General features: G+C 34.3%; 4 protein-coding genes, 1 long non-coding RNA gene and 8 other non-coding genes across 14 annotated transcripts in view; 10 read left to right on the top strand and 3 right to left on the bottom strand.

The window, feature by feature from the left end:
* The window catches only part of LOC132273108 (protein unc-13 homolog), a 4,270-nt gene extending 3,025 nt beyond the window's left edge, over positions 1 to 1,245 (bottom strand). The window contains exons 1-2 of the mRNA XM_059774137.1: positions 622 to 1,245; positions 1 to 152 (exon numbers count right to left, since the gene is read on the bottom strand). The exon at positions 1 to 152 is cut by the window's left edge and continues 730 nt beyond it. Coding sequence (XP_059630120.1) covers positions 1 to 152; positions 622 to 1,245 — 776 coding nt within the window. The remainder of the gene's footprint in view (positions 153 to 621) is intronic.
* A 2,614-nt stretch (positions 1,246 to 3,859) lies between these two features.
* LOC132275521 (U6 spliceosomal RNA) lies at positions 3,860 to 3,961 on the top strand. Its single transcript, XR_009470660.1, has one exon. It is a non-coding gene; the product is annotated as a U6 spliceosomal RNA (small nuclear RNA).
* A 14,230-nt stretch (positions 3,962 to 18,191) lies between these two features.
* On the top strand, positions 18,192 to 18,294 carry LOC132275514 (U6 spliceosomal RNA). Its single transcript, XR_009470654.1, has one exon. It is a non-coding gene; the product is annotated as a U6 spliceosomal RNA (small nuclear RNA).
* A 6,958-nt stretch (positions 18,295 to 25,252) lies between these two features.
* Positions 25,253 to 25,355, top strand: LOC132275513 (U6 spliceosomal RNA). The gene has a single exon (XR_009470653.1). It is a non-coding gene; the product is annotated as a U6 spliceosomal RNA (small nuclear RNA).
* Positions 25,356 to 31,238: 5,883 nt separating this feature from the next.
* On the top strand, positions 31,239 to 31,341 carry LOC132275523 (U6 spliceosomal RNA). The gene has a single exon (XR_009470662.1). It is a non-coding gene; the product is annotated as a U6 spliceosomal RNA (small nuclear RNA).
* Positions 31,342 to 32,420: 1,079 nt separating this feature from the next.
* LOC132275512 (U6 spliceosomal RNA) lies at positions 32,421 to 32,523 on the top strand. Its single transcript, XR_009470652.1, has one exon. It is a non-coding gene; the product is annotated as a U6 spliceosomal RNA (small nuclear RNA).
* A 6,958-nt stretch (positions 32,524 to 39,481) lies between these two features.
* LOC132275511 (U6 spliceosomal RNA) lies at positions 39,482 to 39,584 on the top strand. Its single transcript, XR_009470651.1, has one exon. It is a non-coding gene; the product is annotated as a U6 spliceosomal RNA (small nuclear RNA).
* Positions 39,585 to 45,469: 5,885 nt separating this feature from the next.
* LOC132275518 (U6 spliceosomal RNA) lies at positions 45,470 to 45,572 on the top strand. Its single transcript, XR_009470657.1, has one exon. It is a non-coding gene; the product is annotated as a U6 spliceosomal RNA (small nuclear RNA).
* A 4,557-nt stretch (positions 45,573 to 50,129) lies between these two features.
* LOC132274962 (uncharacterized) lies at positions 50,130 to 52,936 on the top strand. The gene is made up of 2 exons (XR_009470568.1): positions 50,130 to 50,514; positions 52,527 to 52,936. It is a non-coding gene; the product is annotated as an uncharacterized LOC132274962 (long non-coding RNA).
* Positions 50,156 to 50,258, top strand: LOC132275510 (U6 spliceosomal RNA). The gene has a single exon (XR_009470650.1). It is a non-coding gene; the product is annotated as a U6 spliceosomal RNA (small nuclear RNA).
* Positions 52,937 to 54,508: 1,572 nt separating the features above from the next.
* LOC132274961 (heterogeneous nuclear ribonucleoprotein 1) lies at positions 54,509 to 58,870 on the bottom strand. 2 transcript variants are annotated; one of them, XR_009470567.1, is made up of 3 exons: positions 58,436 to 58,870; positions 55,587 to 56,878; positions 54,509 to 55,086 (listed from the first exon to the last, which is right to left on the bottom strand). XR_009470567.1 is itself a non-coding variant. In XM_059776332.1 (2 exons), exons 1-2 carry the CDS (start codon positions 58,655 to 58,657, stop codon positions 55,706 to 55,708), a joined length of 1,395 nt encoding a protein of 464 aa, XP_059632315.1. In that variant the 5' UTR covers positions 58,658 to 58,870; the 3' UTR covers positions 55,338 to 55,705. The 2 variants fall into 2 exon arrangements, 1 of the variants encoding a protein (XP_059632315.1); XM_059776332.1 differs by lacking the exon at positions 54,509 to 55,086 and having other exon boundaries at positions 55,338 to 56,878.
* Positions 58,871 to 63,873: 5,003 nt separating this feature from the next.
* LOC132274959 (uncharacterized) lies at positions 63,874 to 65,594 on the top strand. The gene is made up of 3 exons (XM_059776330.1): positions 63,874 to 64,106; positions 64,235 to 64,290; positions 64,385 to 65,594. The coding sequence occupies exons 1-3, from the start codon at positions 64,017 to 64,019 to the stop codon at positions 65,277 to 65,279; spliced, it is 1,041 nt and encodes a 346-aa protein (XP_059632313.1). The 5' UTR covers positions 63,874 to 64,016; the 3' UTR covers positions 65,280 to 65,594.
* A 574-nt stretch (positions 65,595 to 66,168) lies between these two features.
* Positions 66,169 to 70,893, bottom strand: LOC132274960 (uncharacterized). Its single transcript, XM_059776331.1, has 2 exons — positions 70,100 to 70,893; positions 66,169 to 66,636 (listed from the first exon to the last, which is right to left on the bottom strand). The coding sequence occupies exons 1-2, from the start codon at positions 70,327 to 70,329 to the stop codon at positions 66,579 to 66,581; spliced, it is 288 nt and encodes a 95-aa protein (XP_059632314.1). The 5' UTR covers positions 70,330 to 70,893; the 3' UTR covers positions 66,169 to 66,578.
* Positions 70,894 to 72,089: the final 1,196 nt, after the last annotated feature.

The following is a 72,089-nucleotide window of genomic DNA, read 5'->3' as shown; positions in this document are numbered from 1 at the left end:
GGGATGGAAGGGTAAAGGATGAGTCCTGCTTCAAGGATTTTGAGCTGACGCTGTTGCCATACATGGTACTCCCGGGAATCATTGAATTCGGCTATCTTCAGGTGGCGGAGGAGCTCAAGAGGTAAAATTATCGTCTCCGGACGCCTGCCCATCTGGTTGTTTTAATAAGAAAATAATGTCTACTCAGATTAGAACCAAAATATATATATATATATATATCTCACACACACACACTATCAACTATCAACTATCAACCTGAGGGATGCCTTTTAAGTTCAATTATCTGGTAAATGATCATATAATGTATACCAGCAGATTAGAAATATTGCAGGTTACATGGATTATGCAAAAAAAAAAAAAAAAACATATCTAGAATCATTTAAAACTTTAAAGATCTACCAAAATGGGAATTTCAAAATCATACCTAGGACCATGTGTTAGTTGCAATTTTGAAATTAAATTGATATTTTATAATTCATTCAAATACAATCTTCATTTACATGTTCTACATTATTTTTGAATGAAAATTATGTTCAATGTACATAAAGTCATAAATCAGAGATAAACACATTAACACAAATACAAATATATAAACTTGCATATATACACACACATACATACTTGGCCAACGAGGGTCCTCATTAGGGTTTTGCGGAGCCTGTTATCGCTCTCCTCCGACACCCTCATTTGCTGCCTCATGATTTCAGCCGCCGTCTTTGGCTTCCTTGGCCTCCCCTGCGGCGTGGTCCATGCCATTCTCGGGCTGGACCCGGGACTCGATACGCGGGGCGAAGAAGGGTTCGACCCAGGACTCGACACCCCATGCTTCACGGGCGACGAAGGGTTTGACCCGGGGCTTGAAATGGTCCTTTTCGACATTGAACGCCTAATCGTCTTCAACCCCAGAAACCTCTTGACCTTGCTGGTCGTCGACACACCCACCAACCCCGACTTCCCCGGCGATCCCTGCCCCGACCCGAACCCGGAAACCCATCCGTCCCCACCGCCTTCAGATGATGAGTAGTATGTTAAGGTGTTCCTCCCTCCGAACCCCGGCGACGACCGGCAGGCCGTGAAGAATATCTCGTAGGCGGTCTCGCGGATGTCATCGGCCTCGACTCCTTCGAGCTCGCCGAAAGGCCACGCGAGTTCGGTGGCGACTGGGCCGGGGGCGGCGACGGGGTCGGGTCGGGAAGGTAGAATGGATACGGCGGGGAGGGAGTGGCGGCGGGTGTAATGGGCCATGGAGTTGGGGTGGTGGGTCAGATCCCGGCAATGGGATGTGTCGTCAGATATCCTGGCGGGAGAGACAGAAGAGAAAAGGTAAGCATTGGTGGTTTTTGGCAATGACAACAATTTCGTTAGAGAGAGAGAGAGGTCGTTAGTTTGGCCAACGTTGTGCGAAGAAAACGAGAAAGGCAAAGGTGGTCGGAGTCATACAAATTTGACATTATTCTTCCTAATAATATTAGGCTAATATTATTAGATAGAAATAGAAATAGAAATAGAAATAAAAATAAAAATAGAATGAAAATGAAATTAAAAATGAAAAGTTTTAAATATTTTAGGAGTTTGGATAGAATGGAACAGAAAATCTTTTTATTCCTTTTTTTTTTTTTTTTTTTTTTTAATATGTTATTTGCTACTTATGGATATAATGATGTTCAAAACTTTATACTTCAAACTGAAATAAAAAATAAAACAAATTAAGAAAAAAAATTCTACAATAACCTTTATATATTATAAATTATAATGTGATAATTTTTAATAAATTTGTATTTAAAAAAAAAAAAAAACAAATCATGCTAAAAATGAATTTTTATTTTACTTTCCTGTACTTTCACTTTTCGATGTTAGTGGAGAATATTTCATTCTTATGGACAATTTTTTTTTTTTTTTTTACAATAAATTTCACAATCGTAATAATAGTATTTAGTTCTTGTTTTAAATAAAATTGAGACTCATTTTCATTTAATAATAATAATAATGTTTAGAAAGCCGGATTAACTTTTGTAAACTGAAAGGATGCCTTATGGACAAAACTTGGATAGTCTAGCCGGCTGCCGCCTTATAAAAAACAATGAAATTTGGTTGAGTGAAGGATGCTGCTATACTGTTGCCAAAAACAAATAAATAACGGATGGATGCTATACAAATTGGGTCCACACTCCACCGTGGTCAATCCAAGTTATTTTTAAATGATTATGAAGTCAAAGTATCAATTGATCTGTCCACGTAAATTTCATTCTTAAATTACATGATTAAAATTGAAATCAAATGGGACTTCACTGCATGAAATCCATAAAATCTACAAATTTTATATTGTATGACAAAATTAAATAGGTTCATAATAAATTTTTGTGTCAAAATATTTCGCGTTGACTAGCAAGATGTCTGTAATTGCCCATTGCATCATAAGGAAAGAACATTTTTTTAGACACTAAGTGATATAATTTTAATTTGTAAAGTGGAGGTTGTTTCTAATTGTGGGGGTTCTTTATTATAATAGTGCTACAAGTAGCAAGGGTGATATCGAAAACACAAAATATGAATGATTCAGACAACATAAAATTTGAGATGGACTGAGAGAGGTGGAAGTACAGACAAACTCGAGAGAGAGTATAAAGATGGCAGTGTATTGATACACTATTGACTCTCTTGATAAATGTGTATAGAGAAAGCGTGAGGGAGAGAGCTTTTGAACTCCCTCTATCTGGAGGTTGTTTCCTCCCCCTTCAGCTCTACCTTTATTGGCCTTGGAGTATTTCCTTTTATAAGCCAAGTGAGATGTTTGGTGATGTCTATGATGACATCACCTGTGGGCTTATTAACATGAGATGGTTTTAAATATATGGGAGTCAAATAGTATTTCTCTCTCTACAAGTCAGGTCGAGTGTTGACTTGACGGATCTTGTACTTCAACCACCAAACCAAGTATCTCCTTGGATCCCAGATCATTCTGAGTCTTGCTCCCAACTTAGGTCTTCAAGTCCTCGATCTTCTGTTCGAGTTGTTCAGATGATGTGGCAAATGCCCCTTACCTTTGACCATTTGACTTGTTTGATGATGTGGCCTAGCCTTGTGAACTCGGTTAAATCCATCCCCTACACTAATTTTATTTATTTATTTATTATTATTTTTTTGTACAACCTTGCTTTGAGAGAAAATTGGCCTAATTGGTTTCTAGTTATGTGGAAGAAATATTTAAAAAATTTGCCTCCCATAATTTTGAGTTAAATTTTATATGAATCTATATTTAAATTTATGCATGTGCGTAATTCCATATGAATAAAAATAAGGAATTATTTTGAAACAAGCAAACCAATTCATCCAAATAATATTATTACATTCGAGATATATTACAAAATATTGTCAAGTTTATAGAATTATCAAACAAGTGTAATTAGATTCATTGCATTCATAGTAATTGATTTAAATACCATGATAACATTTGAGATATAATTCAAAATAGCTTCAAGTTTATACAATTATTAAACGAATGTACTTGGTTCATTGCATTTAAAGCAATTCATCTAAATAACAAGATTATATTCAGATTATATTCGAAACATATTTTAAAATAATGTCAAGTTTATAGAGTTCTCAATGTACTTGATTTGCATTGAAAGATTTTATACTCATACTCCATATGTCTTATATAGTTGTAAACTTGTAGTATATGATACATATATACTTATTATGCGGTTGTAAGCTACAATAAATTGTTGTATCTCAATAACTTGTGCTTTATCGTTTGCAATGACGTAAGCTGAAGTGGCTTGATGTGGGTAGAGTCCCACATCGGTTTTATAAACAAAGTCTTTAGAGTAAATATATGAGAGAGTTGCAGGAGACTGGAGTCCCTTCGGGGACATCCGATAAAATTGGAACGATACAAAGAAGATTAGTATGGCCCTGTGCAAGGATGACACGCACAAATCGAGAAATGGTCCAAATTTTTTTCTTGACCTTTTTGCCCTTTATCCCAGCATATGCTTTTACTAAAATACCCTTATTTTTTGCTACTTTCCCACCATACCCCTGCATTCTTCCACGTGTCAGGTTGTCATATTGAGACGTGCCAAAAGCTTACGATGGACTGCTCTCCTTGCAACTCCTCCGAATTCCTCGTTTGGCTGTCATGCTTCAAATTCGAACAGCACCTATGTAAGACTTAACCAGTATGAAGTTTCATCAATTACTCTATGGTAAGGTAAGCTTTGTTTCTCTCTCTATAACTGCAGTTTATGTATGTGTGTGTGTGTGTGTTTGTTGGGGGTGTGTTCTTAATTTGGCTTCTTTGCTCCTGTGGTTATGTTAGCGTCTCTTATCTGGGGTTTTGACTCTTATTTGTGGGTTGCCATCCGTATTTGATTATTTTTTGATGATATAATTTTGATATATATATTTTTTTAATTTACCCAAAAAAAATTAGTATTTTGATTTTGTTATTTCTCCATTTTGTTTGCTATTTTCTCGTATAGGCCCATCAAATGTGTTTTCCCGATTCATCTTTCCTTCTTGTGTGTCCCATTTTCTCTGTTGTTGTTTTATTTTGAAATGGAAAGAGAATATTGTTTTACTTTGAAACCTTGATCAAAGTCACAAGTAAGATAATCTTGTGGCCTCTGTTTATATTGTTTTCTTCTTATGCTATGTTTCCAAATCCAAAGCACCCATTTGGTGCTTCCAATCGCAACTTTAGTTTATTTCTTATTTTATAGGTCTGGTAGCTTTGTTCTTATATCTTTTACAAAGTTTTTTCCTAATGTATCTGTGAAGTTTTTGACTTTATCTATATATATATTTAGGTTAAAAGAAAATTTTTATTTAGCTGTGGGACCCACTTTATTTTATGTTATCATGTGCCAAATGGGATTAGAGACCCATTGTTTCTGTTCCTCTTCTCTCTCCCCGCTGCCTTTCTTCCTCTCTGTATTTCTTTTTTTCTTTTTCTTTTGCAACTTCCACTCTTGATTTCTTCCTTAATCCTTGGTAGATTTGAGAGCCGTTTGAGGCAAAACGAAGCCCACAACGAGCTCTACGCGTTAGTGTAAGCAATTTCAGATTTGGTCTTCCTAGGGACTTCAAATTTAGAGACCCATTTTAAGGGTTTTGGCTCACTTTTGAGGTAGGGACACTTTAATCCACTACTTTCTTGTTCTATTGTGAGTTATACTCCTTTGTTGTGCCAAGCATGCTTAATTAGAAGTTAATTGTATCAATGATTATTTTAAATGAATGTTGTCTAGAGAAATTCATGTGTATGAATGTGAGTTGTTTTATGTGTAAAGCATGCTCAAATGTATTTTGTTGTATCTTAATATGTTAATAATTACTTGGGAGATGTTGAACATGTTGAATGTTTAATTTTATGGTGTAGAATTTTAAATGCCATGGCATTGAATGTATGGAACATATATACATGCGTATATCATTGGGTTTCCATGAAATGGGAGAAATTGTTCTTGAAATAAATATGGGAAATTTCAGGGAAGTGTTTTTGATGAAATGGTTTTCTGTGAAACCCGGTCGCTGCGGGGTTACCAATGGGCCGGAAGTTAATATAGCCTAGAGGGGACTAGGGAGTCGCCCTAGCGTGGTTGAGCTAGTTGAGCCCATAATGACGTCGCGGGGTTACCAAGGGTCAGGGACACTAGCCAATTCTCCTCTCGTGTCGCGGCGGGGCTACCAAAGGGCGGGCTGTATTAACAGTTTGGAAACGATGTTTTGGATTATGAAAATGGGGAGCAACACTAGCATGCATTGCATCTTATACCATTGCATTGGATATACTTGAGATTGAATCGTTATGCTGTATTATTTCCCGACATTGTATGATCCCCATTTTCCATTGGCCTATGCTTTGTTTGGATTCACAAGGACACAAGATGTGTGTCTTAAGTGTCACCTGCTGAGCTTTATGCTCACCCTACTATTCATATTTTTTTTTTCAAGTCTTGGAAATGAACTGGTGGACGACAATCCACTTCAAGCTTGAAAGTTGTTAGAAGGTTGTTTGCTATTTTGTATTTTAACCGTTCTATGTATATTCGTAGTTGTGGAAATGTAACTAAGTTAGTATTCATGGCCTTGTAACTTAAGAACGAACTTATCTTTTGTTTGATGTAAATGAAACTAATGGAATTATGGTATATGTTTCCATGCAATTGTATCATGTAACGTTGTAAGACAGAGACTTTAAATCTTAACCATGTATTTTGGGACTGTAATTATGATAATTTGATTAATTGGTGTGTGGATGTTCCACCATGAGAGGAACTATTGTGACACCCCCACATTTTCCACGCATAAGTTGATCAGGCTTATACACGAAAAACGAGGGATATAAAAAACAATTGGCAAGATACAAGCATGGAATACAAAATGATAATAATAAAGGAATGTAAACAGGAAAGGAACACTAAATAATACAACATCCATCCATCCTTTACTTAATACAGTACTCTATTACAACTTGGAAATCCTATGTCAAGGATCCCTAAATATAAACCTGAGAGTTCAACGTCAAAAGTAAATAAAAACTGAAACTGAAGTAATACATAAAACTTCTACCCTGAACTGGATCGTAAGAGTAGATGAGTTCGGATGGTGGTCCCACACTGCTAACCTCAACCTTGGAACGGGTACTGACCGTATCCTGAAATAACAACAATGGTGGGTCAACCCCACGAGCAAGTCCTCTTTACTATGACCCAAATCAGAAAATCAAATAAATTAATCATTATGAATTGGATGAGTACTATATCAGTATACATCCTAAGGGAACTATCCAATGTATAACATGACCTCAACCAGAATAGACGGTGATCACTTAGACTCACACTAGGTGGTTAAGTGCCGCCTTTCCCTACCCGGGAAATCAGCTATTATACATGGTGCACGATACTGACAACACAGACTATAACGAACTACACAGTGATAACACCTCTCAATGTACTGATGAATATACTGAGCATATCAATTAGGCAACATATGCCAATAATATTACTAAATATACTGAGTACGTCAATTCACACATGCCAATAGTATTACTAAATATACTAAGTACGTCAATTAGGCAACACATGCCAATAATAAATATACTGAGTATGTCAATTAGGCAACACATGCCAATAATAAATATACTGAGTATGTCAATTAGGTAACACATGCCAATAATATTAAACCACATACCCCGACAGCCACACATCTGTCTATAGCAACGAATGCATAAGGTATAAATGAGTCGAAACTTATTAGCCAGCTCACATAGTTCTATATGGCAACACATCCATATAATATAAATGCGACATAATTAAAACAATCAATTTATTCTCTGAAATGCACACAGCATAATAATCATGGTTTATATATGATTAACAGTATAAACATCCCATAATATAAAATGGATAATTTATATGACTAAAACCATGGCATTATTTAATTTAAAAGCAATGATTAATACCATTTAATAAAATAATAACACCATCTATATTTAACAATGTCGTTAAATGAATCACATTCATATTCGTACTGTAAACGAGCCAATAAATGCTTAGAAAAGATTAATTGGCCATAAGAATAATTAACGGGTAATAAAATAATAATTTCGTGGCCCGTCAAACCCGTAAATACCAACATAGGCCCTAAAAATCAAAGTTTAAGGTTCTGAAATTCACAAAAATGGCCCTAGGGGTAGCCTGGTAATTTCCAGCAGCTGAAAGGGCCCTTCACGCGCCGCCCTAAGCTTCCCCACGCGCAGCCCAACCTTCCCCACTCTCTCACGCGTCTCCACGCGCGTCTGGCATCAGCCACGCGCGAGCACGCTCTTCCACGCGCGCGTTTAAGTCTCCTGCAGACGTGGCACCTCCTGGTTGGTTGGCTGTATTGACTTGCTGTGGGTGCGCTATACAGGATCACTTCATCTCATCTCACCTAATCCAAGGGTCAATGATCCGGGTGTACCGCGGTAACATGGACCGCGATGCACCGGATCAATCAGATTCATCTAAGGCCCAGGATGCGCGCGCACGCTACCCTAAAGTACGCCGCATCACACCGGATCACTCCGGTCATCTCCCCCACATCCGGTGGCCTGAAACCTCGCCGGAGTCTCGCCGGAAATTACAGAAAAGCCCCGGAAAAAATCTAGAAAATTCTAAAAAAAAATCCCTAAAGACTTATTTAATTATTTTCAGCCTTTAATAATTTCATAGGATAATAAATAAATATATACCATCCCATAAAATTAAAATTTCATTAATTTAATAAACTAAAATTAATAATTTATTAACCTCCTAACCTGGTCTCTATGCATATAAATAAACTAAACAATTAATTTATTAATTCAAAGGGGAAAAGTAAATAATAACTTGCTTTTTGGATTTAAAATAAATCCGCCGGTTGCGCGTAGTCCGGTAAATTTCTCCTACACCGGTCCAAGCTCCTTTCTTTCTCTCTCTTCCTTTCCACACTTTTACAATGGCTCACTGAAAGCTATAACTTTTTATAACTCCCGTCCATTCCTTCTAAGGTAGGCTAACTAGTTTATATACAATTTATATAATATAAATATTACAAATATCTAATTTTACATTTAACTAACCACATTCCCAACCATATGGCTTCAAGTCATGTAACCACATTCCTAACCATATGGCTTCAAGTCTACCCATAAACATTAATGAAATCCTATCCTAATCTCTAATTTCATCATGACTTATGATTTAATACTATTATTATTATTATAACTATTATTATTATTATTACTAATATTATTATTATTTTTATATTTACATAAGAATACATTACAATCATAATCATACTTTACCATATGAATATACTACTTTAAGTAACTAATACTGCTTAATACAAACCTTACCAATAAATAAAAAAATAAATATAAAATATGAATACATGCACAATTAAATTAATTTAATTTAATACATTAACATACACAATAATAGATGAATAACTATCACATTAAATATACAGAAATAATTTAATTTAATTTAAATAAGCCCTTTTTAAACTACGGGGTATTACAACTATGTTGAGATATAATGAACGGATGAATGGGATGCTGGATGATATTATGTGTTTTGTGTATTGGGACAGGTTGTTGAAGGCCCATTTTTAGGAGAGGTTATGCCGAATTTTTTTTTAAAATTTTGGCATCAGCTAGGGTCGTTACAGTATCATCACATTTTTTGTTTTAACTGCTAATCACCACAAATTGTTTCCTCTTCTATGGAATTCAATGGCTGATGATTTTCAAATTTTGGGGGAGATGGCTATTGAGTGCCATTTATTTCTCACTAAGAGGTGCAACATTTTTTTTTTTTACCAATTGGGCTGCTCGGCGATTATAATTTATAATGAAAAGGGAATATCTTCCTTCACATGTATGGTTGACTTCGGTTCCTGCTCTTGGAAAATGATGTACTCCAAAAAGACCAAAGGCAGCTCTCATATGTTATTTGAGTGCTTGTCTAATGTAAATTCCTGCACATTTATGTTTTTCCATTTCCAACGATTGTTATTGCATTTTTCACACTAGAATATAGAATTTTGACCTATTGTCAAACAAATTTTATACCAATGTTACTAGGGCACATCCTCCCTATTATTGCCAAGCCCTAAGTCTGCTTCACATTATTGTTTGATAAAGTATATGGATTTGTAAAACTTTTATTTGTAGTTTAATGCCTGTTAAATTGCCAATTATCAATTTCAATTGTTGTCATCCCACAGATCACTTAATTGCTCTGGATACTAGTGCACAGTTACTTATTGATTGAGAACTATTATTCTTGTGGCTAGATGTTTATATGAATGATATACATATATATATATATATATATACACATATATTTTTTTTTTCATGCCTATATCTACTTAGTTATTGACTCCAGTTGCCACAATCCGGTAAAACAATTCCAGCATCTTATGTTCTAAGAGAGATGGTCCAAGCAAGAATACCGTACCAAGCTTAAAAGCGAAACTACTTAGATAACATCAACTTCCAAATAAGATTATTCAACACCATTGTTATAGATAGCACATTACTTCTTCTTGTTCTTTAATTTTCTAAACTCCAAAACAGTATTGATATGTTGGATGGTCTGACATGTGCAATGGAGTTCATTTATAGATTTGCCTTGTGTTATTGTCATTGTGAGCTCTTGTTGTTTTAACTTGATGTTATATGTTTACTTTGATTTTGTTGCCATTTAGTAAACCTGTATTGTTACCTAACTTTTATCAGTGAGGCCACTATTGTTGTTTCCAAATGTTATGGGATTGAGATGAGTTGGAACCTGGTTAAGTTCTATATACGTGGAGGCTTGATGTAGTGTTATATATGTAAGACACTAATTTAAATCATTGTTGTATGTGTGTGTGTGTTTTTTTTTTCCTTGTTAATGTAGAAATTGTGACAATTCATTGTTGAATTGCAGTCTTGTTTGAAGTAGAGCTTTAATTTTTGTGTCGGTTTGACATAGATAAATCCTTCACTGAAAAAGAAAATAACATTTTAATATGATAGAAAAGTTTTTTTGAACACTTAAAATCCCTCGAGATGGGATTTCTGGATATATAATGTATTCACAGGGTGTGTGCAGTGTATTGAACTAAATTGTTGTAAACTTGTGTAAGAAACTATAATTGTTAAGAAACTAACTTTGTATGCAGTGTTTTGTTTTGTCATTAAAAGCTATAATTGTTGTAACCTAGTGTAAGCAGATGAAATCTGGTTTATTGTCACTCACCATAAGCAATCTCTGATGTATTCATGGGGCCATAGCCCCACTTGGAAATCTTGTAAAACATTTTATTGATTAATACAATTTACCTTGTTATCAAAAAAATGAAAATGATAACAATAATATAAAGTTTGTGCATTTATTTGGCAAAACTAAGATAGTTTGTCTGCAGTGTATTGAATTAAGAAACTTACTTCTTGTTTTGAGATTAAATGCTATCATTGTTGTAACATTGTTGTGTGACCAGATGAATTTGATTTGTTGTCATTCACTATACTTCCATTCACTTTGCTTTCTGTTCCATGCGTTTAGGTGGAATATGCTCAGCAAATTGTCAAAGCTTTGAAGAGGGGGACATTAGGCGTCTAGTTCAGCTTCAGACTCAATTCTCTCTCAATTGGGTGGGAAGGAAGGAAAATCAAGTTGCAATGTATGCCAAGGAGTTTAATGTTTGGGAGTACACACCAAGGCTCGAAGGTTATGCCATTGGACTAAATGCCCTTTGATAAAATGCTATACATAGAGTTGGTTGCCATGAATTGTAACAAAGAGATGAAAACTTGACTGCTTTGTTTGCTAAAAAAATAAAAAATAAAAAAAGGTTAGATTTTGTAAATTACCAGTTTGTTTAAGGCTGATGTGCACACTTGGTGCTTTGTGAGTGTGAAATCCCTTATGTGAAAATAATGTCAAATTTTAAGTTTACAGCCACTGTTTCACTCCTTGGATTCCCATAAACAGAATTAGCATCCAGATTCGACAAGAATTATAATTTGCATATTATGCAACTGGATTTATGTCTGTTAATGCTTGGAAATCAGGAGTTTCCATTTGTGTCATATTTCAATTTTAGATATTGGCACTCTACTTCTCTACACTTACACTACACTCCTAAAGGAAATAACACTTCTATCTCTAATTTTATAAATAAATAATAATTTTTTTTCAAATACCACAATCACCCTCGTGTGTGTGATATCTTTAAGATTTCCAATTGGTATTCCTACTATATATAAGCAAACGAGAGTACAAAGTTTAATAGAATATGTTATTTGTTAGTATATTGAAATAATATTAGAAGCGTAAAAAAAATACTAGAAGCAATATTCTATTATATATCAAAGCTACATGGTGAAAGATTTTTCTATCTTCTTCATTCAATTTAGGTGTTCTAAAATTATGTAGCTGCATAGATACCGACTAAATATCAATTTTAGAAGGGGAAAAAAATTAAAAAAAAAAAAAAAGACTTATAACAGGAATCTAAATAACATAGAAAAAATAAATTGCACTTAATAAAGTGCATATGAAGTGTGGAAGAAATAGATATTACAGTCATTGCCATTGAATTGAAGTGTCGTGTCAACATCTCTTCTTTCTTTTTTTTTTCCTCTCTTATTAGTCTCCATACACGTACACGGTTTTACAATATTTTTTTGTTCAATAATTATTCACCATTTTGTCACTGAGTTTACAATTATATATATATATATATAATTCATCTCTTTCTCTTCTTTATTTATTTATTTTTTTCATATTAGTTTTCATAATTACTTATTTAGGTTCATTTTTCTCATATTTAGAACAGTATTTTTATTCTCAATAAATAATAATAAGAATAATATAATATAAACAATTGTATTAAAATTGATTTATAAAATTTTCAATTTTAAATAATATAGTATTAGTTCGGCAAGAACTCTATAATGAGAAGAGTCTCATGCATTGGATTGAATTTCATTTTTCAAATTTTTTTTTTCGTTCACCCCTAAATTGTGATTTCTGGCTTCGCTACTGATTATACAAAAATAAAATAGATAGAAAAAAGAATATAGAGAGAGCACATGTGCATCCCAGTGAAATAAGGCATTACTTAGTTGTGTTTGGATGCTAATCCATCATCAAGATCAGCAACCACACTAAATGCATTAAAAACTAGCACCGGAGATGCAAAAAGTCTTTGATCTAGATTGAACCCTATTGAAGGAACAGTAGAAGTTGAAACCCTATCAATAATCAGACCCCTAATAAGAGAAATTTTGTTGTCTGTAAATTGGGTAGAAAGTGGCGAGAGAGAGGCTTGAAATGGATTACAATTGGTTTTAGGCTCTTTAAAAAAAAAAAAAAAAAAAAAAAAAAAAAAAAAACTAGTCAATTAAGCATAATTTAAAAAAAAAAATAAAAAATTAGAGTAAGGATGGTAAAAAAAAAAAAATTATAGTACAAAGGGTAGTTAAGGTATAACGAAATAAGAGATGATGCCTTAATTAGTTTATAGACTTTTTTTGTCATTCACTTTAAAGAAAAAAGAAAAGTGTAGTGTAGATTAGAGAAGTCGAGTGCGATAACGCTGTAACGACCCAAAAATTCGGCATGACCTCTACTGAAAAAATCCTACCACAACCTGTTGCAAAAATATAAAAAAAATACAATGGCTTCACTTGGACCTTAAAGATTATCTACCCTATCCCAAAGTATTGCAATATAACACATTCCAACATTTTATTCATCCATTCATTATACCCCAACATAGTGCATTTCTTGGTGCAACAACCACATATCATCTAATCCAAATGCAACATAATTACAATCCCCAAAACATGATTAAGAGTCCTAACATATACTGAGACATTTAACAAGAGTTACTCCATGCTCATCATTATAATTACAAGGTTTCCAAACACAAAATTATGTAGAACATAATGACATCATTACAACGTAAAACTTTGGTTGCAAAAACAAACAAAACGGTCTTCTAATCCAAACTAAGCTTGTGGTGGGATGTCGTCCGCTACTTTTTTTCCGTGTCTTGAAAAAATGTTTAAGTAATGGGGTGAGCATAAAGCTCAGTATAAGTCGCCTAAGACATTAGTTTTGGACTCCCTTGAACAATATAACACATAAGAGAATAGAAAATGTAGCCTGGGTCATGCCATGGGGGTCCAAATAACTTTTCCATTTAACAAGTAATTTTCTTAGTCACAAACACAATTTTTCAATTAATGTGCGTGAAATGATATAAGATGTGATGTACTCGTCCCAAATCTGGTCTATACCGACCAAACCTATACTTTTTAAAATCTACTAACTGACTTTACCGATGCAAGATTGATAACTAGCCTCAGTTCCAAATCCGGCAACCGTTAAAGGGCCTAGTATCAACTTTTTCACGCCCTACACCAGGCCGCGCACCCTCTAGGTCAAGCTAGTCCTGGACTCGCGAAATCTAGTTCATTTTTAAAATATATATTTTTTCTTTCTTTAAAAGAAGGGTAAAGTACATTGACACCCCCTGAAGTCTGCCAAAAGGATACTCAGATGAAAGTTGGCCTATTTTGGGACAATGACACCCCTTCAAGTTTGATACAGCTACCAAAGACACCTCGATGGTAATGAATTGACATTTTTGCCCTTTGACTTTTATATTGACCAATTTAAATGTTGAAATGACAATTATAACCTCATACCCTAAACCATTTGTTTCCTTCTCCTCTCTGTTATCTCTTCCTCCCAACAACCACACGCACATCCTGTTACACAGATACACATATAGATACATATATATATACACACACACACATATATATATACACACCCACACACATATATATGTATATACAGATATATATATACATACACACACAAGGCGGCAGAATTGTGAGTTTCCTTAACTCTCTCTTCACCGCCTGAAACTCAAAAAAGGCCACCATCTCTGGCAGATCAAAGACAAGCAGATCGGCAGCGGATCGAAGACGCCGTCGATGAAGAAGACAAGTAGATCGGTGGTAAAGTGTTATGAGGTCCTCCCGGTCCAGGGGGTAAGCGCCGGAGTTAGGGACGGTTCGGGAGCCATCGCGTCGAATATAGGTAGAACTGGAGCTGAGCCAGCGCCAGCGGGGACAGGTGCAGTCGGTTTCTGTAACGACCCACTCCACCACATGGTATGATATTGTTCGCTTTGGGCCTGAACCCGCACGGTTTTGCTCTTGGGCTTCACCCCAAAAGGCCTCATACCAATTGGAGGTGACACACTTACATATAAGTACTTCACCTTTCCTCTACCCAGGCGATGTGGGACTGTGCACCCGTAGCTCGCCAGTGTGGTAGCCTGACAGTGTCTCTCGCACCCGCCCACGGCACACCCGCCCACAGGGTCATCACAATCCACCCCCCTTGGAGGCCCGACGTCCCCGTCGGCACACTTCCGGCTGGGTCAGGCTCTGATACCATTTGTAACGACCCACTCTACCACATGGTATGATATTGTCCGCTTTGGGCCTGAGCCCGCACGGTTTTGCTCTTGGGCTTCACCCCAAAAGGCCTCATACCAATTGGAGGTGACACACTTACATATAAGTACTTCACCTTTCCTCTACCCAGGCGATGTGGGACTGTGCACCCGTAGCTCGCCAGTGTGGTAGCCTGACAGTGTCTCTCGCACCCGCCCACGGCACACCCGCCCATAGGGTCATCACAGTTTCTTCAATAGGTGGGTCTGGACGGATCTGGCGGATGCGAGTTCGCCGTTATTGTCCTGGCTCCAAAGCCGACTTTGCCTCCTCTGATGGGCGATGGCAGAGATGAATCGATGGCGGTGCAGATGAGGGTGACGATAGAGACCTTCGGCTTTGATGATGTCGGCTGTGATGGAGGCGGCGGCGAGCTCAGTGATGTGCAAGGCTGAAGACGGTGATGTCATGGCTCGGTCGTGGATGGTGGCGATGGCGAGATCAGCTTTGGATGATACAGCCGGCGAGCAAGTACGGCTAGAGAGAAAAATCAGGCGGCGTTGGATTCACTATTCTGTAAATGGGTTGCTCTCTTTTGCTTGCTTTTTTTTTTGGTTTGGCTTTGTAATTAATTGGTGGTGATGATTGGTGGTGAGGGGTGAAGGCTAATGATGAATCAACAACGAAAATAAATTGAGGTGGTTGTTGGGGTTGATATGGTGGCTGTGGGTTGGGGTGGCGGTGGAGCTAAAATTGGTGGTAAGGGTTTTGGATTGATTGGGTGTTGAGGGTAATTTGGTTATTTAAGTATTCTGATATTTTATAATTAAAATTAATAAAATAGTGAAGGGTAAAATGGACTTTTCACATGTTTTAAGGCTGTGTTTGGACGACAAATTTCGTGAGGGGGTGTGGTTATCCCAAAATAGGCCAACTTTCATCAAAGTGTCCTTTTACTAAACCTCAGGGGGTGTCTCTGTATTTTACCCTTAAAAGAAACTTCACTTTTTAAAGAAAACAAACTTTCCTTCGAATCCCTCCTTTATGTCATGGGATGCTATGCAATGACTTTCATCCTCAATCCTCAATTTCATCACTATATCAAGAATAATGTCACAATGACACTTATAATACTTAAATAGAATCATGACATTCTTAATAATAAAATAAAATCATGGCATGCTTTAAAAATCCAACACATCAAAAACATCACCATTCTAAGTAAACATGTACAAGAACCATCCTTAAACATGTTCAACATAGAATCATATACATTACGTCATAATTTAAAACAAATAAATAAAATGGTGAAGGACTTAGAAATTTGCTCAATGAAAGGTAAAACAAGATGCATTAGGTAGACCCCTATCTTAATTGGAGATTATGCCAAACAAAGCCTCAAATTCAGCCTAAGAATCCTAGAATTTGAAATTGATAAAATGCTCAAATTTGAAATTGACTCCGATCAAAATGAAGCCCTCGTCGTGCTTGTCGACTTTGCCCTTTTGCGGCAAAGTCTAATTCTTCAAGGATAATGAAGAATCAAAGTTTGCAATTTGGTTATAAAAAGAAAAAGAAAGGAAACTGGGAGAGGAAGAGAGAATTTCGTGAGGCTGAGAGATGCCAAATGGGTCTGCCTTGGTCATTACAATGAAATGACATAGTGGCGGGTCCCACAACAAAATAAAAATCTCACTTCTAACAATAATATATGTGTATATACTCAAATTAAGCTATAACCATACAAATTAACATAAAACCATATAATTGTATATCAAATAAAAATGAATGAAATGCAACGGAACTCAAAATAAAATCTTTGTACACAATGACTCCGATAACGGGTCTCACATGGGACCATTCGGTCCTAAAAAAATAAAAAATAAAAAATTACTGAAATAGCAGTCATTGCATTTCCAAAAGTCCTGAACTTAAGTAAATGTCCTAACTAACTCTCAAACATACCAGATACACTTCACAGTGTCTAGTACGCAAAATGAGAAAGGACAAAAATACCATTAAAAAACTAAAATATTTCAAAAAATAGAAAATGACAAAAATCATAAACATTACAATCGCCTCCCTTAATTAATTGTATATTGTCACATGTATAAGAATTCAATTTTTTTAAAACAAATTTAATTTAAAAATTCATCTATTTTTATGAATCCTGTCACTATGAACAACAACGTTTAGTTAGTGAGGTTAAGTAACTAAAACAATGAAATTTGGTTGGGTGAAGGATGGATGGTATGCAAGGTCCACAAAAGAACTTCTATATAAAGTCAAAAAATACTTGATCTTGAATTTCACTCATATATTAATCGATTAAAATTGGAATCTAATGGGACTTCACTTTATGACATCCAAACCTGGGTGAGATACTAATTTATAATTCTACAAATTTCCTGTTATATGTTATATGATAAAGGTTAAATACCATCATAATAAATTTTCATTATATATATTATCAAAATATGTCGTTTTACTAGCAATGTCTGTCCATAAATGCTTACTACGTCGAAAATCGTTAGTATAATGTAAAGCAATGTAACGTAATTGTTACATAAGTGATGTAAATTATTACGATGTACTAACATAACACGTGATAAAAGATGAAATGACACATAAGAGGATTCGAGTATTAAAAAGATACAACATATACAAGGAAATGTTGCATTTGTGATCAGCAAATTTAAAAAATCTATAAAGCATTGTTAGTTTAATTTTTTTAAAATATTAAAGTTAAGCACACGATTAATGATATTTGTTTTAAGTTATAAATTTTTCTTATGATCGTCTAATTTGTAAAGTATAAGTTGTTTCCAATTAATCTGTCCTTTTTTTTTTTTTAAGTTATTACCTATGTTTGAGAGCAAAGTGGTCATAACTATGGACTAATTACATAAAAAAAAAATATGACTCCCATAATTATAAGTTAATTATATGTGAATATAGAGTTTCTAAATTTCTGCACAAACTTTGTTTATTCCTAGTATTATCTATACACGCAAACAATTTATTGGAATTGCAAATCAAGACATCCAAGTGTCCAATGCTTGTAGCAACACTTGCAATGATGTAAACTAAAAGTGGGCTTGATGTGACTATTGTGCATATAGATATAATCCCACATCGGTTTCGGAGACAAAGGCTTTGTACTTAATATACGAGAAAATTGCAAAACACAAGCGTCCCTTCGGGGACATCCGATAAAATTGGAACGATACAGAGAAGATTAGCATGGCCCCTGCGCAAGGATGACACGCACAAATCGAGAAATGGTCCAAATTTTTTTGACCTTTTTGCCCTCGATTCCATCATCTGTTTTTACTAAAACACCCTTGTGATCTGTTACTTTCCCATCATACCCCTGCTTCTTTCCACGTGTCTGACTGCCGTATTGAGACGCACCAGAAGCTTACAGTGGAGTGTTCTCTCTGCGTCAACTCCTTCAAATTCCTCGTTTGGGCCATGTCTTCGTCAAATTCGATTACTCTGGTAACCAGTTTGAAGTTTTCATCGATTACTCTGATAAGTAAGTTCTGTTTGTTACTCTTTCTCTCTCTATAACTGTGAATGTGTGTGTACATTGTTTAATCCTGTGGTTCTGTTTGCGACTTGGGGAAGGGTTAGTTCCTTCTAAGTTTCAATCCAAAAGCTTCAATGCTTGTTTTTGCTTCTGTTATAGAAGTAGCAACACTTATTCTTATCTGGGTTCTCTCTTTTTTGTGGGTTGCTTACTTGCTTTTGCCATTTTCTATTTTTTGGAATTATCTTTTATTTCTTCATTTTCTTTTACCTGCGATTGTATGCAGTATTATTTATTTATTTGTGTGTCTGCGTGTTTTCCTTTAATTCCCAAATTGACAGTGGTGGACACTAATCCTATCCAAATTTAGCCTCTTTTGTTGTGTTGGTGGTGGTTGTTGTATTTTGAATTGGAAAGAGAATATTGTTTTAGTTTGAAACTTGATCAAGTGACAAATAGGACAATCTTGTGGCATTTTTTCTTAGTTTGTTCCTAATATATAGGTCTTGTAGGTTTTTTCTTATATCTGTCTTTTTACTTCTCAAGCTCTATCAGTGTTTAGATTTTATGCTTTAATTAGTCACCACAAGTTGTTTCCTTGTGTATAAAATTCAGTACGTGGCTGATATTTTTAACTTTTGGGGGAGGTGGGGATTGAGTACTATTGTTATTGCTCAGTAAGAGGCTCAACTCTTTATTTATTTATTTATTTAATCGGGCTGCACAGTGATTATAATTTATCATGAAAAGGAATATCTTCCTTGACATGTATGGTTGACTTAGATTCCGGTGCTCGGAAAAGGATTTACTCCAAAAACACCAAAGGCACCTCATATGTACTTACTGTAGTGCTTGTCTGATATAAATTGTTGTACATTATTGTTTTTCCATTACCTTAGCATGTTATCGCATTTTTTCCCATTAGAATAGAATTTTGGTCTGTTGTCAAGCAAATTTCTTCACATTGTTTGTCCCAATGTTACAAGGGCTCATCCTCCCTTTCCATGCCAAGCCCTAGGTCTGCCTCACATTATTGTTCCATAAAGTATGTGGATTTGTAAAGCTTTTATTTGTAGTTTAATGTCTGCTAAATTGCTAATTAGCAAAATCATTCCCCATCACCCCGCAGAGCACTTGATTGCACTGGATGCTAGGGCACGGTTAGTTAATGATTGATTGAGAGCATTGTTATTGTGGCTAGATGATTATATGACTGATTTTATTGATTTATTTTCTTTTTTACTCTTTCTTTTCACGCAGAAATCTGCTTTAGTTAAAAGAAAGCATGGATGTGCTTTTTTTGTTTTTCTATTTCTGTTGGGAGGGGTTGTTATTTGTTTAAGATAGCTGAGTTAAGTGGATAACTATAACATCGTTAAAAATGATAAAAGAATAAATAGCAGAAAGCATATAGATACCTCAGTACTTCTTCTCTTATTTTCTGAACTCTGAAATAGCATTGATGTGTTAGATTGTCTGACATGTGTGATGGAGTTGATTTATAGATTTGCCTTTATATTTGTCATTGTGAGCTATTGTTTGTTTTAACCTGATGTTATAGCTTGATATTGATTTTGTTGACATTTACCAAACCTGTATTGTTACCTAACTTTTGTCAGTGAGAGCATCGTTGTGTGTCCAGATGTTATGGGATTGAGGTTTGAGATCAGTTGGAACTCAGTTAAGTTCTATATACATGGAGGCTTGAAGTAAAGTTGTATATGTAAGATACTATATTTAGGTCATTGTTGTATCTGTTTCTATTTCTTTTTCCCTTCTCTTTTGATTTTGTCCTTGTAGGACAGTACATTACAAGCATCAAATTCCTCTGCCTTTTTTTCTTTTTATATATTCTTTATCAATCAATGGTTATGGACCTTATGGTGGGTATAATTTAGCACATTTTCAAGTCATCCTAAGCCAACCCTATCATCAACTCATATAATGAACGAGCCTATAGTATTGCCTTGGGTTTCCTTCATTTATTTAATGACTTAACTTGAGGTGAAAATGCATTGTCTGGAATATGCGATTAACCATGTCTGATGGCTAAAAATTCCATCTGGTTACATGCCTCAAACTAACTACGGCTTGGATGAAGTTTTATATTTTGTTATTGAAGTCCTGAGATTTGGGTCTAGAGAATAGAGATGACGATGGTCTTAATGGACAGAGAACTTTTGGACTCTTAAACTCCCTCAAGACAAAAATTTCTGATGTCCTGAAAAGGTCTGTGCATTTATTTGGAAAACCTATGATAGATGTGTGCAGTGTGTTGAAGTAAGAAACTTTTTGTTTTATCATTAAAAGCTATCGTCGTTGTAACCTTGTGTAATCAGATGAATCTGATTTGTTGTCATTTGCTATACCTCCATTCACTTTGCTTTCTGTTCTATGAATTTAGGTGGAATATGCTCAGGAAATTGTCAAAACTTTAGTAAACCTGTATTGTTACCTTAACTTTTTATCAGTGAGAGCATTGTTGTTGTGTCCAGATGTATGGGATTGACATCAGTTGGAACACAGGTAAGTTCTATATACATGGAGGCTTGAAGTAGTGTTGTATAGTTCTTGTAAGACACTGTATTTAGGTCATTGTTGTATGTATTTCTATTTCTTTTTCGCTTCTCTTTTGATTTTGTGCTCGTAGGACACTACATTACAAGCAACAATTCCTCTCACCTTTTAGGTCTGTTTATTTTATCAACTCAATTTATTCTATAAACATAAATATGGCCATGAGTGGATGTTTGTGTTGGAGTTTTGGTTGCTGCTAATAAAGGAGATCAAAATGATCTCATAGTTAATTTGTTCTTGATATGAATGATTGGATTTTGTGGAGTTCCCTCAATTAAACTTATTAATTTGTTTTTTCACCTAAAATTCTATTATTTTCTTATTATATATCCTTATGAATCAATAGGTTTTAAATTTTAATAATCACACAGAAGCCTAAAGAAGCACATGTTGAAGAGTCATCCTGACCTGACCCTACCATAGGCTCATTTAATAAATGAGCCAATAGTGTAGACTCGAGTTTGGTTCATTTACTTAATGAATGAAATTCAGTCATACAGATTCAACAACTAGAAACTTCTCTTTTATTTAAGAATATTTTAGAAACAATGACATCCAAAAGGAATGCGAATTAGAATTAAAGATTTAAATTTTACATCATCACTTCTTAGCATTAAATAACAGAATAGTAAGCTAGATTCCATTGGTTACTTTTTTATTAAGATCAACAAGCAGTTGTAAAGCTCCGAAATCCCCACAAGCCTCCCGTATTGCAGTATCGCCTTGCCTCCAGAACCAAAAATCTTCTGCATTTGATGGTTGGCTATCCCCATATCGCAATATCGCCTCCCATATTGCAGTATCGTGAAAAAGAGAAGTGTGAATATTGCCTAAATATCATTCCATTATAGGCTGCACAATTTCTTAGTTTTTTTTTTTTTTTTCAATTGTGAAAATGCATTGTCAGGACTATGCGATTAACGTTTTATGGCTAAAAACTTTCCTGCCTCAAACTACCTACTTCTTGGATGAAGATTAATATTTTGTTATTGAACTCCTCTGATTTGGGTCTAGAGATGATGGTGTTAATGTATATGACAATTCATTATTGAATTGCAGTCTTGTTTGAACTAAAGCTTTACTTTGGTAAATGGGCAACGGGGCATGTCTGTTTTGACAGAGAAATCCTTCACTTAAAAAGAAAATAACATTCTAATCTTACAGAAAAGGGATTTGGGTGTTCATTTGGATAGAACATAACTTTTGGACACTTAAAATCCCTCAAGACAGTGGACTTTCTGATGTATTCATGGGGTATACCTCCATTTTGAATTCCGACTGAAGATGTTCCGGAAAGATCTGTGCATCTATTTGGAAAGTTTAAGATAGGTGTGTGCAGTGTATTGACTTAAGAAACTTGGGGTTTGCTTGGTTTGTCACTCAAAAAATAGTTCTCAAGAACTCAAAAAACAGAAAAGAAAGTTATGCTGTAACAGACCTTTTTTTAAGAGAGTTTTCAGAAAACTGTTCTCAGAAACCATCAACCAAGCATATTTTTATATAGTTTAGAAAACTGTTATCAGAATAATGAACCAAGCAGGTCCTTACTTTTTGTTTTGTCATTAAAAGCCATGATTTTTGTAACTTGTGTAAGAAGGTGAATTTGATTTGTTGTCATTCACTGTACATCCATTCACTTTGCTTTCTGTTCCATGCATTTAGGTGGAATATGCTCAGGAAATTGTTAAAGCTTTAAAGAGGGGGGACACACACCATGTTGGTTATTTGAAATCATGGTAAGGATTCTTAGTGGATACTTTATAGGGTTTGACATTGTATTCTAGATTTGCTAACCACAATTCTAATGGCATGAATCATGATGCAAGGAAGATATCTTGAGATCATATATTCAGGATGTATCAAGGTCTAATTTTCCTTCATGGTTATGTTATTTGACAGATGCCGAATGTGAGCCCATGATCATTATTTTTCACTCTCATAAAATTCTGCTTGTTTTAATTTTACTCAGTTGCTTTACTTTTGGGATTTATTGTAATGTGAAATCATTTGCATAGATCTCTTTCAGTTTTATAATGTGTTTGGTTGCTAAATCTTTTATAAGCGCAGGAGTGCTTTTACAAGCAAACTTATACATGATGAAGCTGCTGTGGACACAGTTTTAAAATTTTCTTTTTTCTTACCATATGGTTTAAATGCATGTTCCTTTACATAGTATGTGCATTTTGCGAGAGCCTTGGATTGTTGAGTATTTAGAGGGATACAGATTCGGCATGATGAGTAAGTTTGCTGGCATGACGAGTATGTTCGGAAGGAAAAGAAAAGGAAATGGAAGGATTTAGAGGGCTACAGATTAATGGGTAGGGTTACAGAGTTTAATGGAATTTTTTGTAATTATGAAACACAAAATCAAAATACATGCGAGTCCTAGGACATGTTTTTTTAATTCTGTTTAACCCTTTATTTGTGTTCAATTTGCTTTAGCTTGATGTTTAACACACTCTTTATAGTTTTCTTATCACTCCTACCTATATATTAGTTTTTTAATATGAAAGGATATGATGATAAAGTCATTAAAATATTCCCTCTGTTTTGTTTCCTAGATTAAACTGTCGATACTATCATTTTCTTTTCTTTTTTTATTTTTTTTCCTCACTAATCAACCAAACACGATACAATATCCTTCCCATTCTTCCTTTTCTCTTATAACTAATGTTTTTCTTTCTTTTCTTTTCCTTATTGTCATATAAAACATAGGGTTAAATTGTATTAAGGTCCATTATGTGTCTATTGCAGGTAATTCTCTTAAGCAAAATGTGTGCAAAAAACTGTAAATAGAAAATCACACAAACACCCAAAAATGGAGTAAAGGAACTGTATAATTGAAAAGGCAATTAGCTTATGGAGCTGGGCAATCCCAGAATTCGATGCTTTTCTTGGGCTTCTTATATCTGTATTTATACAGTGAATTCGTAACGGTTGGAGCTTATTTCTCTCCTTGATCTTCTCTTTTTTGGTTTCATCCTTGATCTGATGCAGCTACTTTTGGTCATATCTTGCATCCTTAGGGCTCATATGTCTGTTGTCACGTGCGGTTTAACTATCTTGGCAGTTGGCATCTTTTTAGAAAGTAGTTAAGATTCATTTTCATATATATATATTGAAAATGTTAGTAGGACTGATTAACTTTTGTTAACTGAAGTGAAGGGATGTATTTTATTTTATTTTCTTCTTTTCTACCTATTTTTCATCATTGTGCATTTCTCTATCTCACCTTTTTCTCTCTAAACCAGGTTATGTTATGTTGCTCAGTCCTGCAAGTCTTTTTTGTTGTGGTTATTTGTGATGATATTAAGGCTATTTTTGCTGCAAATGGTGCCTTTCGATTGCTTTGGTGTCCAAGGAATTGCAACTTTGTGGCTCACGGTGTGTGCAAATGGGCTCTTCAGTGCAGACTTGTATATCACTTGACCTGTAGACTTAAATTTCAATCATAAAATAAAATGATTAAAATTGAAACCTATTAGTGATGAGACTTTATTTTATGAAATCTAATCTTGGTGAGAGCTAATCCAAAATCTACAAATTTCATGTTATGACAAGGGAATTAAATTTATTGTGATATATTTCATCAAATTATTTGGTGGTGATTGGCACATGTCCATAAATGCCCATTGTGTCCCGAACATACTTAATATACAATGATAGCATTTGTGACCAGGAGAATTTAAAAAAAAAAGAATTATCTTAAAAACACGTAATTAGTGATGTTTGTTACAAGTTATAAACTTTTCTTATCAGCTTCTAATTGTAAAGTGAGAGTCATTTCCAATTAATCTGATTTCTTTCTACTACCTTATCTGTTCATAGTGGTTTCTAGTTATATGGAATAATATTAAAAAATTGCCTCCCAAAAGGTGTACTACTTTCATCGCATTAAAAGCATCTGAACGTGACATATATTTATATATATATATAGTCCAAAGCTACGATATGTCGCATCTCATTAACTAGGAGTCGCAAATCCATAGATCCAAGTGTTGAAAGTTAGTCCTCCAGTTTATCACAATACGTAAGCTAAATTGGCTTGGAGTGGCTTTATTGCGCATATAATAGAAATAGTCCCACATCGGTTTTATAAACAAAGTCCAAAGTCTTTATATATGATAAAGTTGAGAGAGACTAGCGTCCCTTCGGGGACATCCGATAAAATTGGAACGATACAGAGAAGATTAGCATGGCCCCTGCGCAAGGATGACACGCACAAATCGAGAAATGGTCCAAATTTTTTTGACCTTTGTGCCCTCGACCTCTGCATCTGCTTTTACTAAATTACCCTTGTGATCTGTTACTTTCCCATCGTACCCCTGTTTCTTTCCACGTGTCTGGCTGTTGTATTGAGACGCACCAGAAGCTTACGATGGACTTCTCTCTCTTCAACTCCTCCAAATTCCTCGTTTGGCTGTGTGTCTTCATCAAATTCGAATAGCACCCACGTATCTCTATATGTGTGTGTTTGTGTGTGTATATACAACGACCTAACCTAACAAGTATGAAGCTTCATCGATTACTCTGGTAAGGTGAGTTCTGTCTCTCTCTCTCTCTGTAAATTATAATTGCGGTTTATGTATACGAATGCTTGTTTTGGCTTGTTATAGCAGGCATCAACAGTTGTTCTTATCTGGGTTTCTATCTTTTTTGTGGGTTGGTTTTTCCATATGTATTCTTTTATTTATTATTATTATTATTTTTTTCTCAATTTTGCTTTGCCATCCCTTTTTATCTGTTAATGTATGCGTGATTGTTTGCATAATTCTGTGTTTTTCTCCCTTGATTGGGTGTGATGTGATGGACACTAATCCTATCCCAAATTGAGTAGCACCATTAGGTGGAAAATTTAATAAGTCGCTAAAATTACAAATTAAAACTAAGAGAAGCATTTCAGTTCTGCAAACACATTTTGAATCATTTAAAAGAGTTTTTCCAATGTTCAACCACAAATTTACCAATTCGTTTGTCCTGTTTTGAAGTGGAAAAATAGCATTATGTTTTGAGTGACAAGTAGGACAATCTTGTGGCCTTTCTAGATCTTCTTAAGCTCTATCAATGTCTAGATTTGATATGTCATCATATTTTATGCTTTAGTTGCCGTTCAACAGAATGGAAAAATAGGATTCATGTAGCCGACCCCAAGTAGTTGGGAAAAAGGCTCGAGCTGATGATTTCCATCTTTTGGGGGAGGTGGGAATTAAGTACCATTTTTCTTGCTCACTAAGAGGCGCAACTCTTTTCTTTTTTAATTGGGCTGCAGAGTGATTATAATTTATGATGAAAGGGAATATAGTCCTTGACATGTATTGTTGACTTAGGTTTCGGGTCCTAGAAGAGGATTTACTCCAAAAAGACCAAAGGTACCTCAAAATACTTATGTTTTGCTTGTCTGATGTAAAATTTCTGCACATTATTGTTTTTTCCATTTCAAGCGCTTGTTATTGCATTTTTCCATGTAGAATAGAATTTTGATCCATTGTCAAACAAATTTGATCGTGTGTGTCCCAATGTAGTTACTATGGTTCATCTCCCTTTCCTTGCCAAGCCCTAGGTCTTCTTCACATTATTGTTTGATAAAGTATTTAGATTTGTAGCACTTTATTTTTAGTTTCATGTCTGCTAAATTGCTAATTAACAAGATCAATTGCTATCACCCCTCAGATCACTTGATTCCAATGATATGTATAAAACTTTTCATAATTAGCAAGAAACCTAATTAAGCACATGTTCAAAAGTCATCTTGACTCTTGAGGCAATCCTACCATCGACTCATTTAATAAGTGAACCTATAGTATGGCTCAAGTTTGGTTCATTTACTTAATAAATGAACTTAAGGTGAATCTTGTGATGAGCTGAGCTTGAGCTGTTTATGAACAAATCAGCTCATTTTTGCAGCCCTTGGCATGGCTGTTGCTGGGATTAGATTCAACTACTAGATAACAGTTTTAGTTTATGTGGTTCACGAGGAGCTCCTTTATTTTTTCTGTTCTTTTGTTAGCGAATCCATCGTAATGTCACCTGTTAGACCATTTATGTACTTCAGGTGGTTTTGTGCGCGCGTGTGTTGTTGTGGGGGGTTCTAAGTGGTTGCCTAAATGTCATTTCAGAAGAGGCTGCAACACCTATTGGCCTGTTTGTTTTGTATTGTGAAACTGCATTGTCAGGACTATGGAACTGAGTGTGTCTTATGGCTAAAAATTCCATTTGGTTACATGCATCAAACTAACTACTGCTTGGATGAGTTTTATACTTAGTTATTGAACTCCTGACATTCAAATCTAGAGATGATGGTGTTAATGTATGAATTATGACAAATTCATTATTGACATTGCAATCTTCTTTAAAGCAAAGCTTTAATTTAGTAAATGGGCAGTGGGCATGTGTGTTTGACAAAGAGAAATGCTTCACTTAAAAGGAAAATAACATTCTAATCTGACAGAAAAGGGATTTGGGTGTTCATATTATTGGATAACAATGGATAGAACATTCAAACATGGACAGATGTTGTGGTAGACAACCTACCTTTCTATGTTTCTAAAACTTAAGTACATCTAAATCTTTTCCACACCTGGTAGTGAAGGTTGGGCTGGCGCTTTATCAACCCATGTTTTTAGACTGTATATTCTGTAAAATCACCCAATACCACCTAATCTCTTGCTTATGTTTGTTGTTCTCCTCTAGGAACTAACTTATGGTATTCTTATGCTATTCCTAGGCACTCAGTTATCTTTTGGCTGGCCTTGCGTGATTGCTAAAAATGGGTCACGTATCGGACGATACGGCAAACCATGTTGCTAACTTTGTGAGAAATGCAGATGGGGATTACTAGCAGTAATAAATAAGTTCTTTGTAGAGAAAATACGAACTACTGCTTCTGGAGATTACTAACGAATAGAGATCACATATTTTTGACTCTGCATTTTCTTCTAAAGTGTGGTCTTATGTTTCTTCCGAAAGAGCCTACCATGGCATAACACAAACTGGGAAGGTTTGATCAATTACGCTACCGTTGCACTTGCACTGAAGGGTAAGAGTCTTATTTCTATCCTAAACAGGTTGGTTTTGGCTGCTACTGTGTACACTCTTTGGATTGAGAGAAATAGTAGACTGTATACCAATGAATATAAAGATGATGTTTCAATCCAAAAAGAGATTTTAGAAGCGATCAGATGCAAAGCATGCTCTTTCTCTACCTTTCCTAACTCCTTGTGAAACAACTGGTTGTGTAGGGAGTAGAATTTCCGAAATCCCATTCTTGTTGAATAATCTGAGAGTTGTTTCTCTACTGTACTATATGATGCAGGGCTGGGCTTCAGTATATTAGCGCTACACGAGGGATTGTTCATTTAGCTTCAAAATTGAAGATATGGGGTTTTGGCATTGGACTGTCTTAGACACTGTTTTTTGGAAAAAAAAACCAGGGGCTTTGGGAGAACTGTCAACCTAGTTGTAATCTTTTCTCATGGGGGATACAAATTACAATTGGAGAAAATTTAGCAAATAACTAAAATTTAAAAATAATATCCATAAGACAATAATCATCCCATTACATAGTATGCACATTTTTCGAGATCCTTGGATTATTGAATATTGGCAGACGACTAGTAGATAATGTTAAATTGGTGAAAAAACTTTGGAATATTAGAGCAGAAGACAAAATATTCACTTCCTATGGAGCTGTTGTCGTGGAAGAATCCCACTTAATTCTCAATTGAAAATTCAAGTGATTGAAGATATAGTATGCTGTAAATGTGGATTAGGAGTGAAGTCCATTGAACACTAGTTTCTTGAGTGGCCATGGGTTGTAAAGTTTTGGATGAGAGGGAAGATCTTTTGAGTCTATTCATCTTGGTTTTATATGGAAGAGCAGAAATTCCTTAATTTTTCAAGACAAATCTTTACTCTGAGCTACAAGTTTTGTCAACTGCTATCAATAGTTGGAATGGAGTTGAAACTTGCCTTTCTCAACTCTTCTCAGTCCAATTATGTTTAATCGTCGTCTAAAACTCATTTGAGCTGGTCACCTCCTCCTATGGGTTTCTTGAAGATTAACTTTGATGTTGCTTTCCAAATTTCTATGGAAGAGGATGCTGGTGGTATTGTTCTTAGTGATCGATCACCTAGGAGTGATTAAGAAAATTGCAATTTGTTATTTTCCGTTTGTGCAATCTACCCTTGTTGTTGAGTTCATGGTGGCTAGACAAGCTTTTAAATGGACTATGGATTGGAACTAAGTCATACAAATATTGTAGGTTACTGCAAGTCATTGATGGCTTCATGAGTTCCACACAACTCTGTTGCAGTAATTTGGGAGGACATTAGGCGCCTGGTTCAGCTTCAGACTCGATTCACTCTCAATTGGGTGGGAATGAAGGGAAATCAAGTTGTTTATTACTCGAGTCAAGTTGCTATGTATACCAAGGAGTTTAATGTTTTGGAGTCCACACTCGGGCTCGAAGGTTATACTATTGAGCTAGATGCCCTTTGCTGCCATGGATTGTAACCCAACTTTTTTGCTATGAAAACTTGAATGCTTGCTTTGCTAAAAAAAAAAAAAAAAAACATTAAAATATTAGATTGGTGTAAATTACCAATTTGTTTAAGACTAATATACGAACTTTGGTACTTCCTAATTGTGAAATTCCTCACTTTATGTGAAAATAATGTCGAATTTTAAGTTTGCGTATAGTGTTTCCCTCCTTGGATTCCTAGCATCTGGATTAGAAAAGAATTCATTGTGTTAATTTACATATTATGTAACTGGATTCATGTCATTGTGTAATATTTCAATTTTAGTAAAGTGGAACACATATTACTACTAATTACTACTGAGCATTAGGACGCCCCATGGGAATGAAACCATTTAATTAATTGTATATTGTCACATATATAAGAAATCATTTATTTAAAAAAATATTTAATTTTAAAAATTAATCTAATTTTATGAATTCTATCATTATGAAAAACAACGTTTAATTAGTGGGGTTAAGTAGCTAAAACAATTAAATTTGGTTAAGTGAAGGATGGATGGATGGTATGCAAGGTCCACAAAAGAACTTATTTTTGTATGATTATAAAGTCAAATATGATTATAATGGGACTTCATTTTATTAATCTAAAGGTTAAATAGATTCATAATAAATTTTTATTATATATTTTATCAAAATATTTGTTTTACCAGCAAGATGTCCGTCCATAAATGTCCATTATGTTATAAAGATGAATTTGGATCTTCTCTTGTGTAGATATCGCTATAACACACTACATCGTAATGCAACAGTAATTCAATAGGTACATAAAAAAGTTATTGTTGTTCTACTAGTTATTGCATAAACAATGTAAATTGTTGTATAAACGATATAATGATACAAAATGTGACACGTGATGAAATGACATAGGAGAGAATTCGAATTTTACAAAGATACATTCTATATCAGGAAAGACTGTACTTGTGACCAACGAATCTAAAAAATATAATAAGCATTATTAGTTTAATTTTAAAAATAATAAATTTAAACATGTAATTAGTGATATTTGTTTTAAACTGTGAACTTTTCCTAAAAGGGAAGTTGTTTCCAACTAATCTGATTTTTTTTATTTTTTTTTGTTAAGACAACTTATTTGAGAGCCAACTAGTCAAACTGGTTTCTAGTTATATGGAATAATATTAAAAAATATGTCTCCAATAATTACAATTTAAATTCTATGTGAATCTAAAGTTTCTAAATTTCTGCACAAATTTTATTTATTATTCTTTTTTCCCTATAAAGTCATATGGAAAAAAAAAAATAAGCTCAAATAAATATTATTGTTTTAACCTCACAAAAGCCGAAACTGGGTTCTATCTAAATCAAGAGAGGTAAGCTTTTCAAAGAGATAAATAACACTAATGAATATCAATTCATCTAAATAGCATTATATATAGATAAAAATTGTTGCATTGGAATTACAAATTAAGAGATCCAAGTGTCGAATGCTTGTACTAACACTTACAGTGATGTAAGCTAAATTGGCTTGGAGTGGCTTGATGTGACTATTGTGCATATAATAGAAATAGTCCCACATCGGTTTTATAAACAAAGACTTTGGACTTAATATATGAGAAAGTTACAACAGACTAACGTCCCTTCAGGGACATCCGATAAAATTGGAACGATACATAAAAGATTAGCATGGCCCTTTCGCAAGGATGACACGCACAAATCGAGAAATGGTCCATGTATAAGATTTCAATTTTTTTAAAACAAATTTAATTTAAAAATTCATCTATTTTTATGAATCCTGTCACTATGAACAACAACGTTTAGTTAGTGAGGTTAAGTAACTAAAACAATGAAATTTGGTTGGGTGAAGGATGGATGGTATGCAAGGTCCACAAAAGAACTTCTATATAAAGTCAAAAAATACTTGATCTTGAATTTCACTCATATATTAATCGATTAAAATTGGAATCTAATGGGACTTCACTTTATGACATCCAAACCTGGGTGAGATACTAATTTATAATTCTACAAATTTCCTGTTATATGTTATATGATAAAGGTTAAATACCATCATAATAAATTTTCATTATATATATTATCAAAATATGTCGTTTTACTAGCAATGTCTGTCCATAAATGCTTACTACGTCGAAAATCGTTAGTATAATGTAAAGCAATGTAACGTAATTGTTACATAAGTGATGTAAATTATTACGATGTACTAACATAACACGTGATAAAAGATGAAATGACACATAAGAGGATTCGAGTATTAAAAAGATACAACATATACAAGGAAATGTTGCATTTGTGATCAGCAAATTTAAAAAATCTATAAAGCATTGTTAGTTTAATTTTTTTAAAATATTAAAGTTAAGCACACGATTAATGATATTTGTTTTAAGTTATAAATTTTTCTTATGATCGTCTAATTTGTAAAGTATAAGTTGTTTCCAATTAATCTGTCCTTTTTTTTTTTTTAAGTTATTACCTATGTTTGAGAGCAAAGTGGTCATAACTATGGACTAATTACATAAAAAAAAAATATGACTCCCATAATTATAAGTTAATTATATGTGAATATAGAGTTTCTAAATTTCTGCACAAACTTTGTTTATTCCTAGTATTATCTATACACGCAAACAATTTATTGGAATTGCAAATCAAGACATCCAAGTGTCCAATGCTTGTAGCAACACTTGCAATGATGTAAACTAAAAGTGGGCTTGATGTGACTATTGTGCATATAGATATAATCCCACATCGGTTTCGGAGACAAAGGCTTTGTACTTAATATACGAGAAAATTGCAAAACACAAGCGTCCCTTCGGGGACATCCGATAAAATTGGAACGATACAGAGAAGATTAGCATGGCCCCTGCGCAAGGATGACACGCACAAATCGAGAAATGGTCCAAATTTTTTTGACCTTTTTGCCCTCGATTCCATCATCTGTTTTTACTAAAACACCCTTGTGATCTGTTACTTTCCCATCATACCCCTGCTTCTTTCCACGTGTCTGACTGCCGTATTGAGACGCACCAGAAGCTTACAGTGGAGTGTTCTCTCTGCGTCAACTCCTTCAAATTCCTCGTTTGGGCCATGTCTTCGTCAAATTCGATTACTCTGGTAACCAGTTTGAAGTTTTCATCGATTACTCTGATAAGTAAGTTCTGTTTGTTACTCTTTCTCTCTCTATAACTGTGAATGTGTGTGTACATTGTTTAATCCTGTGGTTCTGTTTGCGACTTGGGGAAGGGTTAGTTCCTTCTAAGTTTCAATCCAAAAGCTTCAATGCTTGTTTTTGCTTCTGTTATAGAAGTAGCAACACTTATTCTTATCTGGGTTCTCTCTTTTTTGTGGGTTGCTTACTTGCTTTTGCCATTTTCTATTTTTTGGAATTATCTTTTATTTCTTCATTTTCTTTTACCTGCGATTGTATGCAGTATTATTTATTTATTTGTGTGTCTGCGTGTTTTCCTTTAATTCCCAAATTGACAGTGGTGGACACTAATCCTATCCAAATTTAGCCTCTTTTGTTGTGTTGGTGGTGGTTGTTGTATTTTGAATTGGAAAGAGAATATTGTTTTAGTTTGAAACTTGATCAAGTGACAAATAGGACAATCTTGTGGCATTTTTTCTTAGTTTGTTCCTAATATATAGGTCTTGTAGGTTTTTTCTTATATCTGTCTTTTTACTTCTCAAGCTCTATCAGTGTTTAGATTTTATGCTTTAATTAGTCACCACAAGTTGTTTCCTTGTGTATAAAATTCAGTACGTGGCTGATATTTTTAACTTTTGGGGGAGGTGGGGATTGAGTACTATTGTTATTGCTCAGTAAGAGGCTCAACTCTTTATTTATTTATTTATTTAATCGGGCTGCACAGTGATTATAATTTATCATGAAAAGGAATATCTTCCTTGACATGTATGGTTGACTTAGATTCCGGTGCTCGGAAAAGGATTTACTCCAAAAACACCAAAGGCACCTCATATGTACTTACTGTAGTGCTTGTCTGATATAAATTGTTGTACATTATTGTTTTTCCATTACCTTAGCATGTTATCGCATTTTTTCCCATTAGAATAGAATTTTGGTCTGTTGTCAAGCAAATTTCTTCACATTGTTTGTCCCAATGTTACAAGGGCTCATCCTCCCTTTCCATGCCAAGCCCTAGGTCTGCCTCACATTATTGTTCCATAAAGTATGTGGATTTGTAAAGCTTTTATTTGTAGTTTAATGTCTGCTAAATTGCTAATTAGCAAAATCATTCCCCATCACCCCGCAGAGCACTTGATTGCACTGGATGCTAGGGCACGGTTAGTTAATGATTGATTGAGAGCATTGTTATTGTGGCTAGATGATTATATGACTGATTTTATTGATTTATTTTCTTTTTTACTCTTTCTTTTCACGCAGAAATCTGCTTTAGTTAAAAGAAAGCATGGATGTGCTTTTTTTGTTTTTCTATTTCTGTTGGGAGGGGTTGTTATTTGTTTAAGATAGCTGAGTTAAGTGGATAACTATAACATCGTTAAAAATGATAAAAGAATAAATAGCAGAAAGCATATAGATACCTCAGTACTTCTTCTCTTATTTTCTGAACTCTGAAATAGCATTGATGTGTTAGATTGTCTGACATGTGTGATGGAGTTGATTTATAGATTTGCCTTTATATTTGTCATTGTGAGCTATTGTTTGTTTTAACCTGATGTTATAGCTTGATATTGATTTTGTTGACATTTACCAAACCTGTATTGTTACCTAACTTTTGTCAGTGAGAGCATCGTTGTGTGTCCAGATGTTATGGGATTGAGGTTTGAGATCAGTTGGAACTCAGTTAAGTTCTATATACATGGAGGCTTGAAGTAAAGTTGTATATGTAAGATACTATATTTAGGTCATTGTTGTATCTGTTTCTATTTCTTTTTCCCTTCTCTTTTGATTTTGTCCTTGTAGGACAGTACATTACAAGCATCAAATTCCTCTGCCTTTTTTTCTTTTTATATATTCTTTATCAATCAATGGTTATGGACCTTATGGTGGGTATAATTTAGCACATTTTCAAGTCATCCTAAGCCAACCCTATCATCAACTCATATAATGAACGAGCCTATAGTATTGCCTTGGGTTTCCTTCATTTATTTAATGACTTAACTTGAGGTGAAAATGCATTGTCTGGAATATGCGATTAACCATGTCTGATGGCTAAAAATTCCATCTGGTTACATGCCTCAAACTAACTACGGCTTGGATGAAGTTTTATATTTTGTTATTGAAGTCCTGAGATTTGGGTCTAGAGAATAGAGATGACGATGGTCTTAATGGACAGAGAACTTTTGGACTCTTAAACTCCCTCAAGACAAAAATTTCTGATGTCCTGAAAAGGTCTGTGCATTTATTTGGAAAACCTATGATAGATGTGTGCAGTGTGTTGAAGTAAGAAACTTTTTGTTTTATCATTAAAAGCTATCGTCGTTGTAACCTTGTGTAATCAGATGAATCTGATTTGTTGTCATTTGCTATACCTCCATTCACTTTGCTTTCTGTTCTATGAATTTAGGTGGAATATGCTCAGGAAATTGTCAAAACTTTAGTAAACCTGTATTGTTACCTTAACTTTTTATCAGTGAGAGCATTGTTGTTGTGTCCAGATGTATGGGATTGACATCAGTTGGAACACAGGTAAGTTCTATATACATGGAGGCTTGAAGTAGTGTTGTATAGTTCTTGTAAGACACTGTATTTAGGTCATTGTTGTATGTATTTCTATTTCTTTTTCGCTTCTCTTTTGATTTTGTGCTCGTAGGACACTACATTACAAGCAACAATTCCTCTCACCTTTTAGGTCTGTTTATTTTATCAACTCAATTTATTCTATAAACATAAATATGGCCATGAGTGGATGTTTGTGTTGGAGTTTTGGTTGCTGCTAATAAAGGAGATCAAAATGATCTCATAGTTAATTTGTTCTTGATATGAATGATTGGATTTTGTGGAGTTCCCTCAATTAAACTTATTAATTTGTTTTTTCACCTAAAATTCTATTATTTTCTTATTATATATCCTTATGAATCAATAGGTTTTAAATTTTAATAATCACACAGAAGCCTAAAGAAGCACATGTTGAAGAGTCATCCTGACCTGACCCTACCATAGGCTCATTTAATAAATGAGCCAATAGTGTAGACTCGAGTTTGGTTCATTTACTTAATGAATGAAATTCAGTCATACAGATTCAACAACTAGAAACTTCTCTTTTATTTAAGAATATTTTAGAAACAATGACATCCAAAAGGAATGCGAATTAGAATTAAAGATTTAAATTTTACATCATCACTTCTTAGCATTAAATAACAGAATAGTAAGCTAGATTCCATTGGTTACTTTTTTATTAAGATCAACAAGCAGTTGTAAAGCTCCGAAATCCCCACAAGCCTCCCGTATTGCAGTATCGCCTTGCCTCCAGAACCAAAAATCTTCTGCATTTGATGGTTGGCTATCCCCATATCGCAATATCGCCTCCCATATTGCAGTATCGTGAAAAAGAGAAGTGTGAATATTGCCTAAATATCATTCCATTATAGGCTGCACAATTTCTTAGTTTTTTTTTTTTTTTTCAATTGTGAAAATGCATTGTCAGGACTATGCGATTAACGTTTTATGGCTAAAAACTTTCCTGCCTCAAACTACCTACTTCTTGGATGAAGATTAATATTTTGTTATTGAACTCCTCTGATTTGGGTCTAGAGATGATGGTGTTAATGTATATGACAATTCATTATTGAATTGCAGTCTTGTTTGAACTAAAGCTTTACTTTGGTAAATGGGCAACGGGGCATGTCTGTTTTGACAGAGAAATCCTTCACTTAAAAAGAAAATAACATTCTAATCTTACAGAAAAGGGATTTGGGTGTTCATTTGGATAGAACATAACTTTTGGACACTTAAAATCCCTCAAGACAGTGGACTTTCTGATGTATTCATGGGGTATACCTCCATTTTGAATTCCGACTGAAGATGTTCCGGAAAGATCTGTGCATCTATTTGGAAAGTTTAAGATAGGTGTGTGCAGTGTATTGACTTAAGAAACTTGGGGTTTGCTTGGTTTGTCACTCAAAAAATAGTTCTCAAGAACTCAAAAAACAGAAAAGAAAGTTATGCTGTAACAGACCTTTTTTTAAGAGAGTTTTCAGAAAACTGTTCTCAGAAACCATCAACCAAGCATATTTTTATATAGTTTAGAAAACTGTTATCAGAATAATGAACCAAGCAGGTCCTTACTTTTTGTTTTGTCATTAAAAGCCATGATTTTTGTAACTTGTGTAAGAAGGTGAATTTGATTTGTTGTCATTCACTGTACATCCATTCACTTTGCTTTCTGTTCCATGCATTTAGGTGGAATATGCTCAGGAAATTGTTAAAGCTTTAAAGAGGGGGGACACACACCATGTTGGTTATTTGAAATCATGGTAAGGATTCTTAGTGGATACTTTATAGGGTTTGACATTGTATTCTAGATTTGCTAACCACAATTCTAATGGCATGAATCATGATGCAAGGAAGATATCTTGAGATCATATATTCAGGATGTATCAAGGTCTAATTTTCCTTCATGGTTATGTTATTTGACAGATGCCGAATGTGAGCCCATGATCATTATTTTTCACTCTCATAAAATTCTGCTTGTTTTAATTTTACTCAGTTGCTTTACTTTTGGGATTTATTGTAATGTGAAATCATTTGCATAGATCTCTTTCAGTTTTATAATGTGTTTGGTTGCTAAATCTTTTATAAGCGCAGGAGTGCTTTTACAAGCAAACTTATACATGATGAAGCTGCTGTGGACACAGTTTTAAAATTTTCTTTTTTCTTACCATATGGTTTAAATGCATGTTCCTTTACATAGTATGTGCATTTTGCGAGAGCCTTGGATTGTTGAGTATTTAGAGGGATACAGATTCGGCATGATGAGTAAGTTTGCTGGCATGACGAGTATGTTCGGAAGGAAAAGAAAAGGAAATGGAAGGATTTAGAGGGCTACAGATTAATGGGTAGGGTTACAGAGTTTAATGGAATTTTTTGTAATTATGAAACACAAAATCAAAATACATGCGAGTCCTAGGACATGTTTTTTTAATTCTGTTTAACCCTTTATTTGTGTTCAATTTGCTTTAGCTTGATGTTTAACACACTCTTTATAGTTTTCTTATCACTCCTACCTATATATTAGTTTTTTAATATGAAAGGATATGATGATAAAGTCATTAAAATATTCCCTCTGTTTTGTTTCCTAGATTAAACTGTCGATACTATCATTTTCTTTTCTTTTTTTATTTTTTTTCCTCACTAATCAACCAAACACGATACAATATCCTTCCCATTCTTCCTTTTCTCTTATAACTAATGTTTTTCTTTCTTTTCTTTTCCTTATTGTCATATAAAACATAGGGTTAAATTGTATTAAGGTCCATTATGTGTCTATTGCAGGTAATTCTCTTAAGCAAAATGTGTGCAAAAAACTGTAAATAGAAAATCACACAAACACCCAAAAATGGAGTAAAGGAACTGTATAATTGAAAAGGCAATTAGCTTATGGAGCTGGGCAATCCCAGAATTCGATGCTTTTCTTGGGCTTCTTATATCTGTATTTATACAGTGAATTCGTAACGGTTGGAGCTTATTTCTCTCCTTGATCTTCTCTTTTTTGGTTTCATCCTTGATCTGATGCAGCTACTTTTGGTCATATCTTGCATCCTTAGGGCTCATATGTCTGTTGTCACGTGCGGTTTAACTATCTTGGCAGTTGGCATCTTTTTAGAAAGTAGTTAAGATTCATTTTCATATATATATATTGAAAATGTTAGTAGGACTGATTAACTTTTGTTAACTGAAGTGAAGGGATGTATTTTATTTTATTTTCTTCTTTTCTACCTATTTTTCATCATTGTGCATTTCTCTATCTCACCTTTTTCTCTCTAAACCAGGTTATGTTATGTTGCTCAGTCCTGCAAGTCTTTTTTGTTGTGGTTATTTGTGATGATATTAAGGCTATTTTTGCTGCAAATGGTGCCTTTCGATTGCTTTGGTGTCCAAGGAATTGCAACTTTGTGGCTCACGGTGTGTGCAAATGGGCTCTTCAGTGCAGACTTGTATATCACTTGACCTGTAGACTTAAATTTCAATCATAAAATAAAATGATTAAAATTGAAACCTATTAGTGATGAGACTTTATTTTATGAAATCTAATCTTGGTGAGAGCTAATCCAAAATCTACAAATTTCATGTTATGACAAGGGAATTAAATTTATTGTGATATATTTCATCAAATTATTTGGTGGTGATTGGCACATGTCCATAAATGCCCATTGTGTCCCGAACATACTTAATATACAATGATAGCATTTGTGACCAGGAGAATTTAAAAAAAAAAGAATTATCTTAAAAACACGTAATTAGTGATGTTTGTTACAAGTTATAAACTTTTCTTATCAGCTTCTAATTGTAAAGTGAGAGTCATTTCCAATTAATCTGATTTCTTTCTACTACCTTATCTGTTCATAGTGGTTTCTAGTTATATGGAATAATATTAAAAAATTGCCTCCCAAAAGGTGTACTACTTTCATCGCATTAAAAGCATCTGAACGTGACATATATTTATATATATATATAGTCCAAAGCTACGATATGTCGCATCTCATTAACTAGGAGTCGCAAATCCATAGATCCAAGTGTTGAAAGTTAGTCCTCCAGTTTATCACAATACGTAAGCTAAATTGGCTTGGAGTGGCTTTATTGCGCATATAATAGAAATAGTCCCACATCGGTTTTATAAACAAAGTCCAAAGTCTTTATATATGATAAAGTTGAGAGAGACTAGCGTCCCTTCGGGGACATCCGATAAAATTGGAACGATACAGAGAAGATTAGCATGGCCCCTGCGCAAGGATGACACGCACAAATCGAGAAATGGTCCAAATTTTTTTGACCTTTGTGCCCTCGACCTCTGCATCTGCTTTTACTAAATTACCCTTGTGATCTGTTACTTTCCCATCGTACCCCTGTTTCTTTCCACGTGTCTGGCTGTTGTATTGAGACGCACCAGAAGCTTACGATGGACTTCTCTCTCTTCAACTCCTCCAAATTCCTCGTTTGGCTGTGTGTCTTCATCAAATTCGAATAGCACCCACGTATCTCTATATGTGTGTGTTTGTGTGTGTATATACAACGACCTAACCTAACAAGTATGAAGCTTCATCGATTACTCTGGTAAGGTGAGTTCTGTCTCTCTCTCTCTCTGTAAATTATAATTGCGGTTTATGTATACGAATGCTTGTTTTGGCTTGTTATAGCAGGCATCAACAGTTGTTCTTATCTGGGTTTCTATCTTTTTTGTGGGTTGGTTTTTCCATATGTATTCTTTTATTTATTATTATTATTATTTTTTTCTCAATTTTGCTTTGCCATCCCTTTTTATCTGTTAATGTATGCGTGATTGTTTGCATAATTCTGTGTTTTTCTCCCTTGATTGGGTGTGATGTGATGGACACTAATCCTATCCCAAATTGAGTAGCACCATTAGGTGGAAAATTTAATAAGTCGCTAAAATTACAAATTAAAACTAAGAGAAGCATTTCAGTTCTGCAAACACATTTTGAATCATTTAAAAGAGTTTTTCCAATGTTCAACCACAAATTTACCAATTCGTTTGTCCTGTTTTGAAGTGGAAAAATAGCATTATGTTTTGAGTGACAAGTAGGACAATCTTGTGGCCTTTCTAGATCTTCTTAAGCTCTATCAATGTCTAGATTTGATATGTCATCATATTTTATGCTTTAGTTGCCGTTCAACAGAATGGAAAAATAGGATTCATGTAGCCGACCCCAAGTAGTTGGGAAAAAGGCTCGAGCTGATGATTTCCATCTTTTGGGGGAGGTGGGAATTAAGTACCATTTTTCTTGCTCACTAAGAGGCGCAACTCTTTTCTTTTTTAATTGGGCTGCAGAGTGATTATAATTTATGATGAAAGGGAATATAGTCCTTGACATGTATTGTTGACTTAGGTTTCGGGTCCTAGAAGAGGATTTACTCCAAAAAGACCAAAGGTACCTCAAAATACTTATGTTTTGCTTGTCTGATGTAAAATTTCTGCACATTATTGTTTTTTCCATTTCAAGCGCTTGTTATTGCATTTTTCCATGTAGAATAGAATTTTGATCCATTGTCAAACAAATTTGATCGTGTGTGTCCCAATGTAGTTACTATGGTTCATCTCCCTTTCCTTGCCAAGCCCTAGGTCTTCTTCACATTATTGTTTGATAAAGTATTTAGATTTGTAGCACTTTATTTTTAGTTTCATGTCTGCTAAATTGCTAATTAACAAGATCAATTGCTATCACCCCTCAGATCACTTGATTCCAATGATATGTATAAAACTTTTCATAATTAGCAAGAAACCTAATTAAGCACATGTTCAAAAGTCATCTTGACTCTTGAGGCAATCCTACCATCGACTCATTTAATAAGTGAACCTATAGTATGGCTCAAGTTTGGTTCATTTACTTAATAAATGAACTTAAGGTGAATCTTGTGATGAGCTGAGCTTGAGCTGTTTATGAACAAATCAGCTCATTTTTGCAGCCCTTGGCATGGCTGTTGCTGGGATTAGATTCAACTACTAGATAACAGTTTTAGTTTATGTGGTTCACGAGGAGCTCCTTTATTTTTTCTGTTCTTTTGTTAGCGAATCCATCGTAATGTCACCTGTTAGACCATTTATGTACTTCAGGTGGTTTTGTGCGCGCGTGTGTTGTTGTGGGGGGTTCTAAGTGGTTGCCTAAATGTCATTTCAGAAGAGGCTGCAACACCTATTGGCCTGTTTGTTTTGTATTGTGAAACTGCATTGTCAGGACTATGGAACTGAGTGTGTCTTATGGCTAAAAATTCCATTTGGTTACATGCATCAAACTAACTACTGCTTGGATGAGTTTTATACTTAGTTATTGAACTCCTGACATTCAAATCTAGAGATGATGGTGTTAATGTATGAATTATGACAAATTCATTATTGACATTGCAATCTTCTTTAAAGCAAAGCTTTAATTTAGTAAATGGGCAGTGGGCATGTGTGTTTGACAAAGAGAAATGCTTCACTTAAAAGGAAAATAACATTCTAATCTGACAGAAAAGGGATTTGGGTGTTCATATTATTGGATAACAATGGATAGAACATTCAAACATGGACAGATGTTGTGGTAGACAACCTACCTTTCTATGTTTCTAAAACTTAAGTACATCTAAATCTTTTCCACACCTGGTAGTGAAGGTTGGGCTGGCGCTTTATCAACCCATGTTTTTAGACTGTATATTCTGTAAAATCACCCAATACCACCTAATCTCTTGCTTATGTTTGTTGTTCTCCTCTAGGAACTAACTTATGGTATTCTTATGCTATTCCTAGGCACTCAGTTATCTTTTGGCTGGCCTTGCGTGATTGCTAAAAATGGGTCACGTATCGGACGATACGGCAAACCATGTTGCTAACTTTGTGAGAAATGCAGATGGGGATTACTAGCAGTAATAAATAAGTTCTTTGTAGAGAAAATACGAACTACTGCTTCTGGAGATTACTAACGAATAGAGATCACATATTTTTGACTCTGCATTTTCTTCTAAAGTGTGGTCTTATGTTTCTTCCGAAAGAGCCTACCATGGCATAACACAAACTGGGAAGGTTTGATCAATTACGCTACCGTTGCACTTGCACTGAAGGGTAAGAGTCTTATTTCTATCCTAAACAGGTTGGTTTTGGCTGCTACTGTGTACACTCTTTGGATTGAGAGAAATAGTAGACTGTATACCAATGAATATAAAGATGATGTTTCAATCCAAAAAGAGATTTTAGAAGCGATCAGATGCAAAGCATGCTCTTTCTCTACCTTTCCTAACTCCTTGTGAAACAACTGGTTGTGTAGGGAGTAGAATTTCCGAAATCCCATTCTTGTTGAATAATCTGAGAGTTGTTTCTCTACTGTACTATATGATGCAGGGCTGGGCTTCAGTATATTAGCGCTACACGAGGGATTGTTCATTTAGCTTCAAAATTGAAGATATGGGGTTTTGGCATTGGACTGTCTTAGACACTGTTTTTTGGAAAAAAAAACCAGGGGCTTTGGGAGAACTGTCAACCTAGTTGTAATCTTTTCTCATGGGGGATACAAATTACAATTGGAGAAAATTTAGCAAATAACTAAAATTTAAAAATAATATCCATAAGACAATAATCATCCCATTACATAGTATGCACATTTTTCGAGATCCTTGGATTATTGAATATTGGCAGACGACTAGTAGATAATGTTAAATTGGTGAAAAAACTTTGGAATATTAGAGCAGAAGACAAAATATTCACTTCCTATGGAGCTGTTGTCGTGGAAGAATCCCACTTAATTCTCAATTGAAAATTCAAGTGATTGAAGATATAGTATGCTGTAAATGTGGATTAGGAGTGAAGTCCATTGAACACTAGTTTCTTGAGTGGCCATGGGTTGTAAAGTTTTGGATGAGAGGGAAGATCTTTTGAGTCTATTCATCTTGGTTTTATATGGAAGAGCAGAAATTCCTTAATTTTTCAAGACAAATCTTTACTCTGAGCTACAAGTTTTGTCAACTGCTATCAATAGTTGGAATGGAGTTGAAACTTGCCTTTCTCAACTCTTCTCAGTCCAATTATGTTTAATCGTCGTCTAAAACTCATTTGAGCTGGTCACCTCCTCCTATGGGTTTCTTGAAGATTAACTTTGATGTTGCTTTCCAAATTTCTATGGAAGAGGATGCTGGTGGTATTGTTCTTAGTGATCGATCACCTAGGAGTGATTAAGAAAATTGCAATTTGTTATTTTCCGTTTGTGCAATCTACCCTTGTTGTTGAGTTCATGGTGGCTAGACAAGCTTTTAAATGGACTATGGATTGGAACTAAGCCATACAAATATTGTAGGTTACTGCAAGTCATTGATGGCTTCATGAGTTCCACACAACTCTGTTGCAGTAATTTGGGAGGACATTAGGCGCCTGGTTCAGCTTCAGACTCGATTCACTCTCAATTGGGTGGGAATGAAGGGAAATCAAGTTGTTTATTACTCGAGTCAAGTTGCTATGTATACCAAGGAGTTTAATGTTTTGGAGTCCACACTCGGGCTCGAAGGTTATACTATTGAGCTAGATGCCCTTTGCTGCCATGGATTGTAACCCAACTTTTTTGCTATGAAAACTTGAATGCTTGCTTTGCTAAAAAAAAAAAAAAAAAACATTAAAATATTAGATTGGTGTAAATTACCAATTTGTTTAAGACTAATATACGAACTTTGGTACTTCCTAATTGTGAAATTCCTCACTTTATGTGAAAATAATGTCGAATTTTAAGTTTGCGTATAGTGTTTCCCTCCTTGGATTCCTAGCATCTGGATTAGAAAAGAATTCATTGTGTTAATTTACATATTATGTAACTGGATTCATGTCATTGTGTAATATTTCAATTTTAGTAAAGTGGAACACATATTACTACTAATTACTACTGAGCATTAGGACGCCCCATGGGAATGAAACCATTTAATTAATTGTATATTGTCACATATATAAGAAATCATTTATTTAAAAAAATATTTAATTTTAAAAATTAATCTAATTTTATGAATTCTATCATTATGAAAAACAACGTTTAATTAGTGGGGTTAAGTAGCTAAAACAATTAAATTTGGTTAAGTGAAGGATGGATGGATGGTATGCAAGGTCCACAAAAGAACTTATTTTTGTATGATTATAAAGTCAAATATGATTATAATGGGACTTCATTTTATTAATCTAAAGGTTAAATAGATTCATAATAAATTTTTATTATATATTTTATCAAAATATTTGTTTTACCAGCAAGATGTCCGTCCATAAATGTCCACTATGTTATAAAGATGAATTTGGATCTTCTCTTGTGTAGATATCGCTATAACACACTACATCGTAATGCAACAGTAATTCAATAGGTACATAAAAAAAGTTATTGTTGTTCTACTAGTTATTGCATAAACATTGTAAATTGTTGTATATACGATGTAATGATACAAAATGTGACACGTGATGAAATGACATAGGAGAGAATTCGAATTTTACAAAGATACATTCTATATCAGGAAAGACTGTACTTGTGACCAACGAATCTAAAAAATATAATAAGCATTATTAGTTTAATTTTAAAAATAATAAATTTAAACATGTAATTAGTGATATTTGTTTTAAACTGTGAACTTTTCCTAAAAGGGAAGTTGTTTCCAACTAATCTGATTTTTTTTTATTTTTTTTTTGTTAAGACAACTTATTTGAGAGCCAACTAGTCAAACTGGTTTCTAGTTATATGGAATAATATTAAAAAATATGTCTCCAATAATTACAATTTAAATTCTATGTGAATCTAAAGTTTCTAAATTTCTGCACAAATTTTATTTATTATTCTTTTTTCCCTATAAAGTCATATGGAAAAAAAAAAAAAGCTCAAATAAATATTATTGTTTTAACCTCACAAAAGCCGAAACTGGGTTCTATCTAAATCAAGAGAGGTAAGCTTTTCAAAGAGATAAATAACACTAATGAATATCAATTCATCTAAATAGCATTATATATAGATAAAAATTGTTGCATTGGAATTACAAATTAAGAGATCCAAGTGTCGAATGCTTGTACTAACACTTACAGTGATGTAAGCTAAATTGGCTTGGAGTGGCTTGATGTGACTATTGTGCATATAATAGAAATAGTCCCACATCAGTTTTATAAACAAAGACTTTGGACTTAATATATGAGAAAGTTGCAACAGACTAGCGTCCCTTTGGGGACATCCGATAAAATTGGAACGATACAGAGAAGATTAGCATGGCCCCTGCGCAAGGATGACACGCACAAATCGAGAAATGGTCCAAATTTTTTTATGACCTTTTTGCCCTCAAACTTGGCACTGTTTTTACTAAAATACCCTTGTTATTTGTTACTCTCCCCCACTACCCCTGCTTTCTCCACGTGTCAAGCTGTCATATTAAGAGTTTAAGACGCACCAGAAGCTTACGATGGACTGCTCTCTCTGTAACTCCTCCAAATTCCTCGTTTGGCTTTGTGTGTGTCTTCATCAAATTGAAATAGCACCCATTTTAACGACCTAACCAGTGTGAAGTTTTCATCGATTACTCTGGTAAGTCAGCTCTGTTTGTTTGTCTGTCTCTCTCTATAACTGCGGTTTATGTGTGTGAATGTGCGTGTGTATATATATATATGTGGGGGTGTGCTTACTTTGGCTTCTTTAATCAAGTGGTTCTGTTTGCGTCTTGGGGAAGGGTTTGTTCCTTCTATTTTTCAATTCAAAAGCTTCAATACTTGTTCTGGCTTCTGTTCTTATTTTGTGGGTTGATTTTGCCATTAGTATTTTTTATTTTTTGGAATTATTTTTTTATTTCTCCATTCCTTTTTATCTGCTAATGCATTATTTGTATTTATTTGCTTTTGTTATTTTGTGTTTGTGTGTGTGTTTTTTCCCTTAATTCCCAAATTGACAGTGGTGGATACTAATCCTATCCAAATTTAGCTGTTTTGTTGTTGTATTTTGAAGTGGAAAGAGAGTATTGTTTTAGTTTGAAACTTGATCATGCCTGTTTTGCTGTCCCAATGTTAGTAGGGCTCATCCTTCCTTTCCATGCCAAGCCCTAGGTCTGCTTCACATTATTGTTTGATAAAGTATGTGGACTTGTTAAACTTCTATTTGAAGTTTAATGTCTGCAAATTAACAAGATCAATTGCTATCACCCCGCGGATTGCTTGATTGCTCTGGATGCTAATGAAGCTAATGCAGGGTTGGTTAATAATGATTGGTTGAGAGCTATTATTGTTGCGGCTAGATGTTTATATGAATGATTTTATTTATTTATTTTCTTTTTCCCTTTTTTCTGAAATCTACTTAGTTGAAAGAGATCATGGATGTGCGTTTTATTTTTCTAATTCTGCTGGGGAGTGGGTGTTAAAGATAGCAGAGTTAAGTGGATACATACATAACATCATTAAGGATTACGAAAGAAGAAATAGGAGCTGGTATTATAGAATCTGATTAGTTAGATTCAGGAATCCATTGCAAGTTTATTAAGTCTCCAGTCACTGCAATCTGATAAATCAACGTCAGCATCTTATGTTATAACAGAGATGGTCCAAGCAAGAACTCAATTAAGTTCTATATACATGAAGGCTTGAAGTGGTTTCGTATATGCAAGAACACTATTTAGGTCATTGTTGTATGTGTTTCTATTTCTTTTTTCTTCTCTTTTGATTTTGTGCTTGCAGGACACTACATTACAAGCATCAAATTCCTATCAATGGGTATAAAACATTTCAAAATAACACAAAAACCTAATTAACCACAACTTCAAGAGTCATCCCAAGCCACCCTACACCATCAGCATGTTTAAAAAGTGAGCTGCGAGCCTATACTATTTCTTCGAGTTTGGTTCATTTACTTAAGGAATGAACTTGAGGTGAATCTTGTGATGATTGAGCCTAAAATATTCGTGAACAAATCAGCTCATTTTTGCAGCCCTTGGCATGACAGTTACTTTGTATGGTTTTGTTAGGGTGGTTCACGAGGAGTTCCTTTACTTCTTCTTTTCTTTTGTTAGATTATAAACTAAATGGATTTATTTATTTTTCTTCCATGTTTTAAGTATTTCATAAGTAGCCAGTCTAGCATTTGATAAAAGGAGAAAACATCAAGCAATTCCATCTTAATGCCAGCCAATAGGCCATTTATCTATTTCTGGTGGTTTGGGGGGTAAGGGGTGGCCTAAATGTCATTCCATTGTAGGCTGCAACACTTCTAAGCCTATTTGTTTTGTGAAAATGCATTGTCAGGAGTACGGGACTGACAGTGCCTTATGGTGAAAATTTCCATCTTGTTACATGTCTCAAACTAACTACTGCTTGGATGAAGTTTAATATTTTGTTATTCAACTCCAGAGACTTGGCTCTAGAGACGATGGTGTTAATGTAGGAATTGTGACAATTCAGTATTGAATTGCAGTCTTGTTTGAAGTAAAGCTTTAATTTGGTAAATGGGCAACGGGGCATGTCTGTTTGACACACTTAAAAAGAAAGTAACATTCTAATGATCTCATCTAATAGGAAAGGGTTTTGGGTGTTCGTATCATACAAACATGGACAGATAACTTTGGACACTTAAAATCCCTCAAGACAATGGAAAAAATTAATACAAGTGTGTGCAGTGTATTGAATTAAGAAACTTACTTTTTGTTTTGTCATGAAAAGCTATCATTGTTGTAACCTTCTGTAAGCAGATGAAATCTGATTTGTTGTCATTCACTGTACCTCCATTCACTTTGCTTTATGTTCCATGCATTTAGGTGGAATATGCTCAGGAAATTGTCAAAGCTTTGAAGAGGGGGACACATACCAACTTGGTTTTTCGAAATCCTAGTAAGGATTCTCAGTGGGTGCCTTGTAGGGTTTGAGTCGTTTGACAGTGTATTCTAGATTCACTAACCACAATTCTAATGGCATGGTTCATGAAGTGAGGAAGATACGTCAAGATCATATATGTTCAGGACGTATCAAGGTCTAATTTTCCTTGATGGTTATATTATTGGCAGATGGCCCGAATGTGAGCCTATGATCATTATTTTTCACTCTCATAAATCACTTCCATAAAATTCTGCTTGTTTTAATTGTACTCGGTTGCATTACTTTTGGGATTTATTGTAATGTGAAATCATTTGCATTGATCGCTATTTGTTCCGTAATGTGTTTGGTTGCTAAATCTTTTATAAACACGTGAGTTCTTTTACAAACAAAATTATACATGAAGAAGCTACTGTGACACAGTTCTAAGATTTTCATTTTTCTTACCATATATACATGTGCTCACTACATAGTATGTACATTTTTTCGAGAGCCCTTTGATTATTGAGTATTGGCAGACTACTAGTGGATAATGTTAGATTGTTGGTGTAAATTATCAGTCATTAAAGACTACATAATGTGCACATTTTGGTATTTCTGAGTGTAAAATCCTTCACTTTGTGCAAAAGTAATGTCAAAATTTAAGTTTGCCTGCAGGCGTTTACTTGGATTCCCGCATAAACAGGATTGACATTAAATGGTGGCGAACAAATAATATACCGATACTAATCCAATGGTTCTCTCCTCTCCAAATGGAGAGATTGAGGGTTCATGTCATGTTAGAGACATGTGAATATGAGTATGTTTTTGCAGTAACTTCCGAAAAAGACCAAAGAAATAAACTATCTGCATATCCTAGGTTTTGATGCTTTGCCTTTAATAAGTGTGTTCTTAGCATTTATCTTTGGAGAACGCAGTGGGACCATCTGGTGCTAAAATTGGATTCCATTTCTATGCAATGTTGTTTGTGCATTCAGGACAGGAGTTAGAAATTAAGGAAGCTTCAAGCTTTATAATGTTCGTTAATGGCTCTGTGGCAAAGCAGTCAACTGGTAGCTCATTGGTAGTAGATTATTCGATTTATTTCTCTAAGATTAATACAGCATACAAGAACTCCAAAGTGGGTGAGACCCTAATTTAAAAATCCACAAATTTATCAACAAATAAAGACATATCATTTGAATTTAAAGGTTTTCGAATGGGAAGATGTGAGTGGGGGTGTGAGTTTCACCATTGATGTCATATAATGAGACTCATGTTTTTCTCATTTCTCTAATTTCGAATGATGTGTCATTATTTTTCATCAAAATATTTCGTGTTGACTAATAAGATATCAGTAAGTGCCTACTATGTCACAATGATATATTATATTAAAAAAAAAACATGTACATTTGTTACCGATAAATCTATAAAGCATTGTTAATTTACTTGTTAAAAATATAATGATTAAACACGTAATTAGTGATATTTATTTCAAGTTATGAATTTTTCTATGATTGTAATTAGTGATATTTGTTTGTTTATTTATTTTTTTGCATTTATTTATTTTTTTGCGAGAAAAATAAAGATGCTTGTATTGAGCATTCAAGCAAATATAAAAAAATTTTGTCTAACAAAAAGTTAAACTGAAATCTATGTAAACTTATTAAGTTTTTCAAAGAGATAAATAACACTATTGAATACCAATTCATTTAATTAACAGGATTACATTCGAGATTTACTTTAAAATAACGTCAATAATGTCAAAGTTAATAAGGTTGTGAAATGGGTGCATAGTTTCATCACATTGAATTATTGAAAGCTTTTATACAAATATTTATCTATATGTTACTCCGTATAATATAGAAATAGAGACACAAATATGTGGTGATAAATGCTAGTTGCCACTCATCGGAATTGGTAATGAAGAGATGTAAATGTTGAAAGTTTGTGCTTGCAATGACGTGAGCTAAATTGGCTTGGAGTGGCATGATATGACTAGAAAATAGAAATAGTCCCACATCGATTTTATAAACAAAGCCTTTGGACTTAATATATGAGAGTCTTAAAGAACACGAGTGTCCCTTCGGGGACATCCGATAAAATTGGAACGATACAGAGAAGATTAGCATGGCCCCTGCGCAAGGATGACACGCACAAATCGAGAAATGGTCCAAATTTTTTTCTTGACCTTTTTGCCCCCAATCCCGGCAAATGTTTTTACTAAAATACCCTTGATATTTGTTAATTTCCTACCGTACCCCTGTTTCTCTCCACGTTTCAGGCTGTCATATTGGGACACACCGGAAGCTTACGATGGACTGCTCTCTCTATCTACAACTCCTCCAAATTCCCCGTTTGGCTGTGTCTGAATCAGATTCGAATAGCACCCATGTAACGACGTAACCAGTGTGAAGTTTCATCGATTACTCTGGTAAGGTAGGCTCTGTTTGATTCTTTTTCTCTCTCTATTACTGCGTTTTATGTATGTGACTGTGTGTATATATGCTGTGAACTTTGGCTTCTTTTTCTCTCTCTAAATTTAGAAGGGTTAGTTCCTTCTAAATTTCAATCCAAAAGCTTCAATGCTTGTTTTGGCCTCTGTTCTTATCTAGGTTTTTTTCTCTTCTTTTGTGGGTTGCTTTTGCCATTCGTATTTCAATTTTTTGCAATTCTTTTTTTATTTCTCCATTTTCTTTTACCATTCCTCTTTATCTGCGAATGTATGCATTATATATATATATATATATATAGTGTTTGTGTGTGTTTTCCTTTAATTCCCAAATTGACAGTGGTGAACACGTCCCATCCAAATTTAGCTGTTTTGTTGTTGTTGTGTTATTTTGAAGTGGAAAGAGAGTATTGTTTTACAACAGTTTGAAACTTGATGAAGTGACAAGTAGGACAATCTTGTGGCCTCTCTGATTTTTCTTAGTTTATCCCTAATATATATAGGTCTTGTAGCTTTGCTCTTATTTCTATCTTTTTCCTTCTCAAGCTCTATCAGTGTCATCATATTTTATACTTTAATTGCCAATCACCACAAGTTGTTTCCTTGTCTATGAAATTCAATGGCCGATGATTTTTAACTTTGGGAGAGGTGGAGATTGCTCAACTTTGGTGTATTTTTTTTTTTTTTTTAGGGTTGGCGATTTTTTTTTTTTCTAGTTGATACTTACACACACCGTCTCCACTGAGGTTCGAACCCTGACCTCCCTTTGAAAAGTAGGAGCCATGTACCGCTAGATTGGGCTGGCGATTATAATTTATTATGAAAGGGAATAGCTTCCTTGACATGGATGGTTGACTTAGATTCTGGCTCTCGGAAAAGGATTTACTCCAAAGAGACCAAAGGCAATTCAGAAGTACTTTCTGCAGTGCTTGTCCGATATAAATTGTACATTATTGTTTTTCCATTACCAGCACTTGTTATTGCATTTTATCCATTAGAATATAATTTTGGTCTACTGTCAAGCAAATCTTAAAACATTTCTTGTCCCGATGTTATTAGGGTTCATCCTCCCTTTCCATGCCAAGCCCTAGGTCTGCTTAGCATTATTGTTTGATGAAGTATGTGGATTTGTAAAACTTTTATTTGTAGTTTAATGTCTGCAAAATTGCCAATTAACAAGATCAATTGCTATCACCTCGCTGATCACTTGATTGCTCTGGATGGTAGTGCACGGTTAGTTAATGATTGATTGAGAGCTATTATTGTTGTGGCTAGATGTTTATATGAATGATTTTAATTTATTTATATTCTTTTTTTCCTTTTTCATTTTGTGCAGAAATACTAAGTGAAAAGAGAGCATGGATGTGATTTTTTTTTTTTTTTATTTCTGCTGGGGAGGGTTTATTAAAGATAGCTGACTTAAGTGGGTAAACTACCATAACATCATTAACAATTATAAAACAAGAAATAGGAGCTGGTATTGTAGATTCTGATATGCTAATTTGCCCCTTATTATTTGCTATCAGAAGTTTATTTACTCTCCAGACGCTGGAATCCAATAAAACAATGCCAGCATCTTTTGTTGTAAGAGAGATGGTCCAACCAGGAATACAGTACCTAGCTTAAGAACTGAACTGCTTAGAGCGCATCAACATCCAAATAAGATTATTCAACACCATTGTTATACTCTATATATAACACAGTATATCTCGTTCTCTTATTTTCTGAACACTGAAATAGAGTAGTGATGTTTTTTGTTACCCCCCGGTAAGTAAATAGTATTGATGTGTTGGATGGTCTGACATGCGCAATGGGTATAGAACTTTTCAAAATAACACAAAAACATAATTAAGCACGGTTTCAAGAGTTATCCTAAGCCAACACTACCATCATAGAATAGCCTCGAGTTTTTGTTTAAATACTTGATGAATGAACTTGAGGTGAATTTTGTGACGACTGAGCCTGAACTGTTTATGAACAAATCAGCTCATTTTTGCAGCCTTGGCATGGCGGTTGCGTGGGATTTTTTTCAACCAGTTGCTAACAGTTCTACTTTGTGTGGTTCTGTTAAGGCGGTGCACGAGGAGCTCCTTTACCTTTTATTTTCTTTTATTAGATTATAAACATAAACTAAATGAATTTAATTGTTTTCCTTCCTCGTTTAAGTATTTCATAAGTAGCAAGATTACCATTTGATAACAGGAGAAAACATCAAGCAACTCCATCTTAATGCTAGCTGTTAGGCCATTTATCTATTTTAGGTGGTTGTGGGCAGATGCTGAATGTGAGCTATGATCTTTATCTAAAGATCTGCTTATTTTAGCAAGTTGCATTACTTTTTGGATTTATTGTAATTTGAATTCAGTTGTATTGATCTCTGTTTATTTTGTATTGTGTTTGGTTGCTAAATCTGTTACTCGCAAGAGTGCTTTTACAAGCAAATATTATACATGAAGCAGCTGCTGTGACACAGTATTAAAATGTTCTTTTTTCTTGCCATGTGAATATAAAATACATGGTTCTCACATTTTTCGATAGCCTTGGATTATTGAATATTGGCAGACTACTGGTAGATAATGTTAGATTGGTGTCGATTACCAGTTCATTATTACTAATTTGCACACTTTGGTACTTCCCGAGTGTGAAATCTCTCACTTTATGCAAAAATAATTGTCAAATTTTAAGTTTGCCTCCACTGTTTCCCACCTTGGATTCCCATAAACAGGATTGGCATTTACATAGTGGTGAACAAATAATATACAGATTTGCATGAAACATGCTTTCTCCAAATTCTAGATTTTGATACTTTGCCTTCAATAATTGAGTTCTTTTGCCAAAATCTTTGCATCGGGGATTTGACAAGAATTTATCGTGTGAATTTGCATATTATGCAACTGGATTGATGTGTGAATTTGCATATTATGCAACTGGATTGATGTCTCTTAGTGCTCGGAAGTCATAAAGTCGGTAGTCACACGGTACCTGCATGTTTTATCCTACTTATCTTTTTTAAAATTTAGGGATGTTCTATCCAACTTTAATAAAGTGGAAACAATATTAATTATTACAGGCATTAGGAGGCCCCCATTCAAATGTTGGTTGTGTAACTTGTGTTTGAATGAAATTGTTTGTATAATCAACATATATAATTATAAATATTTCAAATAAGTGTTGTGGATAAAATTAGTTCTTTGTGATGAATCGCATGATTCTCCATCTTATCGTTGATGACAGCCTTTTCCCGAAACAATTTACATCTACCATATTGTTTCAAGGATTCTTGTGGAGAAAGCAGTGGGACCCATCTGGTGCTAGAATTGGATTCCATTTCCATGCAACGTTATTAGAAGGGAAGCTTCAAATAATAATGGCTCTGGCAAAGCAGTCAGCTGGTGGTAGATTATTTGATTCATTCTTACTGTTTTAATACTTGAATGCAAACAACTCACAAAAGGTCATACATGACTATGGTAATGAAATAATGCATTTGTAAGCTGTAACAAATTGTAATTAACAATTGATATTTTATTGATACAATTGGTATATGTCACAAAGGTAATGAAATAATCCAGAATTTGCAAGGCTAAATGCTTACACAAGTGCTCCACCAAGAATTGAAACACATACAACAATAATCACTTCCGAGGCAAAAAAAAAAAAAAAAACCCTTGAACTGGCGCACTCAACACATGACCATACGGCCTCTAAATCCAATGGTTTAAGGCACGAGCTTGATGATAAGAATAAATAATGAGCTGGTTTAATAATAGGAGGAAACGCTCCATTTTCTCTATGAAAAGCAATATTCAAACCATAGACACAAAAGGTCCTACGCTCATGCAGATCATAATTTTGAACAGATCCAACTATGGAAATGAAACCAGTCGGAAGGTCAGGAAACTTAAAATTCCTGCAATAACCATGCAACCAGGAAGAGTTGTAATACTACAACAGACCACCATATTCCTCAACATCATGCAATAGCTGGACAAAATATCATATATTCCATTTGACTACCAAGAGAGAGCTAAAGATGAAAAAACATGCAACACTACTACTGATGGTTGTCAAAAGCCTGTAGCATATCCTAATTACTAAAATAAATATGCACAAGTCAATTTTTCCATTCATACCGAGAATGTACTCAATAATTTTAACAAAGTGACAATTTTTTACTACCTCAAACAGACACTTGCTAATCCTCAAAATTCTGAGTCTCCTGCCTAAATTATTAGGGTAATATTGAAACTATAAAGTGAAATTTTTTGTCAAACTGCTCTGGTAGACATACCCCACAGGTTGTTCAGCTGTAAAATATCCACCAGCCCTCCAAAACCTGATTGAAGACTTGCAATATTCCACACATCAAATGCGGTGATCTCGGTGTTTGACAGCATCAGCATGGCCTGGCTTCAGCATGACCAATCTCAGGCTAATGCATTATGCATGTCAACCCAGCCAAGTCCAAATCTCATTCCACGTTAAACACACCCAACAATGGCTCTCATGTTTAGACACGGTGGACACTTCTCCACTTTAGAACTCGAGCATCTCTCCTCCTGTACAACACAAGGGCAAATACAGGGGGAAAATGATTATGCCATTATCAAAGCTCAACTATCACTACGACTATTGCTAACCATACGAATTGATCAACCCAAGACACCTATAACTGCAGTCCTACCAGTAAAGATGCCTGACGATGTCTACGTAACCTACTCTACAGTAACACATGTACTAATCATAAAGTTTCCCTATACCGTCTGTGTCCTAAAAGAAGAAGAAAGGGATTAATGCTAATTCAACATCATTAACAAAATACTCAACAGTATTAAACCACATAAATAAAGTTTGTCATAAGCTACTATAGCTCAAGCACTACCATGACAAAAAGCTCCTGACAAGCTAGCAGACACATTTATAAGCACGCCGAATTAAAAACTACATTTGAAAGAAGAAAGCAGATACTAAAGAAGATGCAACTCTAGTACTCAAAATTACTACTTATTATAGGCTAGTAAAAGAGACACTGCAAACTATGGGATTCAAGCAATCCAACCAGTCCCACCGCATGCATGACATCCTACAAGAGCCACCCCTCTCCCACCAGAATCGCAAAAATCATTGGCCGCAACATCAACAGAAAGTTAAGCTCCAGATGGAGGGAAGTCATCAAAATCACTGCTGTTGAGCCTGCCTGGTCGGAGCACCACCATACCCACCACCATATCCAACTTGCCCACCATGAGGCCCATTTGAATAATTCCCAGAAGCTGCTGAAGGATCAGATCTCCATCCTGGATTTCCATACCCTGAATTCCCACTGGGATCACCATAGCCACCTCCCATATAGCCCCCACCACTCCCTTGTAGCTCTCCCCCACCAGCAGAAGCACTGCTATTTGGGGTACTCCCAGCACGCCCACCGACAGCACCATATGCAGCTGGATTCGCATAGGATCCATCACTTCCACCATACCCACCATAACCATAACCTTGACTCCCATACCCAGCAGCTCCGCCAGGAGATTGACCCGTAGGCGCTGAAATAGGTCCACCACTACCAGGACCACCAGCAGCAGCACCCCAAGGAGCAGCATTCCCGTAGCCCACACTACCATATCCAGAGGGAGTCTGAGTGCTCCACGAACTTCTTGGTGCCCCTGATGGACCACTTCCATAACCAGCATTAGGGGCATTTGGGTTTCCATAGGCTGCACCAGCAGGGCCACCATACCCAGGATTGGCACTACCATAAGCACCATAAGCACCATAACCAATGCCATTACTGGCAGGACCATACCCATATCCAGGTGCACTATAACCAGAAGAACCATAAGGTGGAAACCTCCCACCAGTACTTTGGGACTGCATGTACCTGTTGGAATCCATCCGATTATCATACGTACTTGAATTGCCACCAGAAGCACCATAACCCTGATAACCTCCACTGCCAGTACCTCCTCCTGTACCACCACCCATGGAACGGCCACCCCCACCAGGATTGGCATCTTTAGGAAGAGCCCGCTTCACTTCTACTTGCTTACCATTCAAATCATGGAAGGTCTTGTGGAGAACCCTATCAACTGCATCTTCAGTATCAAAGGAAATAAATCCAAATCCGCGAGGTCGGTTGGTGCTCTGATCATACATCACTACTACATCAGTGACACTACCATAGGCTTCAAAATACTGACGAAACCCATCCTCAGTCAGAGTGGGAGGCAATCCTCCAACAAATATCTTCTTGGTCCTGAAATTTCCACCACCACCTACATTTCTACCAGTATTAGGGTTTCCAGCTTTGGAGGTCTGCTGTTCCTCTCTTGATAAGGCCCTCTTCGCCTCAACCTGAATATCCAAAGCTGATAATGATAATGCAGAATAAATATATACATACAGGGGCAAGCAAAAATAAACCAATCATGCACATCTACCACTTTATGGGGGACGAATCTTGCAAATAGCTAACATAAAACAAAAGTAAGGGATACAGGACATCCAGTCACATTCACATCAATAGATTCACAGAACTATTAGAATAACTTTTAACTTGATCCCCAAAATGTTGAAGAATTTAACTACAAAGATGATGCCTGCAGCCAACACATAGATAATGTGTCGGCCCCTCGGAACATTTGATTTCTTACATAATGTTTAGCAAATATTGTCCAATACGTAAAAAAGTTATGGTGCCAAACATAACAATTTTTTTAAAAGTAATTATGACCTTGTCACACACACACACAGCTCAAAAACAAAGAACAAGAATCACAAAGTTTGACAGACCTTTAGTCCATTCAGTTATCCAGAAGCTCTGACATTATTTCACAATTTAGTGGAAAACCAAACCACACTTTACATCCTCAAGCTGAACAAGTAAATAAACCTGACTATCACCTATTTAAGTGAATCAGTTACTCAGAACTAGAACATACCCAAGGAAAGCCAATAAGAGCATATTATGTAGTTAAAAACTATAGAACAATAAAACGTGGAAAACCAAGGAACCCGTAAACATAAGAAAACAAAATTATAAATGAATTGATAGACTAAACCACAACATATATGACATCAAAACAACAAAAAATTTGACACTAAAAGCGTGAGAACATATTATAAAATACAAAACAAACTGAACCATTTAATAGCCAACAAAGGAAGACCAGAACATCAAAAACCCAAAACCTCTTGACACCAACAAGATCGACAACATAACATGACAGAACAAACAAAGAAAATGACCCATTAAAAACCCAAACTAATATAAAATCAAAACAAATAACAACCTCAGAAACCCAGAAGCATGGGAAAGAATAATTGTAGACAGACAAGTGAACTGAACCACTAATTCCCATGAAAAGTAACATTCCACAGATGAAGTGAACCATTTTCCAATTATTACAACATCAAAACAACCAAAACTCCCAAATTCGGAAAAATGAGTAAACATGATCATAAATAGGCCAATGAACTCACTTATTGACACTCAATAATATTGACACTACAACAACAGAAACCCACAAGTATAAGAACATTATAAACCACAAGCATATGAGTAATATACACACACATATACATATATGTATACGTATAAGCTGAACCATTAATAACCAACAAAGATCAGTAAAACAGCAAAAACCAATAGTTGGGAATGAAGAAACAAGTGAACTCAATAATTTCCAAGAGAAATAACATCCCACAGCTGAAGTGAACCATCTTCCAATTAATACAACATGAAAATAACCAAAACCCCAAAATTCAGAAGAATGAGAATACATACATATATATATGTATACGTATGAGCTGAACCATTAATAACCAACAAAGATCAGCAAAATAGCAAAAACCCATAAATGAGAATGAAGAAACAAATCATCTAATACCAGAATTGAGGTAGAATCTTACCGTTCTTCCATCGATAACGTGCTTGTCCTGAAGAACCCTATCAAGGATCGAAGGATCTGTGAAGACCACGAACCCAAACCCTCTCGGCTTTCCGCTGAGCTTATCTCTCATCACCACAGTCTGAAAAACCTCACCATAGTTCCCAAAATAGTCCTTTAACACATCCTCTGTTGTCTCCCAAGAGATACCTCCGATAAAAAGCTTCCCTTGATCTGAATCCATCACTCTCTCTCTCTCTCTCTCTCTATATATATATATATGTATGAGTGTCTTCTCTTTCTCTGTCTAGAAATCCTCTCTCTATGTGAAGGTGAGCGAGAGAGATTGGGAATTTTGCGAGGGAGATGTGGGCTACTGTGTGTGAGGGTTTGTGGCGAAGACGCCGACTGGGATTGTGAAGAGAGAGAGAGAGAGAGAAAGAGATGATTGGTCAACTTAAAGTGTATGGAGTAGGGGAAGTAGAGAGTATTCCGAATGGACGGATTAGATTTGTTGTATTGGACGATTGACATTTCTCGGGTTCGAGGGTAGTTGTCGACGGCTGTGATTTGATGTGGGATTTCTATTTCTTGCTTCATTCATTTGCTAATTATAGGTCATGAAATCTACCATGTACTTGTCGTATACACAAATCCTGCAGTGTTTCAATTATCTGATTCTATCTTAATTTTCTTTTCTTTTTTAAATATCAAAATAGGATTTTGATTATTATACTTAATCTAATAATATAAATTTGTATTTCAAGTTCGAAAAGAAAAAGAAAGAAAAAAAAAAGTGTGCTCAAAAAAGCTAGCTCAACTAATAAATTTTTTGAAAGTACTCTTCTTAAATTTTTGGTTCAAAACTCACTAAACAATAAAACATGATCCCAACATACTTTATGGATAACGAATCTTGTCAAGAATTATTTTTTTTTGTCTAATAGTTTCTCCAATATCTCCAAACTTATATCTAACGATAAAAAACACATCATCATCTTATTTGGATTAAGTTAGTTACAAAAATGATGGCATGGGAAACTAAATTTATGAAATGTAAAGTTAGTAATGTCATAGGTAATGATAATATAGCAATAAAGATGACTCTAAAGAATTGACTCAAGTGATTAAGAAGTTGGTTTTGGTGTCTCTTAAAGTATAAGTAAAATGTTCGAATTCTTTTGACAAGGATGATGAGAATTCAAATCCCAAATTGTGAGCAATTTTGTTCATTTGGATTTTTATTTTTTTTTTAAAAACCTTAACAAGAAATGAAAAAACTCACACACTCACTCTTAACAAAATCAAACTCTCTATCTTAACACCATTAAACTATCATATTTGATATAGACATTACACATATCATCTATCTTATACATTTTGAAAACTTAAACAATACATACAAAGATAAATAAAGGAACACATTTGTCATTTTATTTTATCAAATATAGTTATTAAACCATCATATTTGGTGGTAGAAATTACAAATATCTATCTTATACATTATGAAAACTTAAACAATACATAAATAGGGAAACAGAGAAATACATTTGTTATTTTATTTTATCAAATGTAGTTTGGAGTGTAAGATGCTTGTTTAGAAATACGAAACAATAAACAATAAGTGTCTAATCAAGTCTAGTTGAGTTGTGATACTTAGGGTCAATATTTTGATTAAAATGTTAGGCCTAAAATAACTTAGTCGTTAAATTCACGGTTCCTCGTATCAATTAATTCATAATACAAGGATCTGATGTCATTACACATCTCCATAAATGGACTGATTTACACCCATATTCATTCGAATTGGTTACACTGTAAAAATACCGTAAATACAAATCATACATTAAATGTTAGATGAATAAATTTATTTGAGTGTATTTAATTAGAGATGGTACTTAAGTTCAACAAGGGCTAAATATCATTTTTCACTCTTATTTCATCCGCCCAAATTCAAAAGCTATGTACATATTAGTGTTTCAAACACAATAATTATTAATTATCAAGAACAAAATGCAAAAAAGAAAAAGAAAGAGAAAAGAAAGAAAAAAGGAAAAAAGTTAGCTTTGTTGATAATATGGGCGGTGGGCCTATATGGAGTGATGATTAGTTTCATCATTCTTGGTGATTCAGCAATGTCAGTGTTTATCGTGACCGAAAAAATGTTAGCATGGGCATGGATGCTAAAAATTGTTTATGGACATTCTTCTTTTTTTTTTTTTTGACATGCATTTTATTTGTGTTATTTTTATTTTTGAGTTGTTATAGTGTCAATTTTGGCAATAAAATATGTTTAGTGCGATTTTATTTTTATTTTACATAATGCTAAAATACTTCATGAACAGCGGCCCAAAATCAAAACATTAAAAATATATTTTTTCTTATTTCGACAACTGTTTATGGCCCAAAACTATAACAGTGCATGTTTCTACTTCTGCTATTTCCACAACAAAACATCGTTCCTAAACGTGTTTCTAATTTTTTTTCAAAACACTCCACGCTATTTTTATTTTAACCAAAACAAAATACCTAAAATAAAAAGCATGTTGAACTGACAATCATGTAAAATTAGATAACACTAGGCCATTCAGTCACTATAAAACGTCCCAAACACGTCCTAATTGGTAAACTGATCATGTATTCCAATCCATGAAGTAGATATTGGAATAGAATATTGTACTTTGCATAGTATCTTGACTCATCATTTGGTATTTATTTAGTGGTAACCTTGCAAGTTGTATCTGCAATGAAAAGGTTCTTAAAATTCTCATTAAGTCAATTCCATACGCCAAAAAGTTATATACATATATATATATATATTTTAAATAGTTCACAAGTCCTATCGAATTATTTTATGTAAGTAATGTGTGATATCATGGTAACGTTATTAAATATGAATGGTGATTTTTTCAATGAAATTTCATTTATTTACATCATCATAATATATATATATATATATATATATTGAACACTAAATGCATTTGGAATGGATATGGAAACCTTGACAATAAATGAAGATGGATTCTATTGCCAAAATAACATTGATTATTTATTAAAAAAAGGGGTTATATAAAAATATATAAATTGCTTTTTGTTCTTAATTGCTTCGGTAATAATCCAATATCCATACTGCTTTTGCTTCGGTAATAATCCAATATCCATTCTGTTTTGGCAATAGAAATGCCTTTAATGAAAGTGAGTCAGCACCTGTAAATAAATGCGAGGCTATATTCGCAATCTACATTTTCCAATAAATAATAATAATTTTTTAAATAACACAACTGTCCTTTCAAATTTTCTTTCCTTATCTCTAATATTTAATATTTTAGACTCTTTTAACCAAAAAAAAAAAAATTGAATAAAAAAATATATATGTTGAATAAATTATCTCTTTTGAACCGACTAAAAAAATGAAAAGTAATTATTACAAATTATCTCTTTTGACATAAAAACCCACAATATATATATATATATATATATATATATATTGAAGAAATCATCTCTTTTGTCAAGATTCCCAAAAATAAAAAATAAAAAAAATAAAAAAAAACGAAGAAGTAAAAAGAACATTATTTTTATTGAATAAATTATTTCTTTTGAAAAGACCCATACAAAAATTACCAAAAAATAATAATAATAAAGAAAGTAAAGAAGGAAAAAAAAAAAAGTTAAATTTGTATAGAAGGTAGTTATGACATTATAAATTAAGGAATGGTACATTAATGAATTCAAAGAATTTCTTGTCATTTCTTTTAAAAGAAAAAATAAAATGATAAATGGAGTGCAATTGGAAAAAAGTAGAATTGCGAATATTGCCTCCCTTTGCTTAATCACATAAAATAATCTTCCATTTTTTTTTACCTACAATCTAAATCCAAACTCTTTTCCATCAATGATTTCAAAACGAAAAGAAAAAATGAAGTGTGGAAAATAAAAGGAAAATTGGAAAAAATCATAATACAATGAAGGTGCCATTATCTTTTAAAATTGTTTCCCTGATAAGAAAACAAAAGTATAAAATTAGCAAAGACGGCTAGATTTCTTCTTAACAACATTCCATTATTACACATATATTTATTTGTTTGTTTGAATATACCAATTTCGGGAATCTGGTCCAATACAATTTTCAAAATTCTCACATACTATCCTACTTTTTTAAAATATATATATATATATATATATATATATATATATATATATATATATTGAAACTCATCATCTGATGAACATGCACTTTGGGACTCGGCAGTGGGCACACCCCTTTTCTTTCCTTTTTATTTTTTATTTTTTTATTTTTTTTTATTTTTATCTATCGGTTTTATATTTATTATTATTTTTTCTTTTGTTTGCACTTATCGATTTCATTTGCATGAGTTCCCAAACTGTAAATCGTTATCATTGTGTGCTACAATTAAAACTTGGAGTTTAATCTAGTTTGTGTGGTTGTGCTACAATTAAAATTTGAAGTTTGATCCAGTTTGTGTGGTTAAAGACAAAACCCACCCAAGTCACATGAGGTGAGAGCTGATGTTGAATCTTGCCTGTCTTAAAAGACATATAATGAATTCTACCCGTCTCTGATTATGTTAGATTCGATGAAATTTCGGAAATTACTATTCAGATTTTCTATCATTATTTATTCTGAATCTAGCTTGTCAAAACAACTATCCCCAACTTTAGAAAATTATATCAGAACAAAGTTGCATCCAAGTGATGAAAATAGGAATATTAGAATGGAATCCTAAGGGAGAGTTGAGGTTATGAATTTTATTTCTTCAACTGAAGATATGAAAAAATAAAAGAATTTAGCTTCCATTTCATAGAGGCAACATCCCACCAGTCACTGCTAATTTACTTAGGATTCTATGATGGCGGTATTTCTTATATTTTGTACAATATAAGATCGAAGAGTTCAAATCTCACTAAGAATAGAAATGAAAGTGCAAGTAAAAATATTATTTCTATTGTACACCGGAGAGAGAGACGGAGCTGTGATGGGCTGGGGGTGGCGGGTATTCTATTGTTCCCCCTCGCATATGTTTTTTGGATCTCACAATAATCAAGGACTGTGATTCAAATTGTGACATAATACTTAATTGTTATTATGCACAAAATCTCAATTCAACGTTACTTTATCAAGCACTGTGATTCAAATTGTGACACATTACTTAATTGTTGTTAAGCACAGAATCCAATTCAACGTTGCTTTAACATTAATCTTCAATTTGACTTAATCAACGTCTGGAAAAGAACACAAACAAAAAGGTGGAAGAATTTTCTTTAAAAAAATCTGGTGTACGGTACTCACAAGGTATGTGTGATTAATTAAATAAAGACTAGTGAAGCCGCCATATTTCATCAATTCAGACTGGAAAAAGAAACGGGTTTTGTCCTTTGTCTTTATAAAGGAAGTGGTGTGCCCGACTCACCTCATCCATCATCATTCCTACTACCCCCAACGTTCCTATTTTCAAACCCCCTTGGAGCCCAATTCATTCAAATCTCTGTCTCTATCTCTAACATTGTCACCATAAAGACCCTTTAAACAAACAATATATCGTCCCCGACAGACCACTTCTCTGTAAATCCACCAGAGAATTCTCATGGGCTGCTTTCTTGCCTGTTTCGGTTACTCCAAGAAGCGAAAGAAGCCCCGAAAACCCTCCAGCAAGATTTTATCCGGAGGAGATCAAGTGAGCCCGTCTTCAATCTTTCCTCAATCACATTAATTTATCTTCTACTTCTGTTCCATAACTTCAATGTAAGTTCTTCTATATAGTTTCCATATATAAACAACATTTGGTACTTCTGTTTGTTGCAGAGACATGGAAGCTATCTACCACTAGACTCTGTGGTCGCTACAAAACCCGAGTTCAAGTCAGTTCTAGAATTGCAGGTTCTTGGTTTTCTTCGATTTTATTTTTTTTGAAATATGTTAGATAATTTATAGTCCTTTTATTTGTGTTTGCAGTAACAAGGGTAAGGAGGGATCGAGTTTAAGAATTAGAAAGAAAGTTAGCTTTAATTTGAATGTCAAATCCTATGAGCCAATACCAAATGATGAAACAAGCTATTTTTGGGATGAGGAAGAAGAGTGTGAGAAGAATGGAGGAGAAACAGCAACGGAGAGTGCACCCCTTTTTCTCTCGAAAAGGGATTCCATGGGGTCAAAAATGGGATCTTACCCTTTGAATTATCGGTACGTTAATTGCAGAGATAGCTATGAAGAAGAGGACAACATAGAACTCGAGGAAGATGATCTGGATGAAGATGAGGATGAAGATGAGGGCAGTGGTGGCAGCGATTATGGTGATGACCGAGAAACAATACAAGAATTTTCCACGCAATTCTGCTCTTTATCTATGGAATCACAGAAAATGGTTACTTCTACTCAATTGGCTGATGATAAAGCCGCTTCGTTGGATCAAGGGCTGAAGAAAGTCGAAAGAAATCGAATTGCTCGAGATAGGAGTCAATATGTGCACTCTGTGCTGAATCCAGTTGAAAATCTGAGTCAGTGGAAAGCTGTTAAAGCTAGAACAACACTACCATTAAAGCACCAGAGCAAGGAGAACCTAACATTAGAGCAACAACAACAGCTACCCACAATTTTGAAGCCAATTGTCAATTCATCGTCACCTTTCAATTATAAACCAGACTTTAGTCAGTCCAAGCCTCTAGTGCAAGGCATTGCAGTTGATGCCAGCCTCTCAAACTGGTTGGTTTCATCTGGAACAGGATCAATCACCAATACTTGCAGCGTTCCGGTTGTGGCTGTGTCATCAAAGAAAAACATGTTGGAAGATCAAGTTCATCAAAGTAAAGAAAGATACAATTTCCCTCAATTGTCAAAGTTGCTGGGCTGATGAGTTAGGGGATTATGCATTCTCGTGGGAGTTGCTGCAATCATACAGAACAGGTGAAAGATTCAAGAATTGCTCATCTGATATGCAAAATACAGCCAAGCACAGACTCTTTGTGATAATAAGGTCGAAAACTGAATTTGAAGAGATGTTTCGCTGAAGCTAGCTCTTATTTTTCCTGCAACGCGTGAAATAATAGTATTTGATAGTGGTGTTGTTTGGTGTGTGCAGCTCTAAGATTCTTTTGATTCTACTGACTGTTTTGCAAATGGTGAAGTTTTCATGGTGGCAATAATATTTGATTGGTCTTCTTTTTGTAATTCATACTAGATGGAAATATTAGAATTCTTTCTTTCCTATTCTTTTCCTTTTTGGGGTTTAAGGGAATGTCTATCACAACCAGGGATAGTCCTCCCCAAACCAAATATACCACCCCCAACCCAAGTCTCACTAGCAAGAGAATGACTATGCTAACTACCACCTTCAAAAGTAACTGATCTCGTATGTCAAAATTTCATTCTAATTCTGATTCATCGGGAATGAAAGATCAGAGTGGCTCTCCAAAACCATGGCTTGATTATCACAGAAACACTTTTAGATGTAGAAGAAGACAAGAGGTTCCACTAGCCAATAACTCCCAAAAACCTAAACAACATATTCACAACTAAGGAGGTGGGACTCGGCTTGTCTTCATTCTCATTCTTTAGAAAATGACAAGAAGATGAGAGCGGCTGTCCAAAATTATGGCTTAGTTGTGTGACAAGCATTTTAAGAGAAGTGTCTCGTTAAATCTAAATAATCTAGACAAAGGCAATAATGACAAATGGTCCTGCTGACCTTTTCTTATGATTCAGGCCCTAAGAAATGGTAATCCCTTGCAACAAAAAACAAGTGACAGAATATAAAGTACTTATCTCTTCATATAAATGATGGCCATGGTGGAATAAATATCAAATGACATATCGATATATCTGAAAAAAGATTGCTTATACTGAATATTATTACATACCATGGAAGTAAAGTTTTCTTTCTTCACACCATTGTTGACAATCGATGCCATTTCGCTCAGGTCATCAGACAAACTTAATCTCATAAAGAGATGGTGCTAACTTCCACTTTGATAATTGATGCCGCAACATGAGATTACTGTTCCAGTTAGTGAGACCTTTGGTCCATCCTTAATGCAGCAAGTTGGAAATGTAGCCACCTTTTGGGCTGAATCATTAACATTGGAATTGGAGGAGATGAACACTTCAATAGATTCAGCAGATATTTTCTAATAAATTGGCGTGTGAATGGAATCTACATTATGGTACAGATGCAAGAATCTGAATCCTCATCATCAGAGTCACTCGCATCACTGCAGGAACAAACAGGAAATTGTAGGCGAGGTTAGGCATGACAAGATAATAAGTCAATTATTTCTATTCATTACCCTGGTAGATCATGTGATTAATTCAAAAATTATTCCCAAAAGGGAAAAATTTTCATTTATGACTTCTTCACACTTAAATGCGGCTTACAATAGGATGTAAAAAACATGTAATTTCATTTAATCTTGAAGAGCAGTGAAACAATTAGACGAATTTGAGAAGATCACTTCATCTTTTGTTTGAGGTACTATATACGGTTTAAGTGATCAAGAACCAAGGATTTTTTCTAAATGGGACTTGACAGCTTCTTTTATTCTTTTTTTTTTTTCCCTAGTAACAGCTCATTTTATAATAACTAGTTAAATATGAAGGCATATCAGAAAGCTTCCAAATTTTCTTGCTAAGGCCAAAGGACTTTTAAGTACTAGGTTCCAGTACACACAACAAAATATTAGGATGATATCAAGAGTCTCTATTTTCCAGCCTTCCATAACATAATGCCATATAAATACGAACATATATTTAAAAGGAAAATTCCAAAAAATTTCATATGCAGTTGTTGCTTTCTCATATAACTCTTCTGCAGTGTCTAGCTAGAAAATTAACCAGTTCAGTGTTCTCGTATCATTCATATTGGTTCTTTAAGATGCAAAATTTCACCAAGATTATCTCAACTTGCTTCCTTCAGGACATTTTCAATACAATATAGAAAAATGAAAAATTAAAGAAAAATTAAGAAAGAAAGAGTAAAATCCCTAATGTTGTGACCCATGTTTTTACATATAGTGTGTATCATTTACAGACTCTGATAATCCTGTCGTCCATAAAGATATAAGATAAGTTCATAACCTAAAGATAAATGTCCAGGACTCAGTGAATTTGATATAGAAGCAAGATACTATAGCTGGTCACCATCCGATCCTTTGTGGCCAATTACTTCGTTTGACAGATAATCGTGCTATAACTTTCAATTTACCATTGTAGTAATACCCAATTATATTAACGAGACCATTAATCAACACTCAACAGGGAGAAGTGACATTCTCATACCAAAGTATGCATATTACATGATGAAATATCTGAAATGTTGAGCCTTAGGCAGTATGTTAATTATTTTTTTGAAAATAAGCGAAGTATGGCAACATTATAAAATTGATCGTGAGATAAGTAAACCTTGCTTCAATAATGTTGGACAAATTCACTCCAAAAGAATTATTCACTTGGGAATTCAAAGGAATGTAGGACTTCACTATTTTGTCAGCCAGACAAGGCTTTTACAGAGACAATCACTCTTCTTTTACGTTCTGCATGGCTAACAAATAAAAGGGAAACAGTCATAACAACACCAAAGACTTGAGCAATTCCAAACTCGAGTTTCACAGATCAGCATTTGAGATTTTCAATGACTGGCAAGCTCAGTTCACTGAATGCAGAAGAAACAAGTATACTTACAGGAAGATTTTATGAATGTTGGATTCTCAAAGAACAGGTATGGATGCTAAGACCACATTGGTATATTTCTGCTGCATCAATGTAATCAGAGACAAAAATTATGTTATAGAAAATTCACATCACCTAACCTAAAAGGGTGAAGCAACCGATGCCAGAACTAAAACAACCTAGCATGTCACTGACACCATCATTACTATAAAACAAAATGTCACTGGCACCATCATTTAATGCAAAGGAGACAAGGATGGGAGCTGATCAGTGCTTGGTGCAGCTTTGCCAATGCCTCAAATAGCCAACCTATGATTTGTCACACATATGAGATATTGTTTGGTTGAAGGCCACTTCACAAACCTCATTCTTCAGACACAAAACAAAATGTCGTCTTGCACTTCAACTAAACTTTGACAAATTTTTTAATATCCAAGCTAAACTCTAAGCCTCCAGTAGTTGATTTAAACCAAATTATCATTCCCAATTAAATGCACTTCCATGAAAAAGCTAAGGATGTTCCTCCTTAGGATGAAAGCCATGGCAAACACGACCATCAAGATGCCACTGTTTGGGTCAAAAATAGTCTCAAATCTGGTCCATGAGTTCCCAAGAAACCACGCCAATGGCCTGTGAAGGTTGTATTCATAACAAAAGCAGCATCTTCAGATTGTCCTAATTCTCTCTTTGATCAGCAGGAACACTTTTCGTTCCAGTTCATTATCAAGAGTTGCAAAAGAACCAAGTATCCTTGCTAGCAATATATTATTATCTAGCACTAAGGCATGGGATGACATTCATGACCACTGGGATAGTCAAGATGGTTTGAACTTGTCTCCATGGAAATTTATATTCCTAACATTTGCTCCTTCCATCTTGAGAGAGGTTTGAAAAATTAATCCCTTCAAAAATAAAAATAAAAAACTTCAATTTCCCATTTCTAGATTCAACAGCTAATCCCAAAGCTAACAGATGTAGCAAGGCCAAGGAGATCAAAGTGACAGTGATGCAAAATATTCCAGTTTGTTGAATCCTTCTTAGTGAGGTGAATTCATTTTATCATTTTTTTGACAAGCACAATAATCTCCTTAAATCATCGTGCATAGGGCTAATGATCTCGAGTGTTGCAGCAATGGCCCAGAGTTGACTGTGTCTCATACCTATTGATCCATACCTTTTCTTAAATTTATTAATCTATTTATTTGTTATTTTTAAAGCCCACTGAAAGAGGAACGGGAACCTCCTAACAGCAGCAGCCATCCTCTGAAAATAACTTCTTCCTTGAAAAGGCCATAGGTCATCTAAAAAATAATATAGAATTACAAAAGAAAATGCAAAAAATTACAGTAACCAAGTAATACCTACCTTATATGATCCAACTACTATGCTACTTTAATACTACATATACTCCTAATAAAATACATAGTATTATCCCAATATATGAAGATTCTACTATTAATACACAACAGTCACACTTGGCTGGGATCAAAAATAGCTCAAACAATCTCCAACAATAATTCAGCGTTGGAAAAATTGAATCATTAGGGCGAGGAGCACAATGAACATGTTCTGATACAGAGAAACAATCAAAATTTTGATGTGATCCGAAAGGGTTAATTTCTCCAAAGGTACTACCATAAATTATTACACCTTTTTACAATCACCATCACTAATGATGGATATGGGAAGCATCAGATGAACAACAATTTTGCCACAAAAGCCTTTTACATTGATTTTAACTAAAGATTTATTGCTTTCAGAATTATTAGTCCACCCATTAGTTCTTTGCATTCCAGCCTAAAATGAACCTATTTGTTATTATCTAAAATGGATTATTCACTGAAATCCTAATACCTCATACATTCAATAGAGATAAATACAGTAAAATTAGTTATGAAATCAAGAATTCAAAGCCAAAACAACTTGACCAGTTTATAAAATTTCAAAAGCAGAACTTTAAATTGAATTTTTTTTCCCCCAAAAAGAGCACAATTATAAATTGTATATTACCTTGGTTGGAATTCCAGTACCTCTGTCAGTTTATTCCCATTCTTATCATTCCACTGCACTTTCCTCCGTGGTTTCTCTGACTTTCTCGAAATCCCACCTCCCCGATGAGGTAGCAATGATTTTGAATCATCATCCCCTTCTCTATCCCCATCAAATACAACATTTTGCGACTTTAGACAGCTCACAAGCTTATTTTTATCACTCTTGTTGTCTGTACCATTTATATCCATCTATGACTAAACTACAATAATTATCGAAGCTTAATATATCAAACCAATTCCTGATAAGAAAATTGATTCAAAAGTAACATATCCTAGATTTATATTCGTTTTTAATCCCATATCGATCCAATTACGAAAATTAAATATAAAGAAACCCTAGCCCCTAAAATTTCAAACTTGCGTGTAAATAAAATGGCCCAATTAACAAAGAAAGTCAACGCCCATTCGAACACGTTCAAGCATTGAATCACAGTTTTTGGACCAACAGAGAATCAAGAAAAACAAAAATTAAACATTGAACATCACCCAAAAGCATGAAATTCATCAAAATTTGGGTGATCATTGTCTCAAACTAAGCAAAAATATCATAGAAAATACAATATGTGTATATAGATATTACATAAGAAAAACAAGAAGAACCCGAACAAGAAAGTGTTTGGACTGCATCCGAAGCTCGAGAAATTATAAACCCTGGAATTGGTGAGACCGAAGGGAGAAAACAGGATCAATCAAATCGGAAAGAGTAGTGAAAGTGTTGTCACATTGATATATCTATCTATGTATGTTATATGTATATGTGTATGTATATGTGTATGTGTAAATGTAGTAGTTATGGAAGGGGGGAACGTGGGTCCAAGTAAAATAAATTGAGATCCTACGGCTTGGATCTTGCGGGAGATAATTCCTCCGTTTGGGTAAGTTAGTTAATTTCGTTAGCTTAAATAGTTTAATGGCCTATTTTTATTTTTTATTTTTTTGGAAGGAATGATAAATAGAATTGTTGAAACTTCTCTTGTTTGGTGGAAGGAAGGAAGGAAAGAGAGGGAGGAAAGGAGGAAGAATACTCCTAACCCATGTTATTTTATTGGTCCAAAATTGGACGGTAGAGATGAGGGAAAGAAAATAAAAAAACTACAGTATAAATTTTTAATACTAAATTTAGACTTCAATTATTTATAAATATAGAATGAAATATTTACTTTTATAAGTCTAAATAATGAGGGTATACAAGTAATAAAAAACATAAAAATTATCATTTCATAAATAAGTAAATAAAATGTCACCTCATTTATATTTTTTACTATTTGGTTCATTCAATTAAACAAAAAATGATCAAGACACTTCCCCTTTATATAAATATCTCATCAATCCCTCTTTTTCTCCTTTCCATCCATTTTTTATATTCCTCAAATCAATCCAAGTATTAAATATAATGATTGAGGACTCAAGTAACTCTACTCTTTTCCCTCTTTTGGTTAGATAGAATCAAATAGAAAAGAAATAAATTATTATTATTATTATTATTATTTAATTAGATAGAAAAGAAAAGGTTCAAAAAAATTATAATTCTTATAACCCTTTATTTTCTTCAAAATATTTCTTGTACAAAACACTAGGAAATTTAATTTTTCCATGAAATCATCCTCTTTTTATTTAGTGTTCCTACTTTACCCAACAATTTCATCAATATTTAAAGACAATAACAATTTTTTACTGGGTTTTAAAGAATTGGAGTCCACCAACAACTTTATTATTGATAAAATTTTAATTAATTTGACTTCCATTCCTAGTTGTTTTTCATATTGGTCTAAATTAATTGAAAACTTATCATCTTTTAATATGTTTTATTATCAATTCTTTATTATTTTATTATTTTTATAAAATAAGGATAATTTAGGTATCCAAAATATAATATGATATTTTCCTACAATTTTATTGAATAAATAAATTTTGATCCTAACCAAATACATACTTAGAAAATTAATGTT

This window comes from Cornus florida, unplaced genomic scaffold, assembly GCF_030987335.1.
Source record: "Cornus florida cultivar Cherokee Brave unplaced genomic scaffold, ASM3098733v1 CherokeeBrave_3.0.0_Hap2_Chr09, whole genome shotgun sequence".
NCBI lineage: Eukaryota > Viridiplantae > Streptophyta > Magnoliopsida > Cornales > Cornaceae > Cornus > Cornus florida.
This window is presented reverse-complemented; position numbering and strand designations above follow the sequence as displayed.

Coding starts and splice junctions, on each gene's coding strand:
- LOC132274960 (XM_059776331.1), bottom strand. CDS start 70,329: ATGGATATAAATGGTACAGACAACAAGAGTGATAAAAATAAGCTTGTG. Junction 66,637..70,099: donor GTACTGGAATTCCAACCAAG/GTAATATACAAT, acceptor TTGTTCCTGCAG/TGATGCGAGTGACTCTGATG.
- LOC132274959 (XM_059776330.1), top strand. CDS start 64,017: ATGGGCTGCTTTCTTGCCTGTTTCGGTTACTCCAAGAAGCGAAAGAAG. Junction 64,107..64,234: donor TTTTATCCGGAGGAGATCAA/GTGAGCCCGTCT, acceptor TGTTTGTTGCAG/AGACATGGAAGCTATCTACC. Junction 64,291..64,384: donor GCTACAAAACCCGAGTTCAA/GTCAGTTCTAGA, acceptor TTGTGTTTGCAG/TAACAAGGGTAAGGAGGGAT.
- LOC132274961 (XM_059776332.1), bottom strand. CDS start 58,657: ATGGATTCAGATCAAGGGAAGCTTTTTATCGGAGGTATCTCTTGGGAG. Junction 56,879..58,435: donor ACGTTATCGATGGAAGAACG/GTAAGATTCTAC, acceptor TTGGATATTCAG/GTTGAGGCGAAGAGGGCCTT.